This window comes from Nelumbo lutea, chromosome 7 (assembly GCF_056320005.1).
Source record: "Nelumbo lutea isolate HS-2025 chromosome 7, American lotus-T2T, whole genome shotgun sequence".
In the NCBI taxonomy this organism is placed as follows: Eukaryota; Viridiplantae; Streptophyta; class Magnoliopsida; order Proteales; family Nelumbonaceae; genus Nelumbo; species Nelumbo lutea.
This window is the reverse complement of record NC_142690.1, coordinates 22,619,314-22,688,668: the sequence shown is the minus strand read 5'-3', so window position 1 is coordinate 22,688,668 and position 69,355 is coordinate 22,619,314. Positions and strand designations below refer to the sequence as shown.

General features: G+C 37.4%; 2 protein-coding genes and 1 long non-coding RNA gene across 9 annotated transcripts; 1 reads left to right on the top strand and 2 right to left on the bottom strand.

Moving 5' to 3' along the window:
• Window positions 1-8,951: 8,951 nt before the first annotated feature.
• On the bottom strand, window positions 8,952-42,565 carry FUS12 (proteasome family protein). Its single transcript, XM_088954676.1, has 12 exons — window positions 42,206-42,565; window positions 41,597-41,689; window positions 39,369-39,447; window positions 20,491-20,731; window positions 20,341-20,415; window positions 20,134-20,268; window positions 12,098-12,285; window positions 11,117-11,185; window positions 10,914-11,004; window positions 10,663-10,797; window positions 9,526-9,638; window positions 8,952-9,388 (listed from the first exon to the last, which is right to left on the bottom strand). The coding sequence occupies exons 1-12, from the start codon at window positions 42,213-42,215 to the stop codon at window positions 9,298-9,300; spliced, it is 1,320 nt and encodes a 439-aa protein (XP_088810802.1). The 5' UTR covers window positions 42,216-42,565; the 3' UTR covers window positions 8,952-9,297.
• Window positions 42,566-54,496: 11,931 nt separating this feature from the next.
• Window positions 54,497-60,680, top strand: LOC148845637 (DnaJ and Myb-like DNA-binding domain-containing protein). 7 transcript variants are annotated; one of them, XR_016102200.1, is made up of 3 exons: window positions 54,497-54,613; window positions 56,021-58,354; window positions 59,902-60,680. XR_016102200.1 is itself a non-coding variant. In XM_088954791.1 (2 exons), the coding sequence occupies exon 2, from the start codon at window positions 56,140-56,142 to the stop codon at window positions 58,102-58,104; it is 1,965 nt and encodes a 654-aa protein (XP_088810917.1). In that variant the 5' UTR covers window positions 54,497-54,613; window positions 56,021-56,139; the 3' UTR covers window positions 58,105-58,703. The 7 variants fall into 7 exon arrangements, 2 of the variants coding, with proteins under 2 accessions (XP_088810917.1, XP_088810918.1); XR_016102199.1 differs by having other exon boundaries at window positions 59,891-60,680; XR_016102201.1 differs by having other exon boundaries at window positions 59,882-60,680.
• A 2,102-nt stretch (window positions 60,681-62,782) lies between these two features.
• On the bottom strand, window positions 62,783-65,586 carry LOC148845636 (uncharacterized). The gene is made up of 3 exons (XR_016102388.1): window positions 64,597-65,586; window positions 63,431-63,773; window positions 62,783-63,272 (listed from the first exon to the last, which is right to left on the bottom strand). It is a non-coding gene; the product is annotated as an uncharacterized LOC148845636 (long non-coding RNA).
• Between the last annotated feature and the right edge of the window lie 3,769 nt (window positions 65,587-69,355).

The following is a 69,355-nucleotide window of genomic DNA, read 5'->3' as shown; positions in this document are numbered from 1 at the left end:
TATCATTCTCTAAATATGTATATGCAATAACTTAATAACATCAAAATGTTTTGCTATAATTTAATTAATAGGATCAAGTCTGGAAATTGCCATATTACCTAGCTCAATCTACTATGTGCATATACAAAACATTATTTTTAATTTGTATTAAATTTTTTACATTAAAAGGGGATTTAGGATTCAGATAAATTTATTTTCTATTCATTGCATAATTCTTTTTTATATTTAATTTTATAAAATTTATGTTAATTTTATGCAAATTTATGAATATTCTAGACAAACCAGATATTTGGACATGTAAACAGATTAAATTTGAATCCATGCTTACGTGTCCATAGGATATATCAAATCAAACTCGGATCTCTTGGATACTTTATCAGATCAAATTCAGATATATGTAAAAACATACAATAACCTCTTTTTTTCATAGAAAAAGGGAAAAAAAAAAGGAAGATTTGTACTTAGCTATGGGTAAGGCTATCAATGGACCAGATTTGCATTAGATCCAATCAAATCAAATATGCCTACCCAAAAAAAAAAATCAAATCCAATAAGTGTCACTACCCCCCAAAGTAAAGGGTGGTATTCTATAATTAATTTGTTGGAAAAACATGATATCACAAGAGTTTTAATCAATCAAATATCACCTTATTTGTTAATTACCACTTTTCTGTAAATTCATTGCCAAATTCATCTGTAAATTATGATTTTAATCTCTTTCAAAATAAGAGTTCAACTAATGTGCATTCATTAATATCGGTTCTACATTAAATCCATAAATCAACTAATCACTTCAAAGTTGCCTATTTTTTATTGGTTCATATTTTATAAAATATACTTTCATATTTAAAAATGTGCATTATGCAGTGTAACGGATTCACCATATAGATTTTGCCTCAAAATAATTGTCTTTAATCACTCTGTTGTTGAGTGACATGATATTTATTGAATCAAATACTAATTTTACAAAAAAAATACTACTATTATTTTAAAGCAATATATGATTGAAAGAACATGTCATAAATGAGATTTCAACATCTGAAAGACCCAAGACTTTGAGTCTAGCATTCCACTGGACCATCCAACATGATAATAATCAATTCCAAACGATGACATGTTTATTTGGTATCACCAAAGTTAATAATTGAATGGCAAAGAAAGAGATGAGAGCCCGAGAAAGTGACTAAGAGGAAAACAAAGTGGACCAACATCTTTGAGATAGTGGTCTGAACACAAGGCTAGCCAAGGCAAGTATAGGCATCATAATAAAAAAAAAAAAAAAATGTGCAGCAAAAGTTCACTTTAGATCTGCTTCAGGTTATGTAATCCATCACAAGTGATGAACCCACATGGGGCCCACATGGTGCAGGAGGCTCACAAAATTTCTCTTTATAGATAATGTTTTTTTTCTTCTTTTTGGTAATTGTCTCTAAACTACACTCGGGCTAGGGTTATAAGGCAAAGTATGTTTCTAGGAGATTCTTTTTTTTTCTTTTTTCATGTTAGGAGTCAAAACAAAGTTTCATGGAAATAGAAGGATCTTGGCAAGTAGGAGGGTTCTTGATAAAGGAATTGTGTAGAGGGTTAAATAAAGGGGAAGATTGACATATAGGATGATCTTTGGATTTCTTTTCTTTTCTTTGGTATTTGGTGATACGTACTACTAATAATCCCTTTCCCGAAGTTGATGGTTGCAAGAATCGAATTCGCATCTATGTCAGAGCGAATCAACTAACATACCAACTGGTTTGACCAATGGCCATGATGGATGCTGGAAGAATGTTGGAGCAGTGAGTAATTTTTTTCTGATGGGATTGTTTCAAAAACCGCTTAGATTAGAAGGGTGCTTGGTTCTGTTTACATTTATGGGTGACCATTTATTTGTGTTTTTTCACTTTAAACATTTATTTGTACTTTTTCACTTTAAATGTTTCCTGTTTTTGTTGTTTGGTTGGATTTCACTTTAAACGTTTTTTATTTTTTACCTCAAATTAATTTCCATTAAAGTGTGACACATCAGCATTTGGTTTCAAGAAACACTGAGGCGTTGGGGGAAACAAGAATTTGGCATTTCCCCAAATGCTCCCATGCACAAAAATCAAACTGTTTCAGTTTTTTACCGTAATTTGATAAAAGGTGAAACCAAACAGTTGTTTCATTTTGCTTTATATGAAATAAATGCCAACGCCTATGTGTTGCTGATGTGGTGGTGTTTTTTCAATAAGTGCCAATGGAACCAAACACGTACTAGATCATCCAAAACTGAACAAGAAGATAGAGATAAAGTTTGTTTCCATTGTTGTTTATCAGAGAAACGGATCCAACTCAGCACCAAGTAGGTATTTCCCCGAATGGAGTTTTTTTTTTTTTTTTTATTAAGTGTCTAATGAGGAAACGCTTATTTACTGTTTAGCACATGTGGCGCATTGAATTGTCATTTGTTCCATTTTCATGATAAAATTCTTTCAAACGTTTGATTAATGACAATGGAACCAAACAGACCTAAAAGGCTAAAACTGTGTCGATTGATAATCAACTGGTTTTATTGCCTTGAGAAGTGACTGAAAACAGTGAAAAACAGAAACAACCTGATAATGTATCTAATCTAGTATTAAAAAAAAAAGTTTGAGACTATTAATTTTTTGTCAATGTTTGGATAGTTGTTAAAGAAAATTAGATGACATTCGAAGGGCACTTGTATTTTTTTTAAATACCACTTTAATTAATGACAGATATTGAATTGTTACATTTTGAAAGTTTAGATACTGAATCATCACATTTTTAAGCTCGGGGACCAAAGTGGCATTAGGCCCAATGTACAGGGTAGTAATCGGGAATTTTCCTTAAAAAATTGTTGGAGATTGTTATGGAAACTCCCCGTGGAGTGAGTCAAAAGTCAAGCAATTCCTGTGGTATTTGATCAATGAAAAATACAATATTTTGCCAATTGGTCTGAAAAAAGATGTTAAAATTGAATGGATAATCTGATGTGTACTGAAGTGGTGAGAGAACGACTGAGTGCTTACACCTCATAAATGTTTAATTGATTGACCCTCACCCTCAAGCTTTTGTCCCCTTGTAGTTATTTTGGTCCAGCCGATATCATAAAATTGGTAACCAATGAGGTTGTATATATCAAAATTCACAGGAGGTTTTGATAAAAAGAATAAAAACAAGGTAAGAAAATGCTGTCAGAAGTGGGATATGAACCCACGCCTTAGACCACTCGGCCATCCTGACATTTCATCAATTCTGGTATCAGGTTAAAACGTATTGAGTGGGCACCAAGAACCCCTAGGGGTGAATCGGGTGATCATGGGGACACTTGTGATAGTAAAGGGCTATAGCCCAAAGGCCTGGGCCCGGCCAGAATGGGTTCCAGGCATAATTTTGGGAATAAAATAGTGTGTAGTTATAATATGTTATATTATTACTATATATCATATAATATGCAATATAAAATATCATAAATAATATATAATATAAGTGTTGTTTTATAATATAGCATAAAATAACACATAAATATGTATAAATAATATGGTAAAATTTACGGTGCATCCACTGCACCCTGCAGCAAGAGATGTGGATTAGTAATAAAATGACAGTCACAAGTAATACTTTTAATATGAAAGTATATTTTTTGGAATGGGACTTATGGTAGGTAGGGATGCAAATGGATCGGATTGGATTTGAATTAAGATAATTAAAATTGAATTTAAAATTGTTTATGTCAGATACGATCTGACTGGAAAATCCGATTGGATCTGATAGGCCTTGATTTGAATTCAAATCCTATCAATAAGTTGGATCTTCGGATTTGATCCAATCTGAGTTGTTTTTTTTTAATTAATAATTTATTAAAAGAAAATTAAAATATATCAATTTAAATAAATAAAAAACAAAAAATACAAGTATTTTTTAGTTATTTTCATCATATATATACATGTTTTTATAAAAAAATAAATAATATAACAAATTTATAAATAATATATTTATAAATAAATAAATAAATAACATATATATGTATTATATATTTATGTTTATATTTATATATATATAACATATATATATATATATATATATATATATATATATATATATATATATATATATATATATATATATATCCAATCGGATAGGGGTGATCCGAATCCAAACCAATTTTCTGATCAAATCATATTATCAATCCGATCTGAAGATCCAAACAGAGGGGTGATCCGAATTTGACCAAATAGGATCAGATTGGATCATAATCTGATCCATTTGCACCCCTAGCCTTGATGTTATCATATGGTGAGACCATTATCACCCCCTTATGTAGGGATGCAAACAGATCAGGTCGAATTCGAATAAGGATAAATTGGCAATCCAAACTTTTAGATCTATGAATTTTTCATAAAATCTGAAAAACCATAATATCAATAAAAATAATTTTGTATATTTTAAATGATTTTCATTGCAAGAAAGAATTATAATATAGATCTATCAATAATCAATTAAACCCATTGATCTAACAATTGGTTGTGTTAAAAATCATTTTCTTAATTTTTAGAAAATATCTAAAAATTAAAAATTATTTTATTTTAGACATTCTAAATGATTTTCATGGTAAGGAAGAATTATAAGATAGATCTATCCATTACCTATTAAATCCATTGATCTAGCATCCAATGTTCAAAGTATCGATGCATATTAACCCGTATCGATACGTATCATATCGAAGCTTTCTCGATATGCCCCTACAAGAGGTATTTCGGATCAGCAAGTGGTTCAGGGGATAGACCATCCTTAAACCAGCCCCTCTGAACCAGATTAAAAAAAAAAAAAAGAGTACCAATACAGGACCATACGCCCCTTGTATCAATACTTTGAACCTTGCTAACATCTTGTAATGATTTTTAATAGCTTGAAAGCTGAAATATTGTTTAGTGTACTATTAGCGAAGGTAGTGCATGATATCTACATGTTATTCATAATTATTTTAACCTTAAATTTAGTTTTTATTGATATATTTATGGGAGTTGTATGAATTTCCCCGACATATCCATATTCAAGCTTTCTGATACGATACGTAATACAGATATGTTTTGAACCTAGATTGCAGCATAGTCTTCGGATTAAGTTGGTCCAGGTTAAGACAACCCAAGCTCCAACCCAAGTAGGGTTGGGACAAAATTCAAGTACAATTTAGGTTTGAAGAGGCCATTATTTGTTGGGCCGTCTAATTTTTATCCCCTACTGAATCATGAACTAGTAATGGTAGTCCTCTTTTTTGTGTTAAACGTCAATTAGATATAATAGAATGGTGTATAATCAAATAAGCATACTCAAAAATGCTGAACAAATAAGTAAATAGTGCTCGGGATCCAGTTCTCGGGTCAAATGGTTTGACCATTCGAACCGAACGGACTGGCCATTTTGACAGAAAAGTTAAAACAAAAAATAAAAAAAATGTCAAAATCATTGGACGGTTTGAATGGTTTGAACAGTTAAATCACATAGATCAATGGTTTACTAACCAAATCAATGGTTTTTAGCGAAATAACAATTTTGAGGTAAAATATAACCGATAACCTGATAAGTTCTCAATTTTTCTGATCTGACCGTCCAATCCAATCCGATTTTGAAAACCATGCTCTCTAATGAACAAGCCTTTTTTTTTTAATAATAGGAGGAGATATATAATACCCCAACATCAAACAATCAAAAGGGAAAGAATTCCATCTATTCGACAGAATTTTATGCACCAGCCAATCCGCACCTTAATTTGCTTCCCAGTGAACAAGCCATTAACACCCCATTGTCCTTATCACAAAGGCTCAAAATATTGACACACACCATACCCAAAAATTGAGTATGGTGTGTGTTGATTACTCGATACTCTTTTTTTGTCAGTTTGATCATTGGAAATAGGTTTGTTAGGATAAAAATTGTTAATATCTCCTAACTCCCCATACTTTTCATGTCGGTGACTTTGAAATTAATACAATCTACCTCATGTTGCGTGTATCATATTAATACTTTAATTTTGTTTATCACTGGTGACTCAAAAGTTGACAACGTCATCTGAATCAAACAGAGTAGGATGGTAATTTTTTATCATACAAAACTTCCACTTCACCCTAAACCACTCTTCAATTACTTTATCGAAATTATAAAAATTATAAGTTTTAATTTCTAGACATATTCTCTTTTTATTGCATATTAATAAAAACATTTAGAAAACAATATTAATAAAATTGATATATTTATAAATATTAACAATAATCATATTGGATACTAGAGATGGCAACAGGAGCAGGTTCGGGGAGGGTTTTGTAAATTCTAGACTTTATCCATCTTTCTAAACCTCTCAATTTGTACCTGCCCCAAAATCCGTAACGGGTTGGATTTTGAGAATCCAAACCCTCCCGCATATGAAAATGCAAAATCCTCCCCACATTCAAGGGTAGGGGCAGGATAGGTTTAAAACCCACATCTAATTTCCTATTATTTCTTATCATATATAAGCAATAAATAAGTACAACAACACAAATAAACATCAAGATTTTTAATTATTGATTAAGACATGTAAAAAACACATAAGCTATCAATTATCATTCACATAAAATTCAAAATATTATTAAATTGAACACGTAGCAGTCTAGTACATAAGGCTTATATGCTTCCAACAATATGCGGGTCAGAGAGGGTTGGGTTTAGCGTACTCAATCTGGACTCGTACAGGTTGTAGAATCCCAAAACCCATCATTTAAGCAAAAAAACCTGCCCCATCGAAAAGGGTAGGGGTGGGTACCCACCAGGTTGTAGAATCCCAAAACCCGTCATTTTGCATTGTCTATTTTCTTTTCATCTTTTCATGCAGATGTATCAAGAAGAAGGACAACAACATAAGGTGGGGTTTCTTAACCCCCCCCCCCCCCCCGGCGCCCATTAAGTCTATGAAAATAGCATCTCGGTGGATTCAAAAACTGTAAGCATCATATTATATGCATCAATATTTCACTCCCACTGAAATTGATGCCATGGAAGATGCCCACTTACAAGTAGACTTGTTCATGGGTCAGGTCGGGCTGGGTGAGGGTCGGGCTTTTACTCATCATTAATGGAAATATGCTAGGCCCGAGCCCGAGCCCGGCCCGACCAACGGGCCTATAACTTGGGCCTGAGCCCGAAACCCGACCTAATAAAAAAAATTATAATTTTCCCTATTCAAATTAGAATTAAAAATTCAGATGGTTTTTTTTTTCTATTTAAATGAACAATGGGCATACAAGATGGTTTTTTCCTCTTTCTTTTACGTTTTAAAACACAGCTTTACATTCTTAAATAAAAAAATTTATTCAAATGGACATAATCACATAACCCATTTTAAGTCTAATTTTAGGTCGGGCCGGGATATTTTGACCAAACCCGAGCCTGACTCAAATTTATTGCGGGCCGGACTTTTTGGTCCGAGTTTAAGCCCGCGGGCCTATAAACATGTTCAAGCCCGTCCGGGGGCCGGGTCGGGCCGTCGAGCCACCCGCCCATGAACAGGTCTACTTACAAGTTTGAGCAAGTTAAAAGCATGGTTTTTAAAACCTACATAGAGATCGAACCGGTCAAGGGTCCGATTATCGAGTCGAACGGTCCGATTGTTCGACCCGAACGATTGGCCCGTTCTAACAAAAAATAAAAAACTAAAAAAAATGAAAATCAATCAAAACGGTTCAAACGATTAACCCGCCGGGTCAGTGGTTTGCTGACCAAAATCAACGGTTTTTATGGAAAATCTGATTTTGGGGATAACCGGAACCAATCACCTGGCTGATTCCTGGTTTTTCCGGTCCGGTATTTGAAAACCATGATTTAAAGAGTGAGGGTGTTGTTTAACAGACGCACCAACAGTTCCCATGGACGGTTGGTCCCTGCTAAAAAAAGATGGCAAGAGAGTGATTTCTCATTAAAAATAGGGTAAATTGCTGAAACCTTCCCTCTTTTTTGCTAATGGCAATCACCTCCACTTAAGTTTCTGACAACGTTGCAATTAGATCCCCTCCATTAGAATTAGCTAGCGTTAGCAACAAAATGATCAAATTACCCATACAATGATTTTGACAAAATTGACCAAATTCACTTCATTTCAATCATTGAATGGAGACTTGAAGTCAAACCAAGGAACCTGCGACTTCAACTCGTACTGGGCCTGTGGTTGTCTTTCAATGCAAATGCTGTGGCAAGTTCCACATCCATAAAGAAATTGCATCTAATGATAATTCTTCTGGTATCATGGAAACTCTCGAAAGTGATGTTTTCTAAGAGTTTGTGCTTTGTACAGTTGGAGCTTTCTTTTTCCAGCTCCCCCACCAAAGTGAGGACTGAAGATGGTGAGAACATTGGAGCCAGGAAGAAAATTGAGAATGAGCAGCAACCAAATCTATATGCTAGAGGCCACTGAAGGCCAAATAAAAATGGCAAGCCCAATGTCCTGCAATAGGCAGGGATGGAGGCGACCGAAAAGTAATGGCGGGCTGAGGGTTTGATCGACAACAGCCAAAAACCAATTTCCTATTTCATTGTTATTTAGAAATACTAAGTTGATCATGTCACCAAATTCGGTCTTCTTAATGGTGACTTAATGGAGAGGGTCTAATCTACTTGCAACATTGTTAGTGCAGATATTGTTGGAAACTCCAGGAGAAGTGATTGCTATTAGCAAAAAGGAGGGGAGGTTTCAGCAATTTACCCTTGAATATAAATAAAAGCTTCAAACCTTTCACCGTTTCACGTAGTTACTTGGCAGCCGACAATCTGGACTGGAACAAAAGGTATCCAGTTTGAAGAATTGTTGGAGCCAAAACAGAAGCAATGCAATTACTAAAAAGTAGACAAACTTGAGGACTGTGGGAGTGGGATTGCCTATTAAAAAAAAAAAAAAACTATGTCCAATGGCATTGACACTACTGTCATGAAAACCAAAGGCAAAAAAAAATCGATAAATAAACCAAATGAGCCATTTCGTTACACACGAGCTTTACTTGAACCAAATGAGCATTTCTTTTCCACCACAATACCTTTCCAATCCAATCAACCACCCAAAACCAATATATAGAGACATAAAGATTCAAATGTACATGTTACAAAGTTCACTTGCAATAGCAAAAACCCTCTTGTTATTCACAGCTTGCCTAACTCCACTGGAATGTAAAGGAATGGTCGAAGCGTAGGGAAGATCAATCCAAATTAACCACATCACAGAATTCCAAAACTGGGGCCCTTCGACACAGGAGGAAACATACCACCTAAATATGTGTCTTATCCTATTCGGTTGCTGACAGTCTGATAGAGGGACCTAAGTTGTGTGTTCCATTTCTCTATGGCAGCATATTTTTTCATCCCCTTGGACCTGTGACATTTTCACAAAATAAAGGGGCACATATGGAAACAAAAAAAAAATCAGTGAAGTTGATAAAATGGACAAAAATGAATAAACTAGTACTTTAGAAAAAGAATGGAAATGAAATAGAAAGAAAGATAGATGACCTGTCACCACGCTCTAAGAGACGGTTTACTTGATCGATGTGCCCTTGAATACGGTTATCCAAAATTAATGAAACCAGCAACTGCTCAACATCTTTCTCTGGCACATTGAGCTCCTGAATAGCAATTAAATTTAGCAACTTGGAAATTTATATTATAGAGCTCACAAACATGTCATAAATTCTACAAATTTGACAAATAACAAGATGTGACTAAAATGAGAGAAAATTTTCAACCACTGATCTACCATATCCAAGAATCAACCACCTGAGATTGTGATGTGTGATCCAGGGGAAATCCCAGCCGATGGTCATAGGAGGTTTCTTCCAAGACTGAAGGATCGTCTTGCTGGTCTAGATTCGAGTATAGTTGGTGGGTGGATGAAAGAGTAATGTAGGAGACAGAATAATTTAAAGAGTAGGCCTCCAAGATGAACATCTTATTCTCTTGGATTCCTAAATTTCTAACACCGTTTTGGGCTAAGCTGTAACTATATTTTCTTTCTTTCTTTTTTTCCTTTTCTTGAGGTTCTTTGTTGCTCTTGGAAGATAAGTGTGTTTGTCTTCCTATTGTAAATATTCTATTGATGAGTTAATGAAAGTGTTATTGATCAAAAAAAAAAGATTTCTAACACCATCGAGTCTTGAACTAATGATTTGAAGAATAATGAAATGCCAATGCTTGGAGATAGTGATCACTGGTCCAAGGGAAAATCCCAGCGGGCATAAGAGGTTCTTCCAAGACTCTGATCTGATGGATGTCTTGCTGGCCTAGATTTGCATCAAGTTATTTGATCGATGAAAACTTAATGTAGAAGCCCAAAGAATGGACCTTTATATATCTCTCATTCTCTCAAATCCCTTGGTTGCCAATATCCTCGAATCTTCAGAACTGGTTATTTGAATGATTATAAAATGCTAATGGTCTTCTTTCTAAGCCGTTTTTTCTCAATATATTTATGTGGCAGCTTGGTCCAGCAACATAAAGAAATACATCAATCTTGGTGAAGGCATTGGCAGAAACTTTTCAAAAGCTAATGATAAAGTAGAAAAAGATAACTATTTACTTATCTAAAATGAAAGGATACACAAGAAGCAAAGTAATTGAATGCCAACATCTGAGAAGATTAGGAAGTTCAACCTTTGATATAAAAGGAATCCGGATTCTTGTATAAGGTTTGATCAGCTTAAGCAACACTTGGGTTCTTATATTCTTCAACAGATCCTCAATATAATTTCTGATGAAAGGATCATCCATTATTGTCCTTCTATTACTCTGGGCAACCAAGGCATTAAACAGCAGCACATGTCAGGGAAAAAGGACAACAAAGAAAGAGGAAACTACAAAAGAAATATTCAGTAACAAGTCATCACAAAATGGAATTCTGTAACCTTAAGGATCTTTTCAAACTCCAAGATTTCATTCCGTTGATAAGCTGCTATCAGATTTGTCATAGCCAGAATTTCAGGATCATTTTTGTACCTACAGATTTCAAAAGAGACAAGGAAAATATACACATAACAGCACATAGTGAAAGAGATTCAGAAATGAATACAGCAGGTTCAGGATTGAAGAGTGAAGTCCCAGAACTTACGGCTTTGCCTCCTGTCCATCAAAAGGGTTAACTTCAGATTCCATAAGCATGTTGGCCAGAACCAAGTATCTAAGAACAAAAGAAGCATCAATAAATATAAAAATAAAAATAACAGGAGCAAGAAAATGATAAGTTCCAATATTGACTCCTATCACCATAGTTTTAAATGACTACCCAGAAGAGAGTTAGGTTGGACCATCCAATCTATTCAGGATAACCACCATACAATGGACCAGTCCCCTAAGGTGCCTGTGCACAATTACCAAATTAATCTGTAAGTAGAAGCCATGAAATTGTCAGACGGTTTTTGGTGTAAATTCCTTATCTGATACCTTGCTAAGCCATGTGATCCAAAGTGGGTGTCACAAATGGATGCTGATATAGGCATTGAAACAAGTTTCATGGATACAACTCTTCATTTCTCAAATTCCAGGACAGTACGGGTTCTGATATTTTATTCTGATATAGGCATTTAAACAAGTTTTTAAGCTACTTATCTTTGTTAAAGCTGTTGCTAGTGGAACTCGAGCAAACTTGTAATAGAAAAGTGATACTTCATAGGTATTCATGCAGTATGAGGTGTAGGTATAAATATATCACATCATGCACCACTGATCATGCTAAGCACACCAAGGCATCTAGGTATTCATGCAGTATGAGGTGTAGGTATAAATATATCACATCATGCACCACTGATCATGCTAAGCACACCAAGGCATCTAGGTATCATAGTTCCCCCCCCCTCCACCCTATAGGAGTTTACATGATTTCCTTTGTTGTCTAGTCCTACAGCCAACATTCATGCAGGTGTGACTCAAGTGTTTCAGATTAGCACCCCAGGTCTTAGAAGATCCTATAGAGCAGCCGAGCAGGGAAAGAAGGTAGGCTACTGGTTTCCGAAATCATTTATTTGTATCTATTATGCCTACAAGTAGAACATTATAAAATAAATGGAAAAGGAACAATTCCTCCAAGCCATACTTCAAGCATTGGATACGTCGCTGATTTCCAGCTTCATCATAGTTCTTGAAGGCTTCAAAGAAATCCGTGGCTGCTTCTGCCCATTGGCGTTCTGCCATATGCATTTTCCCACCACATTCATGAATAATTCCCATGATCCGTGGATGAGGTATTGCTGATTTGATTGACAGTGCTTTCTGATATAGTTGCTGCAATAAATCCATAACTTGGTTACTACAAAATAAAGAATGGGATATTTTGATAGTGTTTTCTGATATAGTGCTGCAATAAATCCATAACTTGATTACTACAAAATAAGAAATGGGATATTTTGACAGTGCTTTCTGATATAATTGCTGCAATAAATCCATAACTTGGTTACTACAAAATAAAGAATGGGACACAAGGAAACAGGAAAGACTAGGCAGAGAAATGACATTAAGTCTACAAAGGGATATTTTGTTCATTTTTTAGCACAAATGGATATACTGAAATTCCAAAAAGAACATTGACTATCCATTTCAAAAAGAACAGAACTACAGTCCCTATCAGTTAACAACGGGTACATTCAAATCTCAAATTAAATTGTGCATAATTGGAGTGACAAAATTGACCAACATTGTATCCACAACAAGCACAGAATTTCAACTATTCTTTAGCCATCTTTTGATACAGGTAACTTTTGACTCATCTGTCAAACTTTGCATATTCAATCTGATATTTAAAGGCCAGCCTTTCTTGCTTAGCTTTCAACCTAGGTTTTACCAGAACCTTTAAAACCATTAGTTGCTTCTTTCTTTTGACCAATAATAATTAGGAACTTTATTAATGAAAGTAAGTCACTCTGGCATATAAGATGTACAGTTACAAGGGAGCAGAGAGCAAACCCAATTACATTTCAGAACCCTTAATCCATTGAAAATCCCATACATATTAAAATTAACTCTAAGGGTATCTACCTGATCTCATTATCTGTCTACCCACTCCCTCATGCAAGGTTATCTACCAAAGAGTGATCTAGGGATCAAAGAGATATCTGCTAAGCACATGATACTTCAAAAGCTTCCTTTACCATCCAAATCCAACCGGATTTGAAGATCTTGGGCCAGATTTGGATTTCATCCGACTTCACTTCATTTTTAAAATAAATAAAAATTAAAAAAGAAAATAATTACTTTTTAACATATATAATAAATTAATATAAATATGAAACATTGAATATGTATATACATAAATTTATAATAATATATAAAATTATGTATTTTATATTTATATATAATTATATAAATTTTATATATTAAAACCAATGTTTATTTTAAAATAATCAGATTCGGATTTTAATCAGAATGGATGGAGTTAAATCTGCATCCAATCTGATAATGTAAATAGATCATCCGAATCAGAGACAATTTGATTGGATTTTGGGATTTTGGAATCCATTACCAGAGCCCAACCCTTTATCCAGCTTAAGTAAGGATAGGCTTACACCAAATTTCTTTCACAGGAAGTCCACCCCTTGAGCAGTAGAGGAGGCAAGGTACTTGTAAAAGAAAGAGCAAGTGAAAAGGCCATCTGGGGAAGCCAAACAGATTCTAGAGCCCTCAAGGGAAGGGTCCAAAGAAACTTGCCTTAGAGTGTCTAAAAGGTGGATCAAGGAAAAACATTCATTTTCCCTAATCCCTCTTCTGAACCCCAAGTTCCAGTCCATCCCAGCTAGATGTGTTCCCATTCTGGAAAATCATCTCTCCCCCCTTAAGGAGAGATATAGCAATGAATTCAGGACATTGGTCTTTAAGTGGAACTTTACACACCCACAAATCTTCCCATAACCGAATTTTGTCACCCCTTCCCACATCAAACCTAGTGGAATTAAGTAAGATTAGGTACACTTCATGAATTTCTTTCCAAAGGGAAGCCGAAGAAGAACAAGAGGCTAATTTAGCATCCCATGAATGCTCACCATTACCTTGTGCCATAGTCTATCACTCTCAAAAGGGAATCTCCATAACCACTTACCTAATCAAGCAGCATTTCAAGAGACAAGGTTTCCTATCCCTAGACCCCCATTTTTCTTTAGGCTTACTGACCTGTTCCCACTTAACCAGGTATCCTTTTTGTCCTCTCCTGGTTCCCAAAGAAAGTCCATCGTGTATATTTCTAGTTGCCTTGCTATTTTAACCAGCATATGAAAGGTGGAGAGGAAATAAATGGGAAGCTTTGCTAGTGTGCTTCCACTTGCATAGAGCCAATTTCCTAGCAAATCTCTCCTCTATTGGCTTCTAAAACCCATCAGGCCTTGGGCTCCACCTAATGGAAAATCTAGGTATATTACAGGCAATTCCTAACCTTGCACCCCCAATAAATCCATGAATCTTAGCAGTTCCCCTTCCTTCAAATTGATCCCTACAATTCCACTTTTACCCCAATTGATCCTCAACCCCAACAGGCTTCCAAAATTGTCAATCACCATCTTCAAGTTTTGTACCATCAAGTCAACATTCTCACAAAAAAGAATCGTATCATCCGCAAATTGAAGATGAGAGACAACCACTTCATTTCTACTAATCCACCCCTTAATCAGTCCTCCTGAATCTGATTGCAACACTCTCTACAACTAGAGTGAATAAGGAGATAAGGAGTCTCCTTGCCTAATTCCTCACTTGGCCAGGAAGACATCTTTGGCCACACCATTGATGAGGATTGAGTAGTCCACTGAGCTAACACATCCTTCAATCCACAACCTCCATTTAGCCCAAAAACCAAGCCTTTCTAAGATATCCAATAGAACCTTCCAGTCCAATAGGTCATAGACTTTCTCTGAATCCACTTTACAGACTAAACCCTTCTCCCCTCCTTTCCTCTTTTCTACAACACACTCAATTGCTACAAAAATTTGATCCCCAATTTGCGTCCCTTCCACAAAAGCACCTTAGAAGGATGAGATCATCGAGGATAACACATTATTAAGCCTCTCTGACAAAACCTTTGACTCCCAATTAGGCTTATTGGTCTAAAGTCTTTTGGTGTTTTAGCCTCTCTCTCTTCTTCAGCACCAAAGCAATAAAAGTGGCATTAATCCCTGATGAGACCTCCCCTTCATGAAAGAATTCATTGAAGATTTCTAGCAAACCTGAGCTCAAAAAATCCCAACACTCCTAGTAGAAAGCCATTGAGAAGCCATCCAGTCTCAGGGCTTTGGATCTCTCAATCGAGAGCACTACTTCCTCGATCTCTTGTAGAGAGAGACTTCTTTATAACAACTGAGATTGTTCCTCTGAGTTCTGTTCCAATCCAACTTTGCCAATCTAGTACTAGCCCCAACTGAGTCAAAATAAATTGATTTGAAGTGATCCACAAAGATTCTTGTAATCTCATGTCCTTCTCTTATCACCTGACCCCCCACCTCTTGATGATGTTTTTCTCCTTCTACCATTTGCAATTGAGTGGAAATACTTTGTATTGCCATCCCCTTCCACTAGACACTTACACCTAGATTTCTATTTCCAACAAATTCCTTCCTTATAATCTTCTCTTGTTCCTATTTTTTATTCCATTTTTCCAATCTTTCATCATTTGACAATACTCTCAGAGCCTCCTTCCTATCCAAATCCTCAATCCTTGAAGTTAGCTTCTCATTAATTTCTTCAACCCTTCCAAATTGCTCTTTATTCCAGCCTTTAATTCTTACCTTCAACCTCTTAGCTTCTTAGCAAAACTCTCCACAAAGTTCCAACCTCTTAGCTTCTTAGCTTCTTACCTTCCACAAAGTTCTCCCCACCACACCTTCAACCTCTCCTTGAAGGATCTTCAAACCACATATTATCAAACCTAAAAGGTGAAGGGCCTCCTCCAAAAAAATTCATTTTCAATTCAGCTAGGGCAACGATCTGATATTACTCTAGGCAAAGCTCTTGACACTAGGGTTCCCCACATTTCCTCCCAATCATGTGAAAAAAAGGAATCTATCCAATTTTGAGCAAGTGGAGGGGACTAAAAGTTCGACCAAGTAAAAACCGTTTGCAATAGGGGAGTTCTCATAACTCAATGGAGTCAACTAGATCATTAAATTTCCTCATACATAGAAAGGGCCTTCCCAAAGCCCCCTAATTGCAAAAAGTTCCTCCCAAAACAAGGCCCTATCTCTATGTGATTTGGGCTCATAAACATTTGTCAAGGCCCACTCCCATCCAAGGCTCTTTTTTATTTTTAGGGAAACAGAATATTGACTAAATAGCTCCCTAAGCAATCCATTTCCTCATTCCTCCTAATAGTAGGGATCCCTCCCGACTCCTGAGGCCCCCTATGCAAAAGGCCAGCTAAGGCCCTAGATCCCCAAATGCCCTTAATCCACTTACGATCTATTGATGACAACTTGATCTCTTGAATCCTGACAACGTTTGGTTTTTCTTTTCTAATAAAACTCCTAGCCAGCCTTCTCTTTTTTGCACTTTGTCGAGAGAACAGTTCATTTTTTTATGGAAAGAATGGTTCATGACAATAAAATTAGGCACAAGTTTTAGAGTCTTGTCCCCTACCTTTCGATGGAGAGAATGGTTTATTTTGCTTCAATAATTTTGACTTGACCAATGCCACATCATCATCTTCTTCCATCCTCTGTAATTGTTCCCATATCAGAGCTTCTAGCAACAACAATACCAAGGTGTGTAGCTTATCTTATCAATTTCTAACTCCACCAAGACTTGAGAGATCAAAGTCCTCCATTGTTTCATCGCAAAGGGTTACCACATTCTTGAAGGTTTCCTAAGACCACATATGAAATGGGATTCCTACTACTTTCACCCAAGGGGTTCTAGACTGTTCTACAACATTTGCGCACGGATTCCATTTCCCGGCCATCACTAAACCTTCTGATGTCTGGATTGGGAGAGTATGAGTTTCTTCTTCAACTTTACAAACTTTCTAAAAGGGCTTTACCTTTCTTTTGCCTTCCTGAAAAAGTGTCCTTCATGTTTCAAACACAGATCGATTTCCTCAGTCAAACTACTCCAACTTTTCACCTTCTTGTTTATATAGGACACTAACTTTTTTTGCCACTCCAAAAGGCTTCGATTTAAGTTACCATAGACCTTTCATGTATCCCCCTCTCTCACCGATGACTGTTATACTGCGGACTCTAGATATCTTTTGAAAACTCGTCATCTTTCCATTGAAGCTCCTATAATGCCTCCACAAACCTAGTCCAGCCTTTACCTTGTTTTCTACAAGGGACACAAATCAATTGTTTTCTTCCCTCCCCGAACTATTCCATTGTTGTGATAAACCAACCCTTTGTATTATGTCTCAACTCCGCTACATACATCTTCCTGCCCCTCTTCAAAGTATTCTTATAGTTTTGCACTTTTATCACCTCCAAAGCCACGCATCAATTAATCCTTTTAGCCATGCTACCAACTCTTTCTAGAGGTAGATGTTAACACTCTTGTCTTCTTTCTCTTCTTTGGTCTTTAGATTCACTATGCTCCTTGTTTTCATCTCTTCGAGCTTGAAATGTGCTTCAATGATAACCTTCTTCCCATTGTTTCAAACTTAGCCTCCATCTCACTGATGGTTCCCATGGAGTTATTATTAAATTGAAGCTTGATATTAGAAGCAGGAGGTGGAAATGTTGGTCCGGAGGGGGGTTTCATGTGAGCAGATCGAAAGTTTCTGGTAAATTCCTGGCAGAAAAAAGATTTTTTTATCAGCAATACAAAAATCAATTCATTAATTTTAAAATGAAGATATACAACAAGTTGTGGGCAAAGATAACAAGACCAAGAAGAACTATCCCAATATTTACAAAATAACCCAAAACATGGATTGTCTCTGAATTCCTTGTTTCGATAAACCATCAGCCATATTGTTTGAAGCGCCTGAAATCATTCCTTAGCTGCAATATTACTCCTTCCCCCTTTTTCAGCCAACCCACAACTATTTTGAATCACCTTCAATAATCGTCCTGTCAATCCCCATTTCTTTAGCTTTGTCTACTGACTCTACTCCATACACTGCTGCCATCAGTTCTGACCTCACCACATCTCCATTCTGAACAGGGCCTGAAGGCATGGCTAGAGTGTTTCCATTTTCTTCCCTGATTGCTCCACCAATACCCGATGGTCCAGGATTGCCCATTCAGCTTCCCATCAAAATTTAATTTCTTCAATCCAGCACATGGAGGTGACCAGGCCTCTTGTACTTTTTGTAGAGGAAGAATGAGCTATTGGTCCCCACAAGCTGAAGAAATCTTCAACCTTAAAGTCAGCAAAGAGCTTTATAGTTTCACCCAATGTGCCACCCTTAGGTGTATAACCTCTATCACAGCATCCTTACTCCCTTCTTTGTCTTCAAAGATTCTTAAGTTCCTTTCTTCCCAGATTGTCCAAACTACTGCTGCTCTAGTGCATCTCCCCAATAACCTGTCTCTTCTTTTTGAGCAACTAAAAATATGAGAGCTAAACAATCCTTTTAGACTATCAGGAAGAAGCCATCTACAACCAAAAAGAGACGAAAAACACTCCCAAATAGAGGTAGCAAAAGGACAGGATATTAAGAGACAAAAAACAGCCTCATCATACAACTTACACAAGAAGCACCAGCTTGGGGACAAGCACCAATTTGGCCTTTTCCTCTGAAGCAGATCATAGGTGTTAATAGAGCCATGATGCACTTCCCAATAGAAAGCATTGACTTTCGGAGGGTAGGCCAAGACCAAATCTCCTTAACAGGGAAAGGAGAAGGGGAGGTGGCAACAAGAGAATTCAGAAAAGACTTGCAAAAGAGGAAGATCAAAACAAAATAGAAGACTATTGGACAAGGATAGAGAAGCTTAATGCTAGAGGAAGGAACTAAGATAGAAGAGATAGACAGGGGTAATAGCATATAGATAGGGGTTTGAGACTAGAAGACTTTGGGATGGATGCAGACTTGGAGAGGTGGGTTCATTTAAGTGGAAAGAGACAGGAAGGAAAGGAAAGGGTAGATGAATGTTCACAGAAATGTTCAAGCCCTATTTGGCTAGATTAATTTATGGGGTGGCTTAGCATGTTTGTTGCTATGTATGATAGAAAATTTAAGTATTTACTTGAATGCTGGTTACTAGGGTGTGTTGCTTGGTTTTTGGATAATCATGGGGTAGTAGTTCTTTGTGTTCTCTTAGTGGTGACTTCTCATCACTTCTTGTTCTCTTTTTTAATGAATTTTTGTTTTACCATTAAAAAAAAATACTTTCATCTAATCCCACAAGGTGCATAAGCACAAATGACAGTAATGACTTGATTGACTTCCTCTTCTAAAAGGAGTTTAATTAAACTGTCTTAAATGTGATTCTTTTGATATTTATATAATTTCATTATTAGGTTTTTTCTCTACTATTTTCCCTGCCCATTTCTGCTACTGATTTTCCTGTGCATTATACTGTATACCCATCTATTCATTTAGATTCCCCCTTTTCTTCTTGGCTCTTCTCCACTTCATTATGTTGCTAATTCCATGTACTTGTAAGCACAGTAGGAAATTCTTGCATACATCTCTTCGTGCACATATCAAAAATCTCCAACGAATATTGAAAAATATAGTTATGGAGCATTAGTTACATCTCCATCATAAACCCTTTGCATCTTCCCAACAAAATAAAATAAAATATGAACTTGTGTATCACAAGGTTACATCCATTGTTTGTAACTTTGGACATATCAAAAATCTCCATTGATTTATTAGATGCATGTGAAACAAGCAAGAGGATTTATACTGTTATTTCTTTATAGTCGCTATCCTCTTCAAACAATCGACCAAGTAAAGAGAATGGGCTAGGCTTAAAAAGAGAAAATAAAACAAAGGTTCATGTGAATATCTGCATCATATGCAGAATTCTTTCTCCTCCCCCTTCACCACCTTTAGATATCAGTTTGAAGTTTACCTCCATATTGCAAGGCAAAGATTTTATATTATTTATGTTATAGGCTTATAGCAAAAGAAATACCAACAGTTGATTAAATCACATTATGGAAAATATAATATTTAAAATGATGCCATGAAGCAATCAATCAAGAACTCCTTACCTTGAGTTTTTTATTGTTCTTGGTCTCGGTGTACATTTGAATCTCAATTGCATAAACCTCCAAAAGTTGTGTTCCTTTCTTCTGATCATCAGTTCCATCTTCTCTTCGACAAGATTTGTGAAGCTCCTTCAAAATCTAATTTTGTTCCAGAAATGATTATGCTACCATCCAGTATAAATTAGTATGAGAATTAGATGAAATGTATACCTTATTCATTCGTGCATATTCACCCATATCAAACCAAATCTTGCAAAGCTTAAGATTTGTTTTGAACCACAATCTCTGCAACAAAGAACAGCAAATCAAACTTTGACACTGGAAAGTACTACAATAATATAGCCAAGAAAAGCCTCTTACCTCGTTCTTTGCCTCTTCAAGGGCTTTCAGAGTGGTCTGATAGAACTCTTGCAGAAGATCAAAGTTCTGACTAGCTGATCCAGAAACAAAATCCATGATGTTGTTTATACATTTTTCACTATAATTTCGTGTTACGGCTGATTTAATATATGTCAACATCACTCTATAAGCTTCCATCATCTCTTTGTATCTCCCTAGCCGATAATAGAGCTTAACAGTTTGCTTTAAAGCCTTGAATCCCCTGACCGAAATGGAAGAAGAATAATGATAAATCATGCAAATGGTAGTTGAATGCAAGTAGTTCTAATTTCTCAACCAAGGCTCTTTAAGTTTTGACAAGAAGTAAAAAAGAAACTTTCCAAAAACAATGAAATCTAAAAAGCTGCTAGAAATTATATAATGCATAAACTAGTTTTTTTTTTGTTTGATGAATGCATAAAATAGTTGAGGGATGTGTTCCACACAACTTTAGGCAAAAACTGATACACAATGATCCATAGGCACACGCACAGCTCCAGGCAAGAACTGATGCCGACTGCCGAGCCAACCCACACTTTTATGGTGGCAATCAACAGGGTCAATCACACAGTGCAGTGGCTTCCCTTAAATGGGCATAGGACCTTTAATTGGTTATCATCCTTCCACGCTAATCTCTTTTATCTCCAGTTTTCAAGATATACATGACCAGACTAATTTTTCATACTCTAGTTTGAAATCAGCTTTTTAGTAATTTACTTCCCATTCTATAATATAATGAACCTGATCTTACCTTTAATAATAAAATTCAGAAATTCAGTTGACAGTATACTTAAGTTTGTTTTCTTATTGGTATTTCAAGTTTATTTTCAGAACCGTAGTTAGTAGTTTCCTAATCATCTGAACCCTAAATAATCTCTGCCAAATCCAATAAGTTTCCATTAGTTACCTGCTATACCATCTCAATTATGGACATCTTTTGACCGTAGAGAGATACTGGCTTGGCTTAGCCATGGAACAGCTCCTTTTCTCTAACTTCCATAGTAAAAAAATAATGTAATGATCTGTTACCACTATATATATATATATATATATATATATATATTCTCTGTTTTTCTAACACAAACCACAAAGTCATGGTCTTTATCATCTAAAAGTAAAGGAATGCATGGCACATCCCATATTTGATAAATGGGGTACATCCCCAATGAAAGAACAAAACCACCTCTTTAAAACAGCAATATTAGCACAAATGGTTCAAAGTGCTCATGTAGATGCCCATTATCTGCTGCATGTTATGCACTGGATCGTAAAGCAAAGGTCGTTGTGTCAGTGGTAATGACTTTTCTTCATATTTGCCTTAATTATCACTAAATGGAGAGTTTGAAGTCAACCAGAAAATAAACCATCATAATGGAACAGTGACATATGATCAGCAAGAACCAGTAGGATACTGATGGTTAGAAAACAGTGACAAACTCATAGGTCAATGAAAACCCAATCTGAGCCAAAGTACTATGCTGCAACAACAATCTATCAGGAATTCCTCTTTTTTTTATTTGAAAAGTTACTTTATTATCAAAATGTAAGCAAAGATACAGGATCCTAAAGAGAGGCATGGGATGCTACCTCTCTTGAAAGTAAAAGTGTAATAATCAAATCATTACAAGGTTGCCCAATACAGATGTTCCCTCAAGACCCCCTGTTTAGTGAGACTATCAGCCATAGTATTTGCTGACCTTCTCACCCACCGTGTACTAACATTCATATCGCTTGTTAACTTGCCTTCCTCAGGAAGTCCTTGTAGCATCAAATTACCGAGCTCGGGTCTATTAACTAGCCCACAACCACCTTAGAATCTCCTTCAATTAGGAGATGCTCCACTCCTATTTGATTTGCTATCTGAATACCTTGTAGAGCTGCAAAAAGTTAGCCTTGATTGAGTCTCCTATTCCCACTGGTCCAAAGGCAAAGATATTGTTGTCCTTATCTCTCAATACCCCCCCTGCCTGAGCGGGCAGGGTTCCCTTGATTACTACCATCAAAATTCAGTTTAACCCATTCATCAGGTGGCGGAGTCCAATCTACAATGACCTTTTCTTTCCTGGAGGAGCTGTTTGCCACTGCTAACCAGTTTCTCCAAAAGTTATCAAAATAAACACAGCGAAAAAATCCAAAGTTTTCAGCCAGTTAATTGCCCTTGTTAGGATACATTTCTTAACAAGTAAGAGGCTTCTTTCCTTTTCTTGAAAGATCCTTGCAATTCTTTCTTCCCAAATTGTCTAAAGTGCAGCAGCTCTAATACATTTCACATAGTCTTCCCTCCTCTAGTGGGCCATACAAAGGTCAACAGGTCAAAAAGCAAACTTACATTTGAAGGCCAGTTCCACCTGCACCCAATCAAGGCAAAAGTCCAATCCCAAATAGCCACAGCAAAAGAATAGGAAGTTAGTGAGTGGAAGCAATCCTCACCATTGGCTTTGCAAAGAATACACCAGTTAGGGGATAGGCATATGAAAAGCTTTTTCTTCTGCAAACAATCTAAAGTATTGATATTCTCATTAAACACTTTCCAGCAGAACAGATAACTTTATGAGGAATGGGTCTAATCCAAAACTTTTTGACTGGACAGACAACTTGAGCAGGGGGAGAGCAAAGTGCCTTGAAGAAAGAAGCACAAGTAAAGACACCTTTTCGGTGGGGAGACCAAATCCTCTTATCTGGCTTTAGAGGATCCAAACAGACACTATCTAGGACACAAAGAAGCTCCAAAACAACGAGTTCAGCTTCCTGGACCTCAGCCTCTTCAGTCTTTTATGGAATTTGACTCCCTGCCACTTGACCCCTCTTAGGTCTTCATTCCACTACTCTTCCACTTTCCGCACAAAACCAAGGTGAGTCAACCACATATTTTCAAATCTAAAAGGCTGAGGTCCTGATCCAAAGATTTCCGGGCCTAACTTGATAGGGCAATGGTCAAAGGTTACCCTAGGTAGAGACATAGCCACCAAACCTCTCCAATGGTTTTCCCATCCTTCATTGAAAAGAAATCTGTCCAATTTAGAGCAAATTGGGTTTTCCTGAAAGTTGAACCAGGTGAAATTGGCTTGTAGTAAGGAAATCTCTTTTAATCCGCAAGTATTGATGAATTCGTTGAAATTTCTCATGCTTGTTTTAACCACACCTCGAGGATAATTGGACTCATTGCAAAATCGGATTACATTAAAATCACCCCCTAAACACCAAGAGCCATCCCATAATCCATTTAGTCCATACAATTCCTCCCATAATTCATTTCTCTCTTTGTAATTGTTTGGTCCATATACAATAGTCAAGACCCAAGTAAACCCATCATCCCGATTTTTCAATTTCAAAGACACGGAAAACCTTCCTATGACTTCCTCTACTATCTCCACCACATCCTCTCTCCATAAAGTAACTAAACCCCCAGAAGCCCCCAAGACGGAGTTGATGTCCAATTCACTCCTCTAGATTTCCAAACACTTCTCACCCATCTCCAGTCTAACTCTGCTAATTTGGTCTCCTATAGCATCACTATGTCAGGTCACACTCTCCTAAAGAGGTCCTTTATTACCTTCCTTTCCTAGCACTCCCTAAACCCCTTAGATTCCAAATAATAATCTTCATTCAGACACAGAATGACAATAGCCCCCACTGTAGACCAAGGCTTCCTCAGTAGGGAGCCCTCCTTCTCTCCCCTCTACCACTAAACTCAATGTCACCCTCAACACCATAAATTAACCTCTCCACCTTCGATCTCTTTTTCTTTTGGCTTTTCTTTTAATGATTCTTCAAACTAACAGGCTCCCCTTCACTTTTTTGTTCCTTCCCATCGTGAGGGTTTGTGGGTTGACCTCTCCGAGCTAGAGTTTCCTCCTCTCTCCTCTCTCTGTCAAACTTATTAGGCGACTCAACCTCCTCTTCCTTCCTCTTGTACTCTTCCAATAAAGCACAAATTTGGTTCCAAATTACTTCCAACTCCTCTTGCTTCTTCTTTTGGAAAAGACTCGTCTCACTATGTCTAACGCCTAACTCGCATCTCCCTTCATGCTCTGGTCTATCCAATTGGGATGTTGGAAACTCTGTTACAGGCAAAGAACACTCATCAGTGGCCAAAACCGAAAGGACAAAGTTACCTGATTGTGTGGGAGCCGAAGGAGCTATCTCAGGCGCAAGAAAGTCAAAGGTTGTGCTCAAGTCTACACTTGTTCCCTGTGCTTGGTTCTGCTGTAGAAGGTTAGAGGTAGGATACAAAGTTCTATCGACTGAAGCATTAACAGGAGCCTTCACATGCTGACCCCCTTTAGGTATAACATTGTAAACCTTCTTGGAAGTGCTTTGCCTCTCCAAACTAAAGTCCTGTCAAAACCGGGCTGATGGAATAGACTTCCTAGTCGAAATAGGTGTTCCCTGAGCCCCTTCTACAATCTTAGTTATTTTCTTAACTACAAAGCAATCACCCAAGGTTAAAGAAGCATCCCCAATTTCCTATAAACCTCCTACCTCTTCCTCTGCAAAGAGAACCTCAATTCTGAAACCATCAGTTTCCAAAGGACTCGTTGAATGATTTAAATCTACACTCCCAAGACTTAGAGTGTTGTCTGAGAGAGAAGCCCTTTTTGCCGCATCTAAATCACTTTGTCTAATGCCTCTAGGATTCCATCTTTTTGGCAAGAGACGCTCAATGTATTTCGAGGGGACCCACTACAACAGACTTCCATCACCAGAGGAGGGCAAGCAAACAGTCGCATGACAGGAAGGTTTCAAAGAAGAAGATAGGTTGTGCTCATCGTCTATCAATTGTTTTTCCCTTGTCACATGACCCTTTAAAGAAGTATGTGTTGACTTATCCTTTGCAATTGGGCTTACTAGACTCAACCCAGTGTTAACCATTAATAGTTCTAACCCTTTGGGCCCACCAGCAAAAGATTATGTCCAACCATCTTATCCAAATCCCCCAATTTGACCCGTTGACTCTAACAACCGACTAAGGAATTTCTGTTGGCTCACCAATTTTGAATTACCCATTTTGGTGCCACGTTCTACTACCTGAGCATATGACCTGTCAACAACTGGACCTATTCCTTATTCCACACGTCTTAAACTTTCCTCTTCCTACATTACTTTAGATGCACTCAGACCTTGCTTGCCTATTTCCATGTAGTTTCCCAAACGTTGCAAAGTTTCCAACCCCAGACTTCCATGTAGTGCCTGAACCTCCACATGTTCATCTTCAACCTTGTGAGATTCCCTCAACAGTTTGGCTTCTATGGAGGAAGCCAACCAGAGGAATGCCTCATTTTGTTGGTAATCAATAAAAAGAAGATTTTATTAATATGAAAAAACCAATACATTTGGAAGTGATGAGATACCACTGGAACACAGCCTTACAAGAAAGAGCAAAAGAGGAAAAAAACAAGGGAAGAACAGCAACAAAGATGATTCAATAAGCATGGGAAAAAAAATAAAGAACAAAGAGAAAACAAAAAGCACATTAGTCCAGATGCAAGGTATTCCAAAATCCAGCACCAAGCACCAAGCACCAAGATTTTCCTTTGAGAGTCCTTTGAACTCTAGGAGAATCAAGATCCAGTCCATGACTCATCTGCCACATAGGAGTGTTATGTGGTCACTTGAATTAGCTTTCCCATCAAAAATTCTCAAATCTCCCAACAGACTGCAAAAGGAATGCAGCTCCAAGGGATATTTGCCTTGACATTACCAGCTATCTTAGGCCATTTAGAGAATATTTCCCCCACCGAGTTAGGAGACCGTCGACCCACTTGAAAAGCCTAAAGAAAAAGCCCCAAATAAATTTGGATAAAAGGGCACTTAACCAGCAAATGAAACACACTCTCCTCAGCATTCTCACAAAGGTAGCATCTGTTAGCCAAGTGAAAACCTCCATCTTGAAGGTGATTCAAAGTGAAGATACTATCCAAATCCACTAACCAAGCAAACACCTCCAACCTTGGCAGAATACGGTTTCCCCCAAATGCCTTTCAATCCCCACTTGATCTTGAGAGGGACTGATAAAAAGGATTTAACTGAAAATAAACCATTTCTTGATTCTTCCCACCATCTTAAATCTTTCCTTTCCACCTGAGGCTCCACTGGTTGTAATTTTGCCAGAAGAGCCACACACTCTAGAATTTCACAATCAAATAGGCTCCACTGATTGAATGTCTCTTTTATTTTATTTTTTTTTTTTTTTTTATCAGTGGCCTCATATTTTAATCAATAACTGTAAATTTCGTTAAATATTAAAAGAGAGCTGCAACATGTGTACAGAAAGCAAATGGAGATAAAGCATCTCATCTCCAGGTCATAAACATTACAACTGAGCCCAAAACATTTCAATCCTCCTAACCCTTTGCTTTGCCAAAGAATTAGTCATGCTTTTAGCTGTCCTTTGCACCAATTGAATTTTAATGTCCACGCCTCTGGTTATCCATTTAAACCTTTTAACTCATTTTTGTATATCCACAACTCCTTCCCCTTGTTTAGCAGCCAATTAATCACCACTTGTGAATCTCCCTCAACAATCAATTTTCTCACTGTCAGCTCCTTTGCTCTAATTACCCCTTCCACAACTACCATAACTTTGGCCTTTAGAGAATCACTGATGCCTATCAGTCATGAATAAATTGCCAACACATCCTCTGCTACTTCCATCAATGTTGAGTTTAATGTACCTAGCTTTTAGCGGTGTCCAATAGCAGCTATTCCTGTACTTCAACATCAAGGTAAGAGCTATTTCCTGTCACTTTATCATCAAATCATCCACTGAGAAATCAGAGAATAGCTCCAATGCTTTAGCCAATGAACCACCCTGATAGTTAAGCATTCAATCACAGCCTCTGTGCTCCTCCCTTTCTCTTTAAAAAACCTTATTTTCCACCCTTCCCATAGTGTCCATGAAACTGCAGCTCTTAGGGATCTCGACATGATTCTATCTGTCTTCTTTAGCCACACAAGGTGGGAAAAAAGAAGCTTGCAATGTCAGTGGAGGAATCCACCTTCAACCAAATAAAGCAAGGAACCAATCCTAAATGCCTAGAGCAAATAGGCAGGAGATTAGTAAGTGAAAGCAGGATTTTCCATTTGCTTCGCAAAGAACACACCAATGAGAAGATAGACAGGAAAAAAAGAAGCTTGCAATGTCAGTGGAGGAATCCACCTTCAACCAAATAAAGCAAGGAACCAATCCTAAATGCCTTTAGCAAATAGGCAGGAGATTAGTAAGTGAAAGCAGGATTTTCCATTTTCTTCGCAAAGAACACACCAATGAGAAGATAGACAGGAGTAAGGTCACATTTTCTGTAGCAAGCCACAATCGTTAATTTTCTCATGGTAAACCTCCCAACTAAAAATTACTCTACAAGGAATAGGTCTCCCCAAAACTCCTTCACTGGAAAAGGCTGCATTGAGAGCATAAGATAAACTAAGGCCCTGAAGAAAAGAGAAGGATCCAGAAGGAGAGAGGGTTCAAATTTGATTATCAGAATAAGAGGGATCCAGAACACACCTTCAAGGATTTTAATTAAATCAAACACCTAAGGAATCTCAATTTCCCTTAGACCCCTTCTAAGGCCCAAATCCTAATCAAAGCCATTATTTGAATTTGCGGGGATAGAAAATTTTGAAACACACTCCCCCTTGAAGGAAGATAAAGCAAAGACGGAAGGGAACTGATCATTCAAAGGGGTTGGACACACCCAGGCATGTTTTAACACATTTAACTATATAGCCCAAGCAAATAGCACATCTGATAAAAGGAAGAAAATGAGGAAGAATTGCATTAAAGGCCTTCCAAGGGGATCTCCTTGTACATCTAGCAATCAAGGTTCAAAAAATCGACACGTATCGACCGATACGTATTGTATCAGAAGCACTCTGATACGCCCCTACAAAGGGTTTATCAGGGTTTTGACCGGTTCAGGGAGTGGAGGAACCTTAAACTGGCCCCCTGAACCGGATTTGGAAAAAAAAAGTTGAAAAAAAAAGTAAAAAAAAGTACTGATACTGCACAATACGCCCCTACCGACATATCGGGCATATCGATGTTTAGAACCTTGCTAGCAATGACCCCAGTCCCTAGCATCTCAACCATTGTCCAATTGCCTATAAATGCTAATCACCACCTTATGCCAAAGAGTGTTGTGGTTGCCAGCAATCTCCACAACCACTTCCCCAAGAGTGCAAAGTTCCTTAACTTTATATTTCCAATGCCCAGATGACCCTAAAGTTTACTTTTACATACTGCCTCCTACTTTATCAAATGATCTTTCTTCCCCTCTCCTCTCCCCATTCTCACAAAAAGTCCCTCATTATTTTCTCGATTTTATTTGTTGTTCTTTGAGGAATCCTAAACACCAAAAGATAGTACACCAGAAGGTTTTCCAAAGTAGACCTAAAAAAAGTTATTCTACCTCCCCCTAGTGAAATATACCCTCTCTTCCGCATAGCCAATCTTTGGGAAAACCTCCCTTATCACCTGATTCCAGAAACTATGGACCATAGTGTCCACGCCAAGGGGTAGTCCTAGATATTTCAATGGCCAAGAGAAAACTACACAACCTAAGATACCCTATCACTCTTTCTTCTGAATCCCAACACTGCAATTCTTTCCAAAATGTATCTTCAAATTTGAGATTTGTTCAAACACTTGCATTGTAAACTCCAATTTCCTAATCCATTTATCTTCACCCCCTTCACAGAATAAGATAATATTGTCTACTAACTGCAAGTATGTAATTACCACTCTCTCCCCACCTTAAACCCTAAATTAACTGTAACCTATCTGCCCTCAAGATCAATCTATTAAATTCATCCGCAATGAGGGTGAAGAGCAAAGGTAAAAGAGGCCCTCCCTGCCTGAGCCCTCAAATAGCAAGGAAAAAAGTATAAAACCAACCCACTTACCAATTTTGATGGAAGCTCTATGAGCAACATGGGAGTGGCAGAAATGCGGTATGTAAGATTGGCTCCATATTCAGGGTCAATTGGCATTACAAACTCAACAAAGGCAGAGTTACCGGCATTACTGCAGGGACTCCAGTTGGCAAAGCAATTGATTTTTCGTCAAGTGGAAGTAGAAGGGGATTCAAAATTTGTTATATCTTGGGCAAGATGTAACAAACAAATCAAATGGACCCTCAAACATATCTTCATGGAAGTGGAAAGATTAACAAAGGATATAAATGAAGATTTTAGGTGGATCAGAAGGAGTGCAAATGGGTTAGCAAAAATACTTTAGCCAAGCAAGGGGCTGCAAGGCAGCATCTAATCATCTATATAGGGCCTCTTTGTATCTTTGGTTATAGTTTTTGGGGATGACATCTGGGTCATCAGACTATACTTAATTCCATATATTTTTAATTAATGAATCAATCTTTATTGCCGGTCAAAAAAATGGAGTAATGACAAGTCTGAGTACACCCTCTGATCCACTTACACCATCTCTCCCCAAAGCAACAAGGATGCAATACTTCCAAAAGAAATTCCCAATCCACCAAGTCATAGGCTTTCCCAATGTCTAGTTTATAAAGTACTCATTTTCTCCCACAACTCTTAAAATCTTACACACATTCATTTGCAGTAAGGATTTGATTTGTGATCTTCCTTCCCTGAACAAAAGCTCCCTGATTTTGAATGGTAATGGAAGGTAGAACTTTCCTAAGCCTCAAGAATAAAACATTGGCAATGTTCTCATAGAGGCTAGTAATCAAACTTATCAGCCTAAAATCCTTAGGATGATTGGCTCTAGTCACTTTAGGAAACAAAGCGAAGAATGTTGCATTTAGACCAAGATTTATTATTTACCACTCAAAAAATTCACAAAAAAAAAATCCACAATATCATTTTCTAAGGATCCAAAGTCCGAACAGTCCTACTAAAATGCCATTATAAAACCATCTGGCCCTAGAGATTTTGATCTATTCAAATGAAATATTGTCTCCTTTGTTTCAACCAAGCTCAAATCTGTATTTTAATAGCTCCTCCAAATCATCACTCAACCTAGGCCAATTCAACCCTTCCAACGGGCCTTTTATAAATAGATTTGAAATGCTCCACAAAAGCCTTCTCAATCCCCTCTCATTGCTTAATAACCGCAACGTCTTTTTTTTATCAACAACTCATAAAAGAAATTTATTAATTTTAAAAGAAAATAGAGAAACAAGACAATGTGGAAAATGCATATGACACCAAGTGTCTAAAGCCCCCAAACATATTACCATTGAGCCCAGAACATACTGTCTTTGAACCCCTTGCTTAGCTAGACCATCTGCCAGACTATTGGCAGATCTTCTAACCCAATTGACCTGAATAAACATGCCCCTAGAGAACCATTTGAAACACCTAAGAACATTCCTTAGATGCCAAGATACTCCTTCTCCCTTCTTTAGTCATTCTACAACTATTTTGGAGTCGCCTTCAATAATTAATCATTCAATACCACGTCTATTTCCAAGGAAAATATATGATTCTTCCTCGGTTCTTCCCCCTGCAATTTGCCATTTCATGAAAAAAAAAATGTGTTTTTTCACCCCCCTCCTTTATCCATCTATGCCTAGACTTTTGCCTCTGTTAAATCTCCTCCTAAAATAAAACACCTTCTAACTGTTTCCTGAACTGCCATCTAGTATGTCTACCTTCTTCAACTCACCTAGGGTCAACTTTGCATCTTGTTCAATTTGCTCAATCAGTCTCAACTTCTTTTCCTCTATTCTCTGAAAATGAACCCTATTCCATTCCTTTATTTTTGCCCCCACACTAGTCTCAGCTTCCTATGAAATTTCAACCTTTTCAATTTGGATGTGACTTGACAACCTTCCCACCACTCCTTTACATTTTGACAAAAACCAGGGTGAGATAGCCACATGTTTTCAAATCTGATGGGGGTGAGGCCATCACCACCTGTTCCTTGTTGGGAAGGGTAAAGACCCAATGATCAGAGGTGAGTCCAGGTAAGGGCCACCTCTCACTCTTCCATCCAATATGGTGAGAAAAGAAATTTATCCAGCCTAGAAAACATAGCCTTAATTTGCATGTTAGACCAGGTGAACAGACACTAAAATACAGGAATCTCCTTCAACCCACAATCATTGACAAAGTCATTGAATCTCCTCATACTTGTTGTTATTCTTTGTCTAAGATTGTTTGCCAGTCTTTCTTATAAATTTAATGTCATTAAACTAGGCACCAAGGGCAATCCCATTGACCCTTGATGCCAGAACTCCCCCTACATTTCAGCTCTCTGGCAATCTGCGCTTCCTGCAAAACTGCTTGAAACTCAACATGGATAGAGTCCCCCGCTCCAACAAGACCTGAAAATAACGCAATTATTTGGCCTTCTACATTCCTGAATACACCCCCTATTCCTGAGGACCTTGGATTACCAAGGCTCCTAGCATCAAAGTTGAGCTTTATGAATCCTTCTTCAAGAGGTACCCAAACTGAGAAAGGCCTTATCGTAATTTCTAAACTTTTCACTACGGCTGCTCAATTCCACCAGATATCATCAGAGGAGAAATGGGAAAATAGATCCAAGGTTTTGGCCCAGTGTATAGCCCTACTTACAATGCAATCCCAAATAGCCTCCTCATTCATTTCCTTAACATTAAAGATTTTAGCATTTCTCTCCTCCCAGATTGTCCAGACCATAGCAGCCCTAGCACATCTCCACAGGATTCTACCCCTTCTCTTAGGCCATCTGAAGGTTGCAGGGTCAAATAAGCTACTGACCCGCAAAAGCATAATCCACCTGCAACCAAATTGAATAAATAACATTTCCCAAAAGCCTGCAACAACAAGGTAGGAGTTTAGCAAATGGTAACAGCTCTCACTATTAACTTTGCAAAGAATACACCAACTTGGGGAAATACAAAGGAAAGATCTTTTTTGTAGATTGTCCAATGTGTTTAGACTTCCCAACAAAGAGCTCCAACCTTGGGTGGGATAAGTTTGGATCAAACCTCTTCAGAAGGAAAGGCCAGAGAGAAAGAAGTCAAACACAAAAAAAAAAATGAAGCACAAGAGAAAAGGCCCTTAGGGTGACGGATCCAAACCCGACTATTTGGTAAAGTTTTACAATCCAAAACTTCATTGTTCCACACAGTCAGAATACCTCCAAAGTTACCCCAAGAGGGTGTCATTGCCCAACTAATACCCTGAGCCCTCCACAGTCCACACACTCCAAATCCATCCTTGATCTATTTCCCCCAGCTTGGTTTTTTCAAGGTATCAGGATTCTCCTTCCTTAACTTTTCCTTAATGATCTTCCTTTTTCTAGAACTACCCAACTCTTGCACAATCGAGCCCACTTTATTTTTCAATTCTTGTTGAAGCCCCAATACTACTTAATCTCAATGTTATTGTCTCTTCTCCTCTCTCCCCTTCTACGGAATTCTAAGTCTCCCTCAATGTTAGAGATCAATCTCTCAAATTCACTAGGAGTACATTTTTTAAGGTTGGGAAGAATTAATCTCGGCACCCAACTTTTCAACAAATTCAGTTGTTGTTTTGATCTCATCTTTCCCTGTATCTTTCTTTTGCTCCTCTTGATCTCCTTCACTTTGCTTCACACGCGTTTCCCCATTTCTTAACTTTGTGAACTCTCCCACTCCTTTTTTTTCAGCTGCTCTAGGGTGGACATAATCAACTACCATATTTCTTCTCCCTCCTCCCCAATCACCAAACCCTCCCCCCTCCCTCCACAAGCCTTCTCTTTCAACACACTAATCGACTTCATTGGACAACAACTTGTTTTTTTTTATATAAATAAAGAATCATATTCCATTAAATCAAAGATTAGTTACATGAAAATCCCTTCGAGAGGAGCGAGGTGCCGCCTCTCCAAAAAGAAAACACAAAAACTACATCAAAGAGTACATAAAGGTTAAACCAAAAGTTACAGTTGCACCCAGAATAGTGTTTCCCTATTTGTCCCTTGTTTTGCCAAGAAATCAGCAAATGCATTTACTGATCTCCCAACCCACTGTACTGTTACAGACATATTCCTCGTCAGTCATTTGAATTTCTTTAACTCATTTTTGTAGTCCCATGTGACATCCTCCAGATTATTTAACCAGTCTACCACTATCTTAATCCCCTTCAACCAGAAGCTGCTCCACACCCATTTCTTTTGCAAGATGTATTCCTTGTATTGCAGCTAACAGCTCTGCCCAAATAGAGTTCCAAACACCTAAAGGGGCAGACTAAAGTAAGACAACCTCTCCAGCCTCATTGGACAACAACTTGTTCATTGGGGCTTTTCAACAACTGAACAAGGAAGCAAAGATTACTATCCAAAACATCAGAAAAAGAATTACCTTCGGCCTAAACCAAGGGATTGTGAAGAGGCGCAAGAATGGAACATGCAGGATGCTCCAGTCCTCAAGATAATGAGCTTGATTTCATTTTAAACTTTTTCATTAGGAGACTCCACGAGATTAATAACATATATCAAGCTCAAAGCATTTTGTTGCTTCTCTTTAGTTGGTGTGCTTTCACTTTGCGGCTATATCTTCCTATCTTTCACCTCATGTACACCCTACCTTTGTCCTAAATATGGTCGTGTTTCCTTCTTATGCAATTGCCCAACGAACACTTCCAACTCCATGCCTCCATGGTCTTACTTCCAAACCCCACTTCATTGCTGCCCAATGAGGGTTCTTTTGATTGAGTAGCTTGATCACATGTATCCCTGATCTCTTTTGACAAAAGAATACTGGTATTTATAATGTCCTCTTCTTCAACTGTCTCTTTCCCAATTAAGTCCACAGTTCAATACTCAACTCCTCTGCATTACTATCATCCAAATAATCAGAATCCATCACATCTTAGTAATCAATCACCTTTCTTTTCATCTTGTTCTTACAAAGGCATTGAATAACGTGGATTGGATCTCTCTTATGAAGGGGTACTAGGCTCTAGCTACAGCTGCCATTGAGCACAATCTTAGCCTAGCTACAATGCGAGGAACAGGCTTTGCTCTTAGGGTTACTCAAAGAAGACGACCATAGACTCAACTTTTGGTCTATCACCGCTTTATTATTAAGAGAGGTCATGCACCATGTTATGCTAGGCCAATCTTCTTTTGATTAACTCCTAACTTAGTTGGTTTTAGTGATTTAAAAGGCATGCCTAAGGGTTTCAATGGACCAGTTTTGGATTGGACCCCGTTCAATCCAAAATCAATTTGGATGGATTGGATGGACCAACAAGACATATTAGATTGGACCAATCCGGTATCTAGTCCATTTATATAAGATAAGAATATAGGTGTCAATGGACCGGGTTTAGGTTGAAACCAATCTAAATTAAAACGAATTTGAACAGATTGGACAATCCAAACATTAAATTGGACCAGTCTAAAATTGTCCAAAATATTCATTGGATTGGATTGAACCTGGTCCATTTGTAATGGACTACACTGGACCAGATCGGACGACCAAATCCAATCCAATTAACACCCCTAGGCACACGGGTGAGGCACATGTTAGGGTATGCACCTCGCCCAGGTCCTAGGTGTACCCCTTTCAAAAGGTGCATGCCTGATGCGCCTCAGCCTCAGCGTAGGCATGCGCCTTCTTAAAATTCTGCATTTTTTGCTTTTTTTGAACCTAATGGTAGAGCCCTCGACCACACCCCTCAAGGCGAGCCCGAACAAATCCATGTTATGGTCTTAAATTCTTGTTTCTCACATAAAAAAATAATGACTTTATAACTTTAATTGCCTTTTAAGAAGATTTTTTTGCATTTTTTAAATTTTTGGCTTTTTTTAACTTTTTGACTTTTTTTATTTTTTAGCATTTGTTTGTATTTTTATGCCTTGCTTCAAAAAGGCACACACCTCACCTTTCGCCTCAGGCACAAATTGGCCCTTGTGCTTTTAAAACATTAGTTGCTTCAACCCCCCCGGTTAAGAGAATATGAAATTTTATGAATAAATTGCTTATTCCAAGAAAAAAATACCCTTCATCTTCTCTAACACTTTGGCTACTTTCTCCTCCACATGACCTCTAGGACTATGTAAATTTTCCTCACACATGCCCAACCTGCCACTAGAACTGTTCACAAGTCGGGCTAAGTAAAACATGTTCAGGTCCAAGCCCGAGCTCGAGCCCAGCCCTCGTATAAAGCCTGAAGCCCGAGCTCGAGTCCGAAGCTCATCCAAGAAGTTGGGCAATAAGATTTTTTTTATTTCTTTCAACAGTAAAACTGATTTATTTATATTAAATTACCTCAAAACTCAAAAATGCAAAGATATCTCACTATAACTTAAAAAAGAGAGAGAGAAAAGGAATAAAGAATAACATAAGTAATATTTTTATTTTATAAAATATTATCAGGTTGGGCCTAGGCTCAAGCATGGGCATTTTTCAAAAAGCCTGAGCCCAGCAAGAAAAAAAAAAGCCAGGCTTAATCTTGTCCAAGTCAGACCATGAACGAGCCAATCCAAGCCAGCCCATGGGGCTACCCAACCCATGAACAGGTCTACCTACCACCTCAGCTCAATCTTCTCCCTCTCATCTTCCTCTCACAACATCACTTTAGGCTCTAATCTTTGTAGCATGAAAATCGACAAGGTTGAAGACCTCCAAAACCCCCCCTACAGCCTATGCAACCTTCTTAAAGATAGAGGCCCTCTAGAGATTAAACAGGAGACCAAACAGTTTCAATGAGATTACCCCATTGCCAAGCAATTTTTTGTTATATCAAGGGCTCCAGCGTTCAACACCATCACCACTCCCTCATGTATCTCAACTGTTGAAAACTTAATCTGTCTGTTTCCAACATCCAAAATAGCGTTGCCCTCGTCAAACAGCATCAAAATAGCAGTTGCTCTGATTTTTAGCAGATCCACCACTTGCTCTAAAGATCGTTTTCTAGTCAAGCCCTCCCTTCTTTGCTGTCAGCAGCAAATGTTGTTTCCAATCCCCTTTTTCCCCTTCCAACAATATCTTTGGCACCAGTGATCCAGTAAAAGCTTTAGCTGTATTCCTACCTTGAATCTTCTCCAATTTTTTCTGCTCATCCTCAACCAGCATCTTCTCCTCACAACCTTCTACTCTTCCACCACAACTCAGAAATTAGTCCCCATTCTGTGGCATGCTTCCCTTCCGAAAAACAGATCAATCTTCTTTTACCCTCACCAAAGTATTCAACAACTGCAGCAAAAGAGCCTTTGTTTTTGTTCTCACTGCTACAAAATATGTTTCATCTCCCTCATAGATAGATACTAACAGTTCACTTGTTTCTCCAAGTGGATAGCACCTTCCAAGAAACCTTGAAACCACAATGTAGCTTTACCTCTCAACAGTATCATTACCTTCCTCAACTCATTCATCTTCAAAACTGCACCTCTCCTGGTCCTAACTTCCTCCAACACAAATGCCTTAATATCAACTCTGATCTTCTTTTTCCATCGGGTCACCGGAGTGAATCTCATATCATCCATGGTCACCCCTTCCCTCACACACATTGTCAAACTAGTCCTATTCTTGATAATAAAAAAAGAAAATTTTATTGATAAAGAACAATACGTCATAGAGGTGATAAGAGAACGCCAACTTCAACATCCAAAAGATAGAAACATGACAGCAAAAAGACATCAGAAATCATTAAAAAAAAAGAATATTACAATGGATCAGCCCATTGATTCTAATTCTAGTAAAGACCAACATCCATTCCCTAGAGATTTCTTTGAGACCTCTTCAAATTCTGGTAAGATTAGGATCCATTCCATGATTCATTTTCCACAAAGAATTACAACCTTTTTTTGATAAATCAAATGATTAAAACTTGATTCCTTCAATTTTAAGGAGTCATCAAAAATCCTTCTATTTCTCTCCTTCCATATCTACCAGCAAATAGCAAAAGGAACACAGCTCCAAGTAAATTTTGCCTTTGTATTTCCTCTTAATGTAAGCCAACTAGCAAATATCTCTCTTGCAAATCTTGGTTCCAAGAGATCCATATGGAAAAGACTGAAGAAATATCCCAATATGTACTTCACATAGCAGCATCCATAGCACAAATGCATCGCATCCTGGTTCCCAGACATGCAAGGAAGGACTCTTGGCTCATGTCAGACAAATGGTAACCATTCGCAGCATCAAAAGACAGATCTGGAACAAGGGGCATCAGCTGCTGATTCACAAGTTCTAAGTACCACTGGGCATGAATCATCCGGGAAGGAGAAGAAAGGGGGAGCATTACCATATGAAAGATGGTGAGTCAAGCAAGGATAACCTATATCATCTACCTGTATATCAATCAAAAGTGATGGATCAACCAAGATAACCAAAACCTGACACGGAATTTTTTATATTCTAAAAGGTGGACCAGTCCAAAGGTAAAAATACAATTTCAAGAAGCAAGGAGTAAAACTCTGGCTCAAGTGTTGGCTTTGTGCCTAATCAGGTCCAATTTGTCATCCATCTTGGGGTTCCAGCAGAAGAGAAATGGAACATTCAGAAAGTGCCCTCAACAAGGATACTGTCTGTCAGAACTGAAGCCTTGCTTTGGTACCCAATAAAAAGCAACCACAAGGGACAATGACAAATCAAGTCAGCGAGAATTTTGTAGATTGGTATACAGGTTCTCTGTTCTTGATGAAGGAAGAAGACAAAGATGGAAGAAGTAGATCCCTTCGGTATAATTTCCCCAGAAAACTGGGCCAATTCAGCAAACAAAGAAGAAGAAAGAAACAACCAATGCAACCAACTTAAGAACAACTGGAACTAGTGGAGGAATGCATATGACTGGATTCTTTCAAAATTTTGGACTGTTGGTGAATTTCATGAGGTGTCATTCAAGAGACCAGAGGCAGAGATGTGACCATTGAACAAACGGCTCTGCTTGTAAAAGAAAAGGATATAGAACAAATAAAGATTTCTTCCCAAAATAAATCTAAAAGTATCAAAAGACACTCAAACTTATCTTAAAATCCCCTTAAACCAATTCCATAAAAAATAGCTTTAAGGCCCAACTCCAAAGAAAAAACGTAAGCATCCTAAAACATTTCCTACATCAGGGTGTTACATGTTAGTTTCTAGACAAAAAAAAAAATTCTAGCCCCATGCACCAACTCATGCTCAATCATCAAACAAATTGTGTACAAATTCTAAATTTGGGGTTGAAAAGTCAAATATCAAGTTAGCAACAGGTGTTCCAATATGCCACATACACATGGAATTAGCATTTTGCTTTGTACAAATGCTTCAGAGATCAAGAACTCATAAATATGCATATAACTAGGTGAAGCTGATATACTTGTGTATTCTAGATGAAACAATAACTCATTTGTTTGATAGATATGATGAAGAAATGAGTTTAAATTTTTTTAATCAGTAATTAAGAGTTAGAATTATAGGCAATGTTGTGAATCCTGAACCAGATTGGATATCTGCCAGGACTGGGAATTTACAATGTAGCATGCTCAATCATCAGAGAAATTGTTTGAATAATGAAACAATTTAATTGTCTGGTCCTAGCTCAGTATTCAACACACTGACTGAAACTGTTACAAGTTCCAAAGCAACAAAAGTTCAAAATATGTCTTTGCAAACATGTGACAGAATGGGAGGAGGAGGAGGGAGCAAGAGACACAAAGAAAGGGACAGAGGGAGGGAAGGGAGAGAGAGAGAGAGAGGGAGGGATTTCTGGTATTCAATGTTTCATCCTCTCCACAATTCATTCATCAATTTTACATTCAGTACTCAGTACCAAGCATCAATTCAAGACTAAAAAGCAGAATGAACTTGCAAAACAAAAGGCTAAGGTGAGGAAACCAGCAGCAAGTTGCAGTAGTTCTTAGTCTTTTGAACCATTCACCTCATTTTGAATCACATTTGGTATCCTAAAATACTTACCACTCTGCCTTCTCTGGTTCCATGCGAACAACTTCAGCAAAACCAGCAAGTGCCCCTTCAGGATCAGTTTCAACCAAACCTGCAGATCAAAATTATAAATGTAAAAAAAATGAAAATAAAACAAAATTTTATTTGATTTTTAATTTGCTAATTGTTTCAACTCCACAATTTCTCTTTTTTTTTTTCGTGAAGAAGGTAACGTTTTATATTGCAAAAGAAAGAAAACCAAAAACATCATCTCATGTACAATGAGAGTCTGTACATGGGAATATACAAAAAGGCCTGAGAAATCAGCGAAAAAAAGGTCCAGCTTGCAAAAAAAAAGATAAAATCTGGACACCACTGAAATCCCTTTGTACACTTAACCAAGAAAACAGAAAGCCTATACTTTGTTCTTAACTAAAGCTACATCAGAACATTTTTTTGTCAAAAACTCGGCAATTCCTTTCCTTTCAAAGAGCCTACAAGATAGCAGTTGGAAAAATCCTCCAAAGCAGCTTGCCCCTTACATTCAAACCCTTGAAAGTCCACCCTTGCAGAAGCTGAAGGACTAATTCAGGCAGGCAAGAACAAACACCAAAGCAAGACCAAGCCATTCCCCATAACTGATGAGGAAAACTACAGTGGATGAAGATGTGATTAGAGGATTCAGGGATTACTTTGCAAAAAGGGCACAACATACTAGGAAGATGCATCCCCCTTCTGAGAAGCCAATCTGAAGTTAGGCATTTATCAAGAGAAGCAGTCCAAACCAAGAAGGAAATTTTCGAGGGTGCAGGGGATTTTCAGATTAAAGCCCAAGGGAAACCTCCGTTCTCTCTAGACACAAGGTAGTTGTAGAAGGGTTGGCTTGATACTTTGAATGAAACTCAATAGCTTAGTAAGTGGACCAATTTCCCAATCATTGAGATTTCTTCTAAAAGGACCCCAAATTATCTCACCATTAACAGAGTCAAAGCAGTCTTCAACCACAGCATCTTGACCTGAGCAATTTCAAAAGGAGAGGGGAACCTCTCACTCAAAGCAAGGTTCGCACACCATTTATCAAGCCAGAATTTGATATGATTAACCACCTAGTTGTTTTCATAATTCATATGCTAGCTTTTGTCATTTTCTTATTTTTTATGGTTTGATCAACACACAAATTCAACATTGTCTTGAACACATTGACACCTCAAATTTTGAACCAAGAGACAAGGAAGGACCTGAAGATTTTATCCAATCAAAACACAAGAGCAACCAAGGTATGTTTTCATCTTCTGCCCCCTTCTTTTTTTCTTTTTCTAGGACAAAAACAGGGTATCATGCCTTCTTTTTATTTTCTAAGTTTTTCCCCGTTTCTTTTTGTAACAAAATTCTCTTCTACTTCTTTTCATGAGACAAAAACAAGGGCTCAGCTCCATGTTTCGGACTTTCTTTTCTTTGTTCTTTTCCTTTTCATGAATATGTTGCTTTTCTATGTTTTGTTATGAAGTCTGTACTTATTTGATGAAAACCATTGATAATTATTAGTGAAAAAATGATTGTTGGTTGTTGTAAATCCTTAGGAAATACCCAGAATTTAAGTTATTTACTTAAAAAAGGAATCCATTGGGGACCTAGGTACCTAGTTGCTCCCATATCACTAGCGCCTTGACAACTGTGCCTTCTATATCATTAATTTATTACCATGCAGGATATATAGAAAAGTTTATATGAATACATGAATTCTTTTGTTTTTTCTTCTTTTCTTTGGGGCAAAATGTTGTTACAGTTTCTGCCTTTCTTATATCATTTATTTTGGTAACACGTCAGGAAGTATAGAAAAGAAAGAGTAAAATAAATGACGGGATATAGATCAGCAGTATTGATTCTTAGGTTTCACAAATCATGACTGCCTAAGCAAATGAGACATTATAACTCCTCAGACCACTTCGACTATCACTACTTAAGGAAAGGCATTAGGAAACACTGAGTCACTGACTAAGGTTGTAGCTTTTGCTAACTTGACCTTCCAAAATGTAGTGTTTTTTTTTTTTTTTGATAAGTAAAATGAAGTAGTTTATTCCTAGGGACCTTGCACGTTCAATTTGGTTTGATCAGAAAATAGTCATTTTAGGTAACTTGATAAAGAAAAGATAAATCAATAGTCAGGACATATCGGAAAAAGATAAGTTACTCAATCGAAAGCAAAAATAAGCATGCAATACTATTAAATGATGACGGAAGTGTAAAACCACAATAAGTACCTTTGGAATTGTAATATTGATTCTCGATGTCAACATCCTGCTCTTCTGGCTCCTCGTCCGAGTACTCAAATCCATAATCTTCCATATCCGCATCTGTACAAGTAACAAAATCGAAGTTCTAAACAAATTTCTATGCAACAAAATCGTAGAACAGAGCAAATAAGCATGCCAAATAAATTCATGGAGTCATTCTACAGTTGAATAGGGTATGAATTCAAATTTAACCAAAAAAAAAACGAATGAAACATAAAATGTAAAACGTAGCATGTTAGCTAATCGGGTGGCTAGATAAATCTCGCTGTTGCTGCTTCCAACGAAGTTCGAAACCTTAAAAATTTGTATCTTACACTCTATATCACTAAAAAGTTATAATTAAGGGTAACAGAATATGCAAGCAAAAGGGATTGTATCCAAACAGATTCAGGAGCACCAATTAACAGAATTTCACATAAAGTTGTAAATGTATCGCGAAAGCGAATCTATAACCTTCCATTGAGCAATTATCAAAATCAAAATAGGAACCTCAGATGCAGTAAATTCCATTCAAGCTGCACGCAAACCAAAAAAAAAAGAAAGAATGTGAAAATTTAAAAAAAAAAAAAAAATCACCGGAGCCCATGATTGCGTATCAAAACTTCAACTGCAGATTTGAGGAGGACTTTTTACAATTGGAGACGAGAAGTTTCGAGCTTCAGTTTGGTCGATTTGCAGGAATAATAACCGGAAGTACAAAATGAACTGGTTCGAATTTGTTTTTAGGGTTTACCGGTGAGAGTTTAGAACTTATAACAGAAATAGACACACTCTCTCTCTCCCTCCTTATTTTATGTTTTATGCTGCATGGAGCGCCTCCGATTCGTTTGGAGCGACGCGGTTTTCTGGACGGCCGTTTCTGTTTTATTCTGGACGGCTCTTTTGTTCGATGATACGTTCGATAATTCTTCAATCTCTACGACACTGTCGTAGCGTTGCGCTGAAACAACAAAATTAAAACCTTTGATTTATAGATGTGGCCCAACTGATCTCTTGATGGGGATATATCATTAAATCAAGGGATTGATTTTTTTTAGCCCTGTTACGATACTGTCGTAGCAAAGATGACCTCTATATGACTTTTGTCCACTCTTATTTTTATTGCTGATGTGGCAAGAAGAAAACGGGACGGCAAAGAAATGCTAGGGGTATCATACGTGGTTAAATGGATGAGGTGCGTGGTGAAACGTGAAACATTAGCCACTGACCAAATTTGGACGGTCGTACAGGATGAACGGTATGAAACTCTAGATTGCCAAATTCCTATACACCCACTGTGCAAGGAAACGGGATGTTTCCAATGCACACGGATGTGCCTGTGAGGCGCCCATTTGTGAGGATAAAATCTTGTTCCCTGTGTAAGTGCCATGGGTTTCTGATAATCATAAATGTAAAATACAAAAATCTCTCCACAAATTTCTGCTAATCATAAAAAATTTTCCTATAGTTTCATTTTAGCAAAAATCTCCATTCTATTTTCTGAAAAAAAAATTGACTAATACCTCCCTTCTTTCAATGACCAATAGGGAAAATTATCGGGAGGTTTTGGTATTTTATCCTAATCATAAAATTTTCCCATAAAATTCCAATCTCACAAAAACCTCCCCTATAGTATTGAAATAACCTTTCGCTACCTCCCATTCGTTATTGTCTTGGAGGAAAACCTTTACCTAATGCATTAATTTTTCAAAAATATCCACTTTACCCTGATATGTATATATATGGAAATTTATTAAAATACCCCCAAAAGAACTTTTTGGTTTTAATTAAAAAAATATTGAATCAAATTGAAAAGAAAAAAGTAATTTTACTCTATAAAAACCTTTGAACCAAGTGAATTCTATAAGGGCAAATCTGGTATTTTAAATTTTATTGAAATGTGCCCTTAAAAGTTGCGAGGGTAATTTTGTAACTTTAAAGTCTTAAGTCATTAACAGTTTGCCATCATTGCATTTTGAGCCATTGATAGCTACTAATTTGTATGAGATAAAGCTGAAAGGGAATTTGTGATTGTCTTTCTTTATTGTAGAAGATACACACACACATTTCTGGTATCTTCTTTGTCAATTCATTTTCATTGTAAAAGATGAAGCAGAAAAGTTGGTGAGAGCTCAGATGAAGAAAAATCTAACTACCTTGACAAATAAAGATTCCAAGCAAAGCATCTATGATATATATTTTTTGGCTACCTTCATTAATTTTATAAAAATAATTAGCGCTCAAATCGTATTCCTATTCAACTCTCTCTCTCTCTCTAACATTGAAATTCATGGGTTCCTAAATGAGCCCAACCCCAATAAACTCAAATTCACTCGTGGATTAGTATGGATCCTCCTATTTGGACCATACCCCATACCCTTAAGTATGTGCATGGGTCTTAACATTTAGGCATTGTTGTTGTAAATCCATTAGCATAAAGGAATGGCCCATGTGGGTCCATTATGAAGTCAATTTCAATTTCAAATGTGGATTACAAATCTTTTTTTATTTATGGAAATAATCCAACCAAAACCAATCCGAAGCTCTAAAGATGAAAATCTAGCCAATAATTAAAGAGAGAATAGTTGATTATCGACCTTATCTCTATAAATGGTAAATTACCAACCCTCTTCTTTATGAAGATATTAATGTCGTCTTGTCATTTGCTTGACTTGTACTCTTATATTTATGCTCAGTTTCAAATCATGAATGCCATTCAAGTTTAGAGACCTCTGAACTTTCCTTGCCCCATGTTCCACAAATCATTTAATATTGTCTGGTCTCACACTGCAGTTAAACATAAAGTTGGACTTCTGACTGTTAATTTGGAAATCCAAGGCCTTTGGAGAGATCCTAACTTCCCTTTTTGAGCATTATTCTTGGTGATTCCATTAAAGCTGAACTCGTAGGTGAGTAGGCATCCAATTGCTTAGATTGTGGTAATGGAAGTAAGATTGCTATAGTGGATGAGAGGTTACATTCATGTGCCTTAGAGATTGTTCTCCTATTAAAAAAAAAAAGGTGTCATCCCACCTAGTTTGGATTCCTAGGCCAGCTAATTCAATTTCAAGCAGGCTTGCTAAAGTTGGAGCATTGATTGAGTAGTAAAACCTTCCATACCAAAGCAGTTTGTTTGTTCAGTGCAGTTAATTTTATAATGTATTATTTTCTAGAGCAGGACTTCAAGTCTTTTCTTGTTATTCCTTTGGACATTAAGGCCATTATATATTCCCCAATACCCTTTGTTTCTTAACAAAACCTATTCTGTTAACATTGAAAAAAATGGACCATTGTAGAGATTCACAAAGAAATAAAGGAAACCAAATAGACTAAAAATGTCCTGTTTTCTATAATTAGCTATTCATGTTAAAGAGGATGTTGCCCATAGAATTAGAGCAGGGTGGTGCCAACCAGATATACCAATGAGACTAAAAAGAAAATTCTTGCCATTTCACCTCCCATCTGGTTACTGATTGCCATCCTAAAGGTCCAAGGAAGGACAGACAGACAGAGAGAAAGAGAAATGTAAAACATCCTGGAGATTGATTCCTAGGTCTTCCCTGAAAATAATAGTTTTTGCATTTAGACTTGTCAAAGTTAAAGATCTATACAGGACAATGGAAATTAAATTGTGCTTCCCTCATTCTTATATACTTAATCTTCTTCCATGGGGCGATTGAGTAGATGTCAGAATCACAAGTTCAGTCCACGGTGGCGGTTGATGACTGATGAAATGGCATGTGAAAGCAAAGCGCTAAATATTCCAAACATGAAAATGTTCCATTCAGCCAACATCAACATGGATTCAGAACAGGGCAGAGAGGAAGTGATGAATTTAAAAGGTTCGAGTTCGACTATTAGCCTACATCCACTAAAAAGGGGAGAAAGTTATATAATACTAATGAATTTAAGCCAATTTTCTCATTCAGCTTTCAATACCTAGCTAGTTCATAAGTTATCAATCAAAGCTTAAAAGGGCCTGTAAGACAAAGATGTTCTGAATTTATGGCTTATTCTTGGTAGTCCAGCCCGACACCATAGTGATTGGTGAAGGCAATTTGTTTTGAAACGTGAATTATTTCTCAAATCTCAAGTAAAAAAATGCAGTCTTTAAGTTTATGGTCGAGTTTAATTGAGTTGCGTATGTTTATAAGGTTCATGGAAACATTTTAAAGATGAGTGGTAAGTACAAAAAGGGCAGTAGTCCAGCTCAAAGAAAGGGCAATCACCTCCCATTTCCACATTCCCCATTCCCTGAATTGCCAGCAGTTTTAGACCTTTAATTAAAGCCAATAACTCAGCTCTCAAAAAGTTGCTCTTACCAACCAGCCTGAGTAGCTGAGAACTAGATTGCCACAATGAACCCCTAACCACTACCCTCACACCTGAAACCCCTGGATTTCCCAGGCAGCATCTATCAAAGTTGAGTTTAATCTTCCCATCTGCAGGAGGGGACCAATCTGCCATCCTTTGAGGTCTGTCAATTTGGAATCCAGCCACAACCACCAGGCCCACTACCTAAGTAGATCATGGTATATGAAAATGTTGTTTGACATGGTTTATTCATTTGCATTGAAAGGCCACTGACCATAGGAGTGTCTTTGTACAAGTTGAAAATGACAAGATGAAAGAATGAGAAGACCTTCACTACATTGGCACAAAAGGATTCTCTAGGTTCATTGAAGAGAATGTTAGTTTTACATATTTGCAGTTATGATGATAAATTGTTTGTTCAGTATATGTATATTGTTTGAAGTTATTTTACCTTCATGTTGTTAGACAAAAGAGGCCCATGGGGTGGCACCTACTCGTGCACAAATTTATATAGATAGACGGACACGCAGTGATGTAAGCATTGTCAATGAATGGCAGCAGAGTTATTGTAAGTACTTTCTATTTATGATTGGAGGATATTTAGTATATATGTAATTCTGTCTTGTGTTTTATTTTGTAATATCAGGTTATGTTGAGGGCCTATCTATTATTCTATTAATCGTATGTGGCTAGTCCAACAAGCCAACTGGTAATATGGGTTGTCTGAGAAGCCATCCGTTATGGGCTAATTTAAGCCAGCCTGGGCATCCTAGATTGCCCATATAAATTAATAAATTAAAATATTAATTTAAGTTCACAATTAAAATTACATAATTTATATAGCGAGCTGCAGACTGGCTATATAGCCCATTTAGGAGAGCATTGTGGACAGCTGCAGACTGTCTAACATATAGCCAAAGTTTACTCCCTTTGTTCATTAGAATAGGCAATAGGCAATAAGGCAATAGCTCTTCAACCAGGAACATTCATCAAGGAAAATATAAGTATGCATTATTTAGCATTAACATGTATAAAGGGTATCCCTTGTTTCTCATATATCTTTCCAAGAAGACCCCCAATCCACCCTGTCCTACCATAAATCAAGAACTTCAAAGGTGGTCTATTAACGGAGCTGTTGCTCCTTGAAACTGGAACCACCATATGGGTGGGATTAGGATTTCTTGATACATGAGAGGTTGAATTGCTATCTTCAGATCCATCAAAATGTGTTTCAGTTCCAACCATTACAAGCATTATAGGATGAGGCAGCAAAGCCCCAGAGACATCACCCCACCATATGGCTGATCTAAAACTCACCTAACCCAACCCTACTTGCACCCATAACCCCAAATATGGGTTGGGTTCCTTGAATACCCAACTTTCATAGATTTAGTGCATGGATTTTATTTGTCACATTAATCATTCATTTTTCATTAAATATGGACTGGAACCCACGTGAAATCCATATAAACCACCTTGTGTGGACATGAATTCTCTCTGGCACAGTTAACAGAAAAGAATCCCTTTGAAAACCGTTAAAACCTTCAAATTAGTGGTCAGCATGGAATTTACAGGAGAAAGTACGTGACCAAAGCCAAAACTATAAGAAATATACAAAAGCAAAAGCAACTTAATTCTGGAGTTACAGAACATACCCAGAGGAAAGACAAGAAGAACAATGTTCTTGGGTGTATAGGTGGCCATATCCAAGCAACTCCTGCAGATATTAGCATTTAAAACTAGATTTAGAACCCAAGTTGAAAAGAGCAATGTAGCTCCAACAACCTTGGAGAAACAAGTCCCATAGCTTTTCTTGAATGTTGCTCAGTGTAGAGATAAGTGTAACAAAGACTATGGTTTCTTAGGCTTCTTTTATAGGGAAGCATCGTCCAAGTGTTTGCTAGCCCCTGAACTAGGCACCATGACTAAGGTGTCCAATACGGATCATGTAGCCTTCATCAAGATTTCCAAGTAGATATTGCTCCAAGGATTATATTTCATGTTTGGATCTAGGTTCCCAATAATAAAGGCTATGAATAAGCCATGCAACTCTGTGGCAGCTTACAGCTACAGTTCTCTGTTAATTTAATACTTTTTCATACACAATGTATCCTAAATAAATCTTCCTGTTATTGATTGATCATCTACCAGCAGGTCACGTTTCTGATCAACTTTTCCAACTAATTAGCCTATTATAAGCTTATATATATATTTGAAAACTGAAAACAACAATGATCAATGAGGTGTACATTCAAGAAAATCTATGGGATCCCTCCTCTCAACCACGCCACCATAAGGGGTACATTTGAAAACTGAAAACAGCAATGATCAAGTTCAGAAAGGATTCAAGTTATTTGTTCTAGGCTTCTAGCCATTTAATGCCTTCAACATGTCAATTATAAAAACCTTGAAATATACTTCCTATTGATTCAAGTAATATGGGTAGTGGTGAAGGAAGATTTGGCCCGATCTCGTAATTACGCAACATGTGGCAAAGGCAACAGCTCGGCGCAACAGTGCACCCAAGGCGCGAGCACCATAGGGAGGAACCAGCGGTCCAAACTCCCTACTAGGAGCCCGAACTCCCTACTAAGAGCCCGAACTCTCCCTTAGGCCCCGAGCCAAACACAAAGGGCAGTAACCCGAACTGGCCTACCCAATGGCAGTTCAGGACACACCTCTATCCGAACTCAAGACTTCACCTCGCTCACCACTCTAGCACTTCGCCCCCAGGACGTCAACCTGAACAACCGTACCATGCCTGACATCGAGGAAGTTCATATCCAGGAGCGGCGCACCTGACTGACTTGGGATCTGACGCTTGACAGCCGCCCTCCAAACGGTCGCCTGCCATCGCCACCTGCCACCGCCATCTCCAGTTACAGAGACGGCTCTGACAAGGAGCAGTGGCGGTTTTGTCCCAGCAGAAGGGATGACACCCGAACTGGCAGAAGCACAAAAGTAATCATACCGATCTGACAAAAGTCTCGGAGTGAGTGCACGAAGTGGTTATAAAAGGCCCCCTACCCCCAACTACAAGGTATGTGAACTTTGCGCCATTTGGTTTTATCTTGCCTTTGAGAAAATACCAAATTGAGCTTCGGAGCAATCTCATCGGACTCCCCCCGGAGTTCCCTCATCTTCTCCGTTTTCAAGCTCCCCGTTGCTCTAGTCAGAGGCAAGGTCGTTGACAGTTAGGACCGGCCGGATTGCGTACCATCAAGTAGCATCATGTTATCACCTTTGGGATTCGAAAGCTACTTTAGAAACCATCTTATACTGGGTCAGAAAAGGCAAAACTCAATTGGTATGCCGCAAATCAACCAAAAGATCATAACCAACTTATGTTTGGCCACAAGCAAATTCATTCCTTCTTTTGTTCTAGATCCCAAGGCTGTGAATATCCATTTCCTCATGAGCTAATGAGCTTTCCATAGGTATCCATCCATCACCCATTTTATATATTTGTAAATCGATTGTCTACTATAATCTCTTCTCATTGTTATTACTAATAACCACATAACTAATCTTGTTCTCACTTCATTCTATTTTGAGGATTAAATCGTTAATTGGATTAAAAAAAAAGAGAGAGATTGATGAAATCCGAATTCTGTTTTAGTATTCCTCATTCTTAGTCTGTCAATTTGTTATCTAATCTTACTATTGTGCTTGGAATCATCACCAATCTGATGCTTGATCTATTCTACGGGCAATTGGTTTTCTTCATTTTCTTTATTTTGTTTGAATTTGAATGGAATAGCTACCCGTTTCAATTTGTGGGAATTATGTAAAAAAATAAAAGAAAGAAATGCATGGTAGAAAAAGTCATGAGAGAAAAAAAAAAAAAAAAGAGGAAAAGGAAAGAGAGGGGATGATGACCGGGAAGACAATAGGTTAAGGATGATTCAGACTCTTTACAGATGAAAAATGAAGGGGGATCTGGTTGCAAAAAAAAAAAAAAGGTCTTAAAAAGAGATACAAAAAGAAAAGTAGAAGCATGAAAACCTATAATAATAATTCGATTAGCAGATCCGAGTTCTTAGTTTGATAAATGGGGTATATTTGCAAAGGGGAGGAAATAAGTTGTTAGAAACATGAATAAAAAAACTAAAAGAAGAAAAGAGAAAAATAAAGAAGATACAAAAATGAAAATGTAAAAAAATAGGGTAAATTATAAGGACCCCCCTGTACTATGATGTCAGTGACAAAGATCCCCCTGTACTATGATCATGAGACAAAGACCCCCTTCTGTTAGCCTTTCATTGAAGTTGGACGTTATAATATTTTTTAATCCCCATATTGCCCTTGTAATAATTATTTGAACAATTGAAAGAAAAAGACTGTTCATCTTCCCTAACCTCACACGAACAGCAACAGCAACAGACTTCTGTTAAAGTCCTTCCTCTCTCCCTCTCTCCCCGTATCTCTCTTCTTCCCCTTCCCCTTTCTTCTTTGAGATTTCCTCTCTGTTTTCCGTTCCTTGCAAATGGAGAAAAATTAGACTGGGCACACCAAAACAAAATTTCTGGGTGAACATCAACATTGGAAGCAGCTTGAGTTGGGCCCGATGCCAACCCTGTACTAATTGCTCCAAAATTATAGTTCATCTGATGATTATATAGAGTTACAACAACAGCAATCGTGATCTGAGTTCATTATGATACTAACCCATATCTAATTTGTGACTGAGAGGAGGAGCCAAACATTCACAAATTTATAAAAGGTCTTGGCCGATTGGCTCATGGCTGTGACTCCAAGCTACGAGCGGTAGTTGAATTGGTGGAAAGATTCTCTGGCCCTCGTCTTTTCCTCACCAGTCACCCCTTTACACACTCCATTATTACTATGTCTATGTAAGTGAAAAAAGAGTCACGAGAGAGAGAGAGAGAGAGTCTGTATTGTCTGAACATGACAACTGATCCATCCATTCAATTTCCAAGTGGCCCTTAAAAACTTTACCTCCATTGATACCCATCTCCCTATCCAACTATCCTTTGCACTTTGCTTTATTCTTCCCTCCCTGAGTCCCAACATGGACAAATAACCATGCTAGCGAAAGAACATGGCTAGTGTAGGAGGATGGAGCATAGAGGAGGAGAAGGCGTTCTAGACTGCAATTGCGATGCACTGGGCTACTGACGACTCAAAAGACCGATGGGAGAAGATTGCTTCCATGGTTTCAAGTAAGACTGCAACTGAACTGAAGAAACAATACGAAGTTTTGGTCGAGGATGTAGATGCAATTGAGTCGAGCCAAATCCCGATTCCCACTTATGTCAAGGAGGCGGCTGCCAGCAACAAAGATCAGCACCTCTTTCCTGCTTCTACTTTTGGGGCTGCTGATAGGAGGTTGAACTGTAATTTTGGAACTGGGTTTTCTGGTTGGGCACTGATTCAGGTGGGGTTGGCATCAAACCCAACTCCGGCAGGTTAAATAGGTTTTAAGAGAAAAAGGGCAAAAAAAGAAACTAGAAAAAGTTTAGTAGGGTATTTGGTAATTTAATGCATTCCGTCATCTGACTTAGCGGTCAAGGGGGTCTTTGTCTCATGGTTATAGTACAAGGGGGTCTTTGTCGCAAAACAAAGTATAAGGGGGTCTTTGTCACAGATCCCATAGTACGAGGGCCTTTGTAATTTACCCAAAAAATATTAGAGGGTACAAAGTTAAACTCCATAAAGAAAATACATAAATGGAGTTCCATAAGAAAACAAAAAAAAAAAAAAGATAAAATAAAAAACGAATCAGAAAAATAAAAGAATATAAAACAAAAATAAGTGATAGAACAAATTATCTTTTTGTATTCGTTTCTCGCTTTCTTTTATATTAGCATGCTCTTGACTAAGTAAATATTTGTGTATTCATGCTTGTTTGGGATTTATGTGGGCCCTACCTACCAAGCCCAGGAGAGGGGTGCTTAATCCCTTCCTTCTCCCATCCAAGTCTTATCCAGACTAGCGTAGTCGGTGCCTCAGGCCTTGGAGTCATTATTAAAACAAAAATGTTTTTAAAAACCATTCCCGGAGGTTCCATTACCTCCATTTCACATAATTGATGGGTGAAAAATCTAAATCATCCTAAGTGAGTCTTCCGACGCTCACATCTATACTACTTTAAAAAGCATGAATGGCTTCAAGCATTTAAGTTTGACTCAGTACATCTATACTACTTTAACTCTGACAACTAGCTCTACATTTAAAATTATAAAAACTTCCACCATGTCATTAGAGGCTTATGTGTTTGTTGCCAACATGAGGCTCTTAGTCCATGTTGGACACAACAAAAAGCCTATACTGAAAATAGGTTTTCAATTTCTCTCTCATTTATTTATCGATCTCCCTCCCTTCACCCACTCTCACTTTCCCAGTAATCTCTTGATCTTCTGCTTCCTCTGTCTCTCCCACTCTCTTAGCTTTGATTTGTAGCCAAATCAAAACCCCTCTCTCTCTTTCTCTCTTGATCATTCTCCCTCAATCTCTCTCATTATTTCCCCTCACTCACTCTTTCTTGGTCAATATCTCATTCTCCCTCCATCTCTATCATTCTCTAGTTAGTGTAAATTTCATAGCCAAAAGTTTCTTATGAATTTTTATCAAATTGGTGTAATTATTTTTGAACCATACCAAATTGGTCTCATGTTTTTTTATACAATTTGATTAATACCATATGAGTGTGTAAGAAAAAAAAAAAAAAGAGAGAGGGAATGAGAGAGAAACTAAGAGGAAACGATAAATAGAGAGAAAAAATGAGATAAATTGATATAGAGAGCATAAGTGTAGAAAGTAATAACTATTTTTATTTATTTTCAAATTACACAATCGTTGAGTAGATAAAGATGACTACGAGAGTGAGAGAGTGCGAGGGAGATTGAGAAAGAGTGAGAGCTAGAGAGAGTGTAAGACTAAAAACATTTTTTTTTTTTATTTTCCAGTCACCTAAGATTAAAGGGCAATTTCAGTATAAGCTTTTGTTGTGTCCAATATGGATTAAGAGTCCCATGTTGGTGACAACCACGTAAGGCTCCAATGATATGTTGAGGGTTTTTAAAATTTGAAATCTAGAGCTGGTTGTCAGAGTTTTCCCTAATTTAAGATTAATCCAAAAACAAAGCAATTTTCTCATCTAGATGGTGAGTCAATTGTCCAACTTTTTAAAGAAATCCATGATTAGGGCTGTTCATAACAAGACCTAAACCAACTAAACCGACCAACCCGGTCTGATCCAACCTAAGTTGACTGGTTTTTCTTTAGCACCGGTCATTTCGGGTTACAAAAAAACATAAACCGATGGTTCGGTTCGGTTTCGATTTTCATGTGTGAAAACCAAAACCGAACCAACTTAGATATATATTATACATATAATATATTTCAGATATATTATATATATATATCTGATATATTTCAGTTTTAATATATATTTGTGGAAATATATATATATATATATATTTTAGAAATATACATATTATATATAAAATATCGGTTTTAATCCATCAAATCATTTTTAATTTTCAAGCATCTAGCCTTTGCTTTCTTAGATTTTAATCATTTACCGTTCACACTGAGAGAATCATTCACAAAACCAATTCAAACCGACTAGGTCGGTTTTACTTAGTACTGGGTCAGTTTCGGTTTCATTTCTAGGTAAACCGACCAGGTCGGGTTGGTTGGAAAAATGCCAGTAAACCGACCCAACCGACCCGTGAACAACCCTACCCATGATGTCATAATTAAACAATAAATATTTTAAAAAAGATAGAACATCACAAATGAAAATATACAGAATTTTGTCGAAAACATTTGAGAACATTTTTGATGTTATATATTCATCGTATTAAATAAAAATAATTGTTAAAATAAAAGTTATTTTTATTTATAATAATAATAATAATAATAATAATAATAATAATAATAATAATAATAATAATAATAATAATAATAATAATTTTTTATTTGTTACAAGCATTTAAGTTTATTTTTAATCATATTGCTACTTTTATTAATTTTCAATTTCTATCTTAACTATGATATATCTAAAATCCAAGTAATTAATATGAAGGCAAATTTTTGATGTGCAACGCATGTGCTTAATTACTAATATATATATAATGCATATATATTCATTTTTAATATATAAATAATATAAAAATTGTATAAAAATATATAATATACATACATATGTACATATATACATATTTAACCACTGGTTTTTTATATTGTTTAGCTGAAACCAAATTGACCTGTTTGGTTAACCAGAATTTTCGATTCGGTCTTGTTGGTTTGATTTTGTATTTCGGTTTTTCTTGCTCATCCCTGTGAAAGGGTCTTTTAAGTCATATTTCGATTCGGTCTTGTTGCTCACCCCTGTGAAAGGGTCTTTTAAGTCATATTTTTGAAGTTTAGGGGTAGTTTAAACAGGGTTTTAAAATTGAGGGATACTTTATCATTGTCAGATAATTCGGGGTAATTAAAGTAATTATCCCTAATTTTGTCCTGATTAATTATCGATTCAGGACGGTTCTATCTCACCCGAACCAGACCCGACCCGGTGACAGCCCTAACTTTACCCCTCGTTCGCCTCGTCTCTCTACAAAACCCTAGAAAGTAGAAACCGAAGAGTTAGAATCGTTGGGGCCTTTCTTCCAGCTTCTCTGATTCTCCTCCGACTCTTATTCATGTGGGTCAATTCGATCACAGGCAAGTTCACGAACCGTCAGTGGTGCTTCTCCAACTCTTCTTCACCTGTTTTTTTTCCCGATCCAAGACTAGTTCCTCAAATCGTCGGTTGTTCTTCAATATAGCTTTCTTCTGTTAGTTATATTTGTTTTAATGATTTTTTCTAACTTATTGATGGTTGAATTCCTTGGCTTTTTGAGGTTAAATTGTTTGGCGATTTCGGGGGTGGTTGGGTTTAGGCGTTTTTTTTTTGATAAAGTTGGGTTTAGGCGTTTTTTTTTTTTTTTCTGATAAAGTTGGGTTTAAGCATTTTTCTAATCGAGTTGTGGATGCTCAAGGAGTTCTGTTTTATTATTATTATTTCCTTTGGGTTAGTGATTATGATGCTGAATAATGAATCTGGTGTCACTGTTTTTCAGATTTCTTTTGATGTTCTGGGTTGCATTCAGTTGGCCTGAATGTTTTTTTTTTTTTTTTTCATCTTTCAATTGGTATGGTGATAACCGATAAAGTCGAGGCCGGGGTTCTAATTCTCTTATTGGTTCAATTGCTTTGTGGAGTTATGGATTTTGTTCTTTTGTGATGGATTTCTTCGTCCTTAAATTGGTTTTTTCTTTTTAAATATTAATGGGACTTAAAATTAACGTTGGGAGTGTTCTGATTGTATTGTTGTTGGCTTGTTGTTTATCAAGATTTAATACATTCTTGCAAAATATATCTATCCATATATATGGAAATCCATCATAAGCAATCAAATTCTAAGTTCTTACCAGTTATAGAAACTGCAATATAAATTTGGTTCGGAAGCATAAATGCGTTTTTTTCCCTCAAGTTTTTACTCTGTAAGATTGTATTTATTTTCCTAATCAAATTTATTGGCCCAGTCTTAGTATTTTGGTGGTTACTATATTTGTTTGATTACCATAGTTCTGTTGTTGAGATACCCCTGGGTTTGTCAGATTTAATCATTTAAGAAGAGAAATGGTATGCGTTTTTTTCCCTCAAGTTTTTACTCTGTAAGATTGTATTTATTTCCCTAATCAAATTTATTGGTCCATTCTTAGTATTTTGGTGGTAACTATATTTGTTTGATTACCATAGTTCTGTTGTTGGGATACCCCCTGATTTGTCAGATTTAATCATTTAAGAAGAGAAATAGTTGGTTGTGATGTGGGTCTTTTTTTATGTAGTTGTGACGTGGGTTTTCTTTATGAGTTAGGCTTTCAAGAAACGACCCTTAATTATGATTGCACGTTCATACTGTCTTATTTTCTTCAACTTTTCTTTTTCATTTTTTAGTTTGCTTTTGTTATAAGCTTCGTTAGGTCCATCAGCTTCACTTCTGCACTATTTGTCCTTTTCTTTCTTTCTTTGATTCATCTTTTTGTTGAATGAACATTTGCTGATTGAATTTTCTTACAAATGCAGCTCACTTTTTTATACTGCTCTTCTGATAGTGGAACCACAGTGAGGCTCTTTTGTTTGGTATTGAAATTTAGGAGAGCTTGTGAAGTTTATGGTTCTTGAATTGGTGGATCCTTCTGGAGATGGCTATCCAACCAAGATTGCCGCTTATTACCTATTCATCAGAAATTGTTGATGGAGAACCGATCTACATTTCATCAAATTGTCTTCCTGTCAAGGCTGCACACTTTGAACCTGCAGGGCTTTCTTTCCATTTGGCTGCACTTAAGCTTCTTGGTTTAGGTGAGGAAGAAGATGCAAATGTCGAAGATCAGAATGTGCCAAGTGACAAGGGGCAAACTTACATGCAATACTCGGACTCATATAGCAGTAAGGGTAAAAAGAAATCTGGTGCTGGAGGAAAGCAGCAAGACCATTATGCTTTGCTTGGTTTGGGGCATTTACGATTTCTAGCCACCGAGGAACAAATAAGAAAGAGCTACAGGGAGACTGCTTTAAAGTATCATCCTGACAAACAGGCAGCCCTCCTTCTTGCGGAGGAAATTGAAGCTGCAAGGCAAGTGAAGAAGGACGAAATAGAAAACCATTTCAAAGCCATTCAAGAAGCTTATGAGGTCCTGATTGATCCTGTGAAGAGAAGGATATATGACTCCACTGATGAATTTGATGATGAAATTCCTACTGATTGTGTCCCACAGGATTTTTTCAAGGTATTTGGTCCAGCTTTCATGAGGAATGGGAGATGGTCAGTTAACCAACCAGTGCCATCTTTAGGTGATGAGAATACCGCAATGGAAGAAGTTGATAGTTTCTACATTTTTTGGTACAGCTTTAAAAGCTGGAGAGAGTTTCCACACGCTGATGAATTTGATCTAGAGCAAGCTGAATCTCGTGATCATAAGAGATGGATGGAGAGGCAGAATTCAAAACTAAGGGAGAAGGCAAGGAAGGAGGAATATGCACGGGTACGCACTCTTGTTGACAATGCCTATAAAAGGGACCCAAGAATACTCAAAAGAAAAGAAGAAGAGAAGGCAGAGAAGCAAAGGAAGAAGGAGGCCAAGTATCTGGCCAGGAGGTTGCAGGAAGAAGAGGCAGCTAAGATTGCTGAAGAGGAAAAGCGTCGAAAAGAGGAGGAGGAGAGGCTGGCTGCAGAAGCTGCTTTAAACCAGAAGAAAGTGAAAGAGAAAGAGAAGAAGCTCTTGCGCAAAGAACGGACTCGTTTGAGGACACTCTCAGCGCCCATTGTTTCCAAACGTTTGCTAGACCTCACAGAGGATGATGTTGGGAGTCTGTGTATGTCATTTGAAACTGAACAACTGAGGGGTCTATGTGATAAGTTGGAGCATAAAGAAGGGATTGAACAGGCCAGAATTCTCAAAGATGCACTGCGATTGAGTAGTAACTTGGAGGAAGCAAAACAAACAGAGAGGAACACACACCAGAATGGTTCACTGGTGGTTAATGGAAATGGGGACAGCATGCAGTCATTGAACAACTATGAGAAAAAAGAAAAACCTTGGGGCAGAGAAGAGATTGAGCTATTGAGGAAAGGGATGCAGAAATATCCCAAAGGTACATCCCGGAGGTGGGAGGTTATTTCTGAGTACATTGGCACAGGGAGGTCAGTAGAAGAGATTCTAAAGGCAACAAAGACGGTTCTTTTACAGAAACCTGACTCTGCTAAAGCATTTGATTCATTCCTAGAGAAGAGAAAGCCTGCACAAGCCATTGCATCTCCACTTACAACAAGACAGGAATCAGAGGGGTTAACAACTGCTGCAGACATTCCTGGAAGCAATGCTTCTAAGGTAGTTAGTGCAAATCAGTCTTCAAGCAGTTCTTCAGGCTACTGGAATACTGAAGGTGTGGTAACTGTAAATGGGGTATCTTCGAGTGCAGAGCAAGATGTGTGGTCTGCTGTTCAAGAAAGAGCACTTGTTCAGGCTTTAAAAACCTTCCCAAAGGATACTGCCCAGCGTTGGGAGCGAGTTGCTGCTGCAGTTCCTGGGAAAACTGTGAACCAGTGCAAGAAGAAGCTTGCATTGCTGAAGGAGAACTTCAGAAGCAAGAAAAATGCAGATTAGTTGGTTGGTTTATATCTGTTAAAGTGCAGTGAAGCTGATGCCAGCTTTAGCGGAACTTCATTAGTAATATCTAGACAAATGCTTTTACTTTTGAAGAGGAAATTGCCTCAGGGGCCAAGGAACTTTTTTCCCCAAAACGGATTTGTTATCATAAATATGGGTTGAAAATATGCATTTAATATTCTTGAAAGAGGGAGCTTTTGAGATGGATAGATTGCTAAGAGATTGTCCACACAATCCAATGTCAAAGGTACTCAAATCGAGCTTTTCTATTCATTCTTTGAGATCATAATTTCTATCCTAACTATACTTATGCATATTTTTGTATTTAGGAGAGAAAAGGATAGTACTTGAGTTACATTGATGCCTTTAAAAGCTGACCAGTTAGGTAGAAGAGTGCACCACCACTTGACTCCTTTCTAGACCAACATCTGCATGTATTGGCAGCTATTTTCTGGATCATGTTGTATCTCTTAAAAATTCGTGATGCTTTTCTGATATGAATTTGGATATGTTTATTCTATTACAGTGAACTTTTCTTTATCATTATTTATTGTGGAGACATTACCCATGTCAATGAATTGGTCATTCTTTTAGTATTTCTCTGAACATTGTTGCATGATACTACCAAGTCCTAATTCAGGCAATGGGGTTTAATGCTACTTGGAAGCTAACTTTTTTTTTTTGGCTACATGGGGCCAGGAAAGGTAATCTCTTAAGTATCAACTAAAAAAGGGGGGAAAGGTAACTTCTGAAGTATCAAAGCTTCTATCTCACCAAAATCTTCCTGCCCATCTAGCTTCAGTACCAGCGCTTTCTCTTTCTTTGGAGATGGTGTAGTATGATCTTAAAAACAACATGAGCAAATTCATGTAAGTGCCATGTACATGTAGGGATTTTGACTTTGGGCCTTGGCTGTTACATATCGTATCGGAGGCTTCTTGATACACTCCCATAATGGTGTTTTTTTTTTCTTTCTTCGGGTCAGACCATGGTTCAGTGGGTAGACGGGCCTTAAACTGACTCCTCTGAACCAGATTGAAAAAAAAACAAAAGAAGTGAGCCTCGATACAGGCTGGTACGCCCCTACTGGTGTATCGGGCTGTGTCGATATTTTGAACCTTGGTGCATGGGGATGTTGGGGAAACATCTTTTTTGCATTTTCCCCAACAGGGAGTGTTTCCACTTTGATGGTCTTATGTGGCATCCAATGGCACCTAGTGGCGCTTATGTGTTTAAGACTACAATAAACAATTGTGCACTGTGTTATCTGCCAAAACACTTTCTTTCCCAATTTTCAATGCTATAATATAGATACATATGTTGATACTTAAAAACACCATTTTTTTTTCGATAAATGACTTAAAAAACACCATTTTACCATACACATTTTGTTTTGGCTACTTGGACCAGACCCCTCCCCCACGTGACACCTTTTTCCTGATATCCCTTTACTTCTTGGTCCTTCACCCCTCTAATGGAGCTCATCCCTATAGCTTAGATGAGATATACAATCTTGACCTTTCTTCCACCCATTTCTTTTGTCCCCCATGTGAGAGCTATTATCACTTCACCCTTCAAAAAATATTAATTTTTAAAACCATGTAATGTTGCTTTTATTTTTTATTTTTGATAAACATGTAATGTTGCTTTTATTATACTTTATTGTTTAATTAAATTATTCGTTTTAGATCACTTTTAATGTTTTCTAGTTACAAGTTCAACTAAGGAAACAAGCCACCGTAAAAATGCTATAGAAACAAACTGAATTAACCAGTTTTACAAGCTTGGGTGCAGTGCAAAAGCTCGAGGAGGTTCCTTTCCAGTCAGCCCCCAAATCTCATTAAAGCATTACTTCATGATGTTTGAAAACTCCTCCCATGCCTGAAGGCCCTGGGTTACTCAAATAACATCCATCACAATTCAGCTTTATCATCCTAAAATTCAGGGAAACTGAATCAACAAATATATTCTGTGGCTGCCTTGGACACATCTAACCGTGACTTCATCCTCTCAATGTAGTCTTACAAGGGTTCCTTTGAACTCATCTCTTGTTGGAATCCAATATGCCATCCTTGTTGGAATAAAAACAATTCCACATTCCTCAAAGGATTGCTACTCCAGAACATAATTTCCCTATTCTCAGGACCGGTGGGAGTGGGGGATTCCATAAGGGCAGAAATCCTTGCTGCAGTACAAGGAATTCAGATCGCCAACCAGCTTGGAGTGGAGCATCTCTTAGTTGAAGGGGACTCTCAGGTGGTAACAAGGTGGTTCCTAAACTTGGATACCATTTGGGGCTACAAAGATCTCATCAAAAAAGAAAAGTGGTTAACCAACAATATGAGAGTTGAGGTAAAATGGGTTAGTAGGTCTGCTAATTCTTTAGCTGATGCTTTAGCCAAACAGGGGGTTTCTAGGGAAGATCTTTTTTGTGCTTCTATGTAAGTTGTTTTTATTAATTTGGAAATCTGTACTTAACTATTCCGGAGAGGTTGCAACTCGTGCCTTTCCTTGGGGACTTTGTACTATTGTCTATTGCTGTTTAATAAAATTATTTCAATTATAAAAAAAAAGGGACTGCTACTCCAGTACAACTCCGCATGATGTTTGCTTTTTATTTTTAAGGACAGAAAGCTAGGCTTAAAGTCTTAAACAAATCCATAATGTCAGAAAGGGATTCCCAAGAATCACAGTTATGGGGAAAAGGTGTTGTTTACATATAGCTGATATGTAGAAGCAGGATAATAAATGGTACAGTCCCACTACATATGAGGCAAGAATGCCCACTTAAGTTGAGAGATGCCAAGTTTTCTACATCGAATGAAGCATCATGCAAGTGTTGGCAATCTTCATTACAGTTTCCCAGCATAATGTTTTTGATTTTTGAAGGATTAGGACCTTCACTAAGAGTTTTAGCTGGAAAGAGGGAGGGATATGGAAGGATCACATAAGCCTCCTAAAGGAAGGACAAGAGAGCTGAGAACCTCCTCTAGAAAGGGTCAAGCATTTATACTCTAGAGTCCTTCCACTCTGGGAGAAGAAAGACATCTTTTAGGGACTTAAGAAGGGAGTTTACCTCCTCACTTTCATGTTCTCAAAGGCATTATCCAAAACAAAAGTCCTATGCCAGTCTAGATGGTCACTTTCAAAACATTAACTAACCAACAGTTGCATCAGTACAGGTCAGCAGCCAACTTTTCCGCCATGCAATCTGCGAAAGACCCACTTTTTCTAGATTCAAACCCTTCATCCTATCATTCAGATTGAAAAGGAAAGTAAAACAAAAGAATCATAATCTGAGAAAAACTTAAGCAGCAAGTCACTGTTTTGAACTCCTAATTATGGCCAAACTTTTAAATAAAGCACATAAGTAATTGTGGACACAACTGACTCACTTAAAACTCCATTTTAATCCAACTAGAATCCAGATAAGTAAAAAGCAACTTAAACCAACTCAACAACTTATGAAGTTTCTAAAAAAATCTAAAAGAGCCATAATAAGGCCCCTTAAACACTTACAAATCTTTTTAATGTCAGCTTGTATGCTCCATAAGAGGTAACACACTGTTGCTTATTTCACTTGTGGCATCAGGATATCTCCATCCATCAGTATTTAGGATCAATCATCTCTCTCTCTCTAGTTAGGATCAAGCATCTCTTATGTTGGACTTGGACGTTAGAGATCAAGCGTCTCTTATATGATTGTTGAAAGGATACAAATGTTGGACTTGGACATACTTAGGATATCAACACAGCATTTTTATACATTACCTGTCCTCATAACGGTTGGGTTGGACTTGGCACAACAGTTGGGTTGCTCCATTATGACCTGGGTGACCAGGGTTCAAATCTTGGAAACAGCCTCTATTTTTTATGTGCAGGGGAAGTCTGCATACATCTGTCCCTCTGCAGACCCCACATTGGCAGGAACCTCGTGCACTGGGCCGCCCTTTTTTACATGACCTTTTAAAAAGCTGAGACAGTATGTCAAAGTCCAAATGATTTGACAGCCTTAATGTTAGGTAGATGGCGAAGTTTCCGAAATGATGTGTTATACCTAGCAGACTTAGCCTCAGTATCAAGTACAATTGACTCTGTTCTAGGCTCTAGAAGCACAACTTTCTCTTGGATTGATTTCTTTTCGACTTGTGGGGAAAGACAGCAGTTAGCATACATGCCAACAGTCCTAGTTTCAGTATCAAGGATAATTGGCTTTGTTCTAGGATCCAGGAGGACAATTCCCTGATTGTCAATTTTTTCCAACTTTGTTGTGGGTAAAGACAACAGTTGGCATGATGTGGATTTATATGGAAGACACTTCTTTGATGTGTACAGTGTTTTCATACGATCAATATTTTGGATCACTAATGTCTAGGAGTTGGACACACTGAAGACATGCTTTATGCATCAAATTGAGGTTGAATCTGTAGGTTCCTCAATTATACCTTTACAAGGAATTGCATATTTCCTTTTTTCCCCTGACTCTTTGGCACAAATTGGGTTTTTCTCAAGAAACATGAAACAATTCATCTTTTCTTTGTGGTAATTGAAACAATTCTTCTTAGGCTGGCATTTTCATGCTTTTTAATTTGAAAAGAAGGATATTATGGAAGTCTATTCACTTTTCTATTTTTGGGACACATTGAAAGAATAGAATGAAATAAAGAGTGAAGAGTTAATAACATCTCATTATAAGATCTTTCATCTATGTCTAGCCATTATAAAAACTTAATCTTTACACAGCACGGTTGTAAAGTGAGTTCATGTTTAACAGCAACATCAACTTTGCTATCAAAATTTCACACTTTGTTAGCTTATTGAAAGAATAAAGCAAAAAAATTTCTAAAGTTTCCATCCCCACAACTAGAATAAACCCTTAAGTAGTAGAAATAAAGTATTAGCTTCTAATGTCTAGAATGGCTTATTATACTAATTTAGAAGTTAAGAACAAACAATTCACTGAGCGATTTAGATTTGAAGATTCTAGGGATTGTGATATCTGCTCCAAAAGCTGAAGTATAATACCAAGCCAACCAATGGGTACGAGGACAGGGCCTCCTTCCTCGACAGAATCTATGGCACAGGAGCATATCAAAGCAAGCTTGTCTATTTCCACTGTATCTTCACTAGTGTCAGTGAAATCTTCCTTACTATTATTGTCATCTCTGCCAAAGAAAAAACAGAAAGATGAAGAGATGGCAAAAATTCTTAAATACAATGAATCTGAAGGGGAAGATCTACTGATCATGGGGGGGGGGGGGCGTAGATCTAGCAAAAAGTTTAGACCCTGTAAATTATTGCTGGAATATGTAATATTATATACCTCAGGGGTGAGAAATCAGAACCAGTTGGAGAGTTGACCTTTCGCTGTATCTGATTCATACTTCTATTAAGCATGAAACACTCACATTGCCACACAGATGATAAATCTGAAAATGAGATCACATCATTCCCTTGAAGAGAATTGTAATAAAATCCCATTGCATGTGTAGATGCAAATATGGAGCTTGATAAGCATGCGAAGTTTCTTTTTGGACCATTTATCACCCAGTTAGAACCTATTTCCAGGCCAGAGCTGAATGCTTTTATGACCAATGTCCCATTATGGTAGACTTGTTCAGCATGCTTGAAGGACTGAATTTTCTGAATGCACTCCTTCTCATGTGCTGCACTGACATAGCCTACTTATTGAATCCACAAAGAAATTAAAATGTACAAGGAAATTTAAGTTGCTAAGAAGAAAGTCCATGCATCAATCCATCTTTCTAGCAAAGAAAATCTAGAATGCCATGGAGAATTTACCATGTTCATTAGAGAACATTTTTATGGCACAATGCTACCATAGTACCATGCATGATAGACAAATATTTCAATGGGGGCTGGTCAAATAGAAACCCTTGTACAATAAGGTGCTCAACAATGAGATTTTACATTTATTCAACTTCTCCGTTAACAAAAACAGAATATTAGAGTAAAATAAAGGCCAAAATGTAAAAACCTCCCCTGAGCTTTCTGACAATCATAAGAACCTCCCCTTAAGTTTCACTTTGACAAAAACCTCCCCTACAGTATTGAAAATACTTTTATTATTGTCTTGGATAGAAAACTTTAGCCTAATGCATTAGTTTTTTCAAAAATACACATTTTACCTTTATACCTATCAATCCATATGAAAGTTTATTAAAATACCCCCAAAAGAACTCATTTTTCATTAAAAAGATTCTCCAAATCAAATTGAAGAGAATAAAGTAATTTTGCTCTATAAAAAATGTTGGGTCTAGTGAAGTGAAGAAGGGCAAATCTGGTATTTTGAACATTGACTAAGGGTATCTTAGTGTTTGAAAATTGACTAATGCTATCCTACTGTTTCTTACAATTGACTAATATCTCCCTTAATGCATCTCTTAACAAAAAGACAAAAAAATGTTATTTTACATTTTATTCTTTTTCAAAATTTCAAAATAAAATAAATAAAAATCTTGGACTCACCCAATAACAGCTGTCGTCAATAGAAGAAAAAAACTTGCCTTTGAGCAGTAACAGAATGACAAGAGTGGAAGCTATTCGGAGACGGAGTTGCGGTAGAAAACCTGTGTTATGTGTTATGAGAAAACCTCTCTCTCGACCTGTACTCTCCCCCCTCCCCCTTTCCTATTTCTTATTCATCATAGCAGTCAGCCATTCGGAGACGGAACCGTGGAAGGTCCTGCCTTTCCATAAATCCAGCAGGTACTTAGAGACCACCGACAAAAATAGCATCTCTTCATCATGGTGGTCAGCCATTTGGAGATGCCTAAATCCAACTACCCCATTAATGGCAATCTCTTATTGCAACTCCACAGTGAAAAAAAATCAAATATCTCAACTCATCTCTCGATCTCTTTCTTCTAGAATTTTTAGTGACATTAAAAAAAATAAAATAAAAAACGAAGCTGGTAGGTTGCGTCTCCGTGCATGTCCCTGCTTTGCGATCTCTTACCAATGGTCTCTGCTCTGTGCATGTCCCTATCACCATGGTGGTCTTAGTTGAAACTCGACGACAACGAGAAGAATGAGCCTAGAGACAGGGTATATAAGACCTTCACAAATTTGCTTGGAGGATGCAGTAGAATCAATTGTGGTAGGTTGGAAACAGTGGAAATCCCAATAGGCTGTCTCTGCGGCTGAACATTAGAAGTGTTCTGAGATTAGGAATACTGCCTCTGCTGCAACAGGATTTCTGACAGTGAGAGGAAAGGGGCTGCCGGTGGTGGTCTAACTGGAGCGGCGGATAGGAGAGAGAGAGAGAGGAGGGGGGGGGGGGGGAGGGAGAGGACTTGCAGTGGTGTGGGGCGGTCATTGCAAGATGAAGAGCTTCAACAATGTTGTAGTGGTCACCGGCGTTCAGAACTTCGGATAGCTTTAGCAATACGAAGAGCACGGTGAAAAAACTCCTTGTATTGGTGAAACCCCTTCTCCTTTCAGCATGAGCTGATTCTCATGTTTGTTACTCTGTGCCTGAACCCAATAGGAAAAAGAAGAGGAAAGAAGTGGAGGGTAAAATTGGATATATATATATATATATATATATATATATATATATATGTACATTACGTATGAGGTTTTGACAGAATATTTAAGGATGTTTGGTAGAGTTTGTCAATTGTCAAAAACAGTAGAGGTACACTTAGTCAATTTTTAGTTTACACTTAGTCAATTAATTAAACTATAATAATTTCAAACAGTAAAGGTACACTTAGTCAATTAACTAAACTATAATAATTTAAGAAATTTACCCCTTTTATTATTCAAATGAAGTGATGGTTTAATTGACCCTTCGCAAGTCAGATTGAATAGCTTCATTGAAGTGATTCCATTATGACCTATTTCCTTGGCTGATAGCTTGTCAAGATTAAGAGACCGGTGGCACTGGGTTAGCATTTGTGGTTGGTATTGGTGGCATCCAATCTGGGTTAGTCTTGTATCTTAATGTTGAATAAGAAGTTTTTTTTTTGGAGATAGGGGTGTAAATGGATAATATCATGATCTGATCCTATTTTGTTGGATTTGGATATCTCCATTTCGGATTTTTGGATCACATTGGATGATAGGATTTGGTTAAAATTCGGATGAAATTTGGATCACCCCCTATCTAATCCAAAAGAATCCGATTTGAGACACATACACATGTTATTTATATTACATATTTATAATTTTTTTTATATTATTTATTTTTTAATAAAATATATATATATATGATAAAAATAATTAAAAAAATACTTGTATTTTTTATTTTTATTTATAAACTTATATTTTCCCTTTTCTTTAAATAATTTATTAAATTTTAAAATTAAATCAGATCAAATTAGATTTAGATATCTAATATCCTTATTAGATCGAATTCAAATCGATATTTATGAAATCCAACTGGATTAGATTCAGATTCGGATATATCTTGATTTGAATCCGATCCAATCTGATCCCTATTTGGAGTTACTATTGTGTACTTTGATTAGAGACACTCATCAAGTTACACGGTCCATTTTAGTGGTTCTTAAATCATCAAAACACCCCTCATTATACATGAAAAAACACATGAAAAGGCATAGCATATATCTACAGAATGCTGGCATAGTAGGGACGTTTTGGTCAAGAAAATTAATTGCTCTTGTTCTCCTGGATACAATTTTTAGTGTCTGTTCTTGCTGCCAGTAAGTTTTGGTGGCATTCCATTGAGTAATTCTGACTCGGGAATAAGGCTTCTACAGGAGACCCAACTTCCAGAACTGTGGGTGTTTATCAAAGCTGGAAAATTGGAAAAATCTGGAAAAGCTTGATTTCTGGGTGGAGAACGTCGTGGTTTTACTCTATTGGCACCAAGTGAGAAGCTCCCTTTCACACATTTTCCAATGTTTTAAAAATCTGCCTGGAAATGGACCTGCTTTTGCCTCTGGGTTTTGGTTCAATGGTTCAACCATTCAATTTGAATGGGTTGACTCGTGTCACTGACTTGCAACAACCCAAAGTCGAGCGATCGGACCCCATATGTTCAACCATTCAATTTGTTCTTGCCTTCTTAACAAGAGCTAAATCTTTGCAATTAATGGTAATGGACATATGGGGTCCCATTTGTTCAATTCATGGCTTCTTTTATTACTTTCCTTTTGATAATTAATGTAACTGTTTTTCATGGATCTATCATCTATCCTTTACATTTCAAATTTGATGCATTAGCCATGTTTATTAAATTCTAAAAACCATGGTTAAACAATAACTTAAGTGCAAAATTTTAAAATTTCAATCCAATCACTTGACTTAGTATCGATAGAAGAGGGTGAGATGGTGGGGAAGTATGTGGATGCGCTACCCTCATAGGAGTGGGTTGAAGAGGACAGGCCGTAGAACCCTTTTGAAAATGAGCAAAAATCAAATCGGGTCCTCTCAAAATATCTGAGTTTTGGGGAATTTCTTGGAATTTCAATTAAGGGAATGGAAGAACAGACGAAAAATTTGCTCGTGGCAATTGAACAAAGAATCCTACAGGAGAGAGAGAAGGCTAATGCCGAAGACCACGATGACAGCCAAAAGGACTCTTGATGGAGTCTTGAAACTCACCTGGGGTTTAAACCATAAGGCATGGACGAATACAGTAGGGGAAAAGGAAAGGAAGATGAAGTCTGGGGGAGTTTTCTTCTTCAGCTGCATTTGGAAACGATGCAAATGGAGTATAAATCCTGGTTCAGGGTAAATTTGCACATTGGTTAACTTTTGCCTGTATTTGGCAACATTACATTTATGCATTGATAAAGACAATAAATATTTACACTGATAATAAGATGTAAAAGCACATCAATAAAAAAGAAGTAAATTTGCATTCAAGTGGGCTTTTGATAAAAGAATCATATGCTTTATTGGAACTTGTGTTTGCATCCATTACAGCTAAAAGTCTATTTGGTAAGAAGGCAATGCAAAATTAACCTAATTTTATAATTTATATGAACCGTTTTACACTCTACATATTTGTATCGTTTTCAAATGCAGCCTTCTGAATTTGCAGGTGTGTTTCAGTTGTAAAATCTTTGTTCAGAATGCTGAAGAATTTGTCTTGGAATGTTCGGGGCTTATGTTTGGGATGGGGAAGGATGGTCATTTGGTTGCGAAGCAGAAATCGGATGTCTTGATTCAGGAAACAATGGTCACAAGTGTTTGGGATGAGGGTCATTATGGGTGGACATGCTTAAATGCTGATGGGATGACGGGGGGTTTTGGTGATTTGGAATGCCGATTCTTTAACAGTGCTATATTCTTCTGTAGGGGTCTTTCTCAATTTCTATTGAGATAGAGGATAATTAAGGATGGTTTTAGGGGGATCATCACAAGTGTTTATGGCTTGAATGATGAGTCCTCAAGACATTTACTTATGTGAGGGACTTAACCATATTAGGGGTGGAAAGTCCATGCCATGGTGTATAGGAGGTGACTTCAACATGATCAGGTAGGTTCTTTCACACGAGAAGAATTTTTAGTAACTTTGTAAATCGGAATGATTTGAGATTCCTATTGAAATGATGTAAATAAATGTGAATGCAAATATGTAGAGTTGGGTTAGTTTTGCATCGACAAATTTAACTTCTTATCAACCAGACTTTTAGCTGTAATGGATGTAAACGTGAACCAGAGTGCAAATTTACCCTGAACCGGCATTTATACTCTATTTGCATCGTATCCAAACGGAGAAACAACCCGGTAATCGCACCTTAGTAAAGTTATGCCATTTTTTGGTGTCAATTAAAGTTGTATTTTTTTTTTGTGAAAATATCAATTCATTAGAACAACTAGCACACAAGGGCGAACTATAGAATAGCACCACAGAAAGACAAAATAGAAATAGGCTTAACAGAAACTACAAGGTAAAACAACATCATGGTTTTTAAAAACGAACCGGTGACCGAACCGGTCAGGGGTCCGGTTACCAGTTTGAACGGTCCGACCGTTCGACCCGAATGGCTGGCCCATTCTGACAAAAAAAAAATGGAAAATGGTCAAAACCATTAGAATGGTTAACTGGCCAGTTCAGCAGTTTGCTGACCAAAATCAATGATTTTGAGGGAAAAAAGCGGTTTTGGAGGAAAACAGAACTGGTCAGGTGACCGGTTCCCGATTTTTCTGGTCCGACCGTCTGGTCCAGTCCGGTTTTGAAAAACAGTGAACAACATAACAGAAAACAGAAAAATACAGACAGAAAGAAAAAACGACTAAGCCAAAGAGC

Excerpts from the sequence above, each read along its gene's own strand:
- FUS12 (XM_088954676.1), bottom strand. Across the intron at positions 12,286-20,133 it reads AGAACAATAAAAAACTCAAG|CAACTATATCAGAAAGCACT; the intron begins GTAAGGAGTTCT and ends GATTTATTGCAG. Across the intron at positions 9,389-9,525 it reads CTCTTAGAGCGTGGTGACAG|GTCCAAGGGGATGAAAAAAT; the intron begins GTCATCTATCTT and ends AAAATGTCACAG.
- LOC148845637 (XM_088954791.1), top strand. The coding sequence starts at position 56,140 with ATGGCTATCCAACCAAGATTGCCGCTTATTACCTATTCATCAGAAATT.